Consider the following 68918-nt stretch of genomic DNA (forward strand, 5'->3'; position numbering starts at 1 on the left):
AATCCTTTACTTCAACTACAGCGGCTGTTTGTGCTGCAGAGGACTGAGTGGATCTCTGCACACACACACACACACAAACACACACACACACACACATTATATAGGTTACATTGTGGTCGGGGGGTGGACCCAAAACCTGCGAGTCATTCAGGTGAGAGTTGGTTTTATTGATAATATTGCAGTTTGTGGGAAAAAACACATTTAAACTATGTAATAAATAAGAAATACTGCATGCAATAGGTTTTGGGGTTTTAGTTTGCAGTGCATGCAAGACTCCTCACACACTCCACACAACCTTATGTTCCTCTCTCTCTGTCTCGCTCTTACTGTCTCTCGCTCTCTGTCTCTTTGTCTCTCTCCCTTTGTGTGAATAACCTCACTACATATAAAGTTACCTAACCAGTAATGTATCACATAACTCTTTGCAAACAGAGTGATAGCCTGGCCTGTCCCAGCATATCAGAAGATGTATGATAAATATGCAACTGTGATTTTGGCCCATGCATGTGTCAGAGTATATTATTTCCCCCCATGTGATATCCATTATCCATCCATCCATTATCTATAGCGCGTATCCTCTTGTGAGTCGTGGGAGGAGCTGCAGCCGATTCCAGCTGATGGGCGAGAGGCAGGGTTCACCCTGGAGAGGTCACCAGCCCATCACAGGGCCACATACAGAGACAAACAACAATTCACATTCTCCAGTTAACCTAACCTCCCCAATCTGATTTTGTACTGTGGGAGGAAGCTTGAGTGTGAATTAATTTTTGACCATCCTCAAACATTACATCTGTACACCATTAAGAGATAAGAGCCTGTCTCATTCCACACATACTCTCTTCTCTCAGAAAATCCAAGCAGACACTGAAAGAACATGCAAACTCCACACAGAGAGACCCCAGTCAATAACATGCCGACATATGGTGTAACTGCACCTACATGTATCACATCTACCTGGCTCATCCTAGCCAATAAACAGCTTTATCCTGAGTGTGCAACTGTGGCTTTGGACCATGCCTGTGACAGTGCATGTGTTTATGATACAGAAATGTATTTTGAAGTACAAGTACCTCAAAAATATACTTTAATAAATCTGTTTATTCCGTCACTTCACAGAATTTAAACAGTAGCTCCAACACGGCAACAAATGTAATTTTAACAGATGATCAGACATGTTGAGACCAAGGCAACATTTCATGAATTTATTCTGTTTGTATTAATCCCTCTCCACACAGAAAGACGACTGTGGCATGTAAGACAGGTCAGAGTTCAACCAGTAACTCAGAGTGTGAACTACAGGGAGACATTTGACCATCTGCCTTAGTTATCTCCTCCTGCTAAATTTGATTTCCTTTTTATTGTCTGTCGGCTCGGAATTGTTGTACACTGGAGCTTTTAGCTACAGTCTGTTGTCACATTGAAAGATGTCAGCAGCTGCTGTTACTAACAAAGATGAAGTCCAAGTTATAATCAATTGTTCTTTCCTTCAAAACTTGATCTCTCAATGACCGAATAAGTCATTAAAAGTGAATATGACCGTACACACTATTAGGTTAACTCAAAAGTTGTAAACATTTATTTAATTCCAAACTTCTGTGTCTCTCTCCATCCTTCTTTTTCTTCATTTTGATTCAGTCAGATTTTATGGTCAAGAAATCTCCTACTGGGATTTTAAGTAGGAGCAAAAAGTTAATGGCCAGAGGCGTCTGGTGTGATTTAAGACTGTAACGTAATCATCAGCATTTACATTTAGAGTGGAAACAAAGCCGACCCCAGTTACTTCAGCTGACATTCTCAAACTTTGAATAGCTCTGCCACACTGTTACAACTGTTCACTAATCAGCACCAACAATCACTGAGCTGCCTTGACTTGCTCCCTGTGTCGGCTGCGTGGACCCGTCTCAATCATGACGGAGCATTTTAGCTCCAAACAAAACTGAACACATCCAACTATGTCTCCGCAATCTTTACAAACACGCGGGTGTCCTGCCGTGGACTTTAAACAGCGCATTGATTTAGCAGTCTTTTTCAATCAGAGCAATCTAAACTCTCCTTGCTAAGGAAAGCGATGAAGACAAACGAGATTACAATTAAGACAATTACGGCTAGCGATTAATACTAACGATTGCTAACAGAGGGTTTTCAGAGCAGTGGCGGCACTGCAGCAGCTGCAGAGGAGGAGGAGAGCTGGGGATGAAATACCGCCAGAAAGAGGAAGCCATTAGAATGTGGGGAGGGGACACAAGACATAAAAACATGATTTACATGCTGACACCCTCTCTAACTGACAGAATGACTTCTGCCACATGTATTGCTATTTGCTGTTTGTTTGTTCACTGTGTCCTGAACTCCGACACAGTATTTCGTGTGAAACATCAATTTCCCAAATGATCAAAACTTAAATCTCCAATTGACCCGATCAGTGTGTAGGATTTGGTTTTATTTTCCAACCAAATAAATACCCCTCATTCTTCCTTTCCTGTAGGTAACTAACATAGAGTGTAAATAAAGATGGAAGATACGTCTCCCCCTCCTCCCACTGTACACAAATAAAGCCAAAATATCCCAGATACGGCTGCTGCCAACTTGCGATTGGGAAGGGATTTGGAGGAAGAGTCTGCACAGTAGAGTATTGAAGTCAGGCCCATGCACACGCTGAGCCAATCACAAGTCAGTCTCAGCTGTCAATCATGACATTTCACTCTGTTTTATAGCACCAAATAACAAAAAATAAGGCAACATCATAATAGGCCCTCTATAGAACCAGAGTAAGTGTACATTCTGATCTACTGTGGAAACATGGTGGACTAAGTGGAACACCCTCTCCTGATGCAGATATATAGACTAATTGTAAGTTCATGAAAACACAAACATTTTCAGTTGCAGGGGACTTTTTAAGATCACCTTAAAGGTTCAGTGTGTAAGATTTACGTGAAAGGGATCTATTAGCAGAAATTGAATACGCCTGGAGGATGTCTCCATATCAAATAAGAGAGTTAAGTCTAGAGCCACCCTTGAAATAAAACGCTGCAAATAGCGCTGCATACACTAAGTTAGAGATATCTTATGTTATATATACAGTGTAATTAATAATTAATGAGCAATCATCAGCCCTTGTCTCAAAGATTTTATGTAGTAAAAATAGTGTTAAACCAGCATTGATCAAACTGGAGAGTGTTTGTCCACCATAGACTGCTACCTAGATAACCTGTACACATTTACTGTTCAAACACAACACTCTGTAATTGTTTCAGTGAGTTTGACTAAGCTAGTTGCTCTATTGAGTCACCTATTATGTTTCCAACCTAAGAAGTAAAATGCACGGACAGAGCTCAACTACAGAGAAAACCTACCATTAGAGGACAGCAGCTGATGGGAGGGATATGAAAGTGACATATGCTACAGCGGTTGGCAGACGAATCATTGTTCTGCTGCTAAAGGTGACACAGCGAACAATGATTCACACAGTGAGATGGAGTCAGTGTCTCTGAGCAGTCGGAGAGTGATGGACCTGTCACAGTCTGCTCATCTCCTGTCTGCCAGTATTTTTCCACTCACCTGTCTCTGCTCCACTCTGCCAGTCAGCCACACCTCCTCATCAGGTCAACTCTCCACACCTGTTACAGCCCTGGCTGCATTTAAGCCTGCTCCTGTCTCTGCTTCAGTGCCAGATTGTTCTTGTGTCATGCCTGACTTTCCAGCGTTCTTTCCCCGGACTGATCACCTGTTGCCGACCTGCCTGCCTCGTCTCTGCCCTGGACATTACCTCAGCCTTCTGCCTTCGACCACGAGTTTTGCCTTTTCCCTCCTGGTTACGCTCCTGCTCAGCTCTGTGGCTCCACAGCCCCCCACTGGACTTGTCTACCAGCTAGTCTGCCTGTGCTGCTTTTGGGTCCTCACCATATCCGTGACAGGACCTCTAGTTACTTTACGAAATAAGGTGTTTTCAAGGTTTGAAGAAGCAGGTCTGCAAACGTTACTTGTTTGAGTTCCTCGCAGTGCCGCAAAAAATACTGTCACAGTGCCCCTGAGCAAGAAACTCAATCTCCAACTGCCACACTGGAGAGGTGAGAGGTGAATGTGCTATAAAAGCTCATAGAAAGGCTTAGTAACAGCCCAATTCCAACTATAGATCTAACCAGAGCGTTAAAAAGGATAAAACTAGACATTCTATTCGCCACAAACTGCAAAGTACAGCTCTAACTAACTTCATAAAGCTCCCTGTTTAGATAAAAGTTTATTTCTGTTGTTGTGGAGATGCGTTGGATCTGCCTGAGCAGTACTTTGAGGTTTTTTTACAACAAGAAAGAAGCAGGTAGAAAGCACACCAACCCTTTTGGACCCCACAAAGCAGTAAACACACATACATGCCTTTCCGTCAAACACGCAGACAAGACAAGGCCCTCTTTCCTGCACTTTGTTTCCTCTTCTGTGAAGTCAGTGGTGAACTTTTACCAAGTCATCGTTCTCTCTTTTAAACCCCCTCAAGGCTTTCACTTTAATCAGCATCTTGAACTTGGATGAACCTGAAACTCACGTGAAAGTCCCGACTTCTACAGAGCGAACAGTTAAGCAGTACCACCAGATGGGGCAGATAGAGCGGTGCTGGTGTGAGTGCTGCTGGTGAGTATCGTCTCAGTGGATTCCTCATTCTCTCTATCGAGCTGTAGCTGTCTTCACAAACATGCAATTTTTTTGGAACTGGCATCAATAAACTACATTTAGGAGAGACTTTTTCATAATGGGTCTTTCGCTGTAACTGTAAAACAAATTCTAAAAGCCAAAATAAAATGTTTGTCTCCTAAAATGATCATTGATGTTACAATAACTATTTATTTATATATTCAGATGGTTCCAGCTCCCCTCAAAGAATAAGGGGTATGTATGGATGGATGAGATGTAGATAAGTACATTTAGTTCATATCATTTATCAGGAAAATATTGTATCAGCAGTATTTTCTATTCCACAACATTTTTACAATGAATTGCATGATATATTAATGTAATTTGTTTATATTTATATAATAATCATCAATTATGAGAGGGGAACTGACCCAATCAGAGCAGTCAGATAGCATTAGGCCTCCTTCAATGAGAGCAAAGTGCACTTATTAATAAGGCAGCCGGACTGACACTACCTGCATGGCCTTATTTAATAGAATTATTCTAGTGTTAAATAATGGTTTGTTGTGGCTCAGGAGGAAGCAGTTTGTCCACTGGCCAGATATTGGTAAGAACATGGTTTGAGCCCCAGCTGCTCTCCCCTACTTGCCGCAGTGTCTTTGGGCAAGACACTCAAGTACAAACACAGTATGACTGTGTGAGTAAATTGGTGGAAGTGTCTATAAAGTGCTTTGAGTGGTCGTCCATTTACAGTAATATTATCAAATAGCTGCCATTTGCAACACTATATGATCAGACAAGTTACGACACAAAGAGCTTAGACCGCATGACCCTGAAAACAACATTATTGCCATAGTCTGTATGTAAATGCACCACATATGTGTAAATCTGTGCTGAGTTATAGTTGGAAAGGCTCTGTTTGCAGTGGCTGAATAACATTAGAATTTAGCAAATGTGTATATAGCTGCACAAAATAGCTGTTAAGAGTATTTTTGACTGAGCGTAATTTGGATGTTAGTGTGTGTCGATGTGTGTGGGGTTGCATAACGATGTCTCTGCTTGTGCAATAGACTGTGTAATGAGTCTCATCATCTCTTAGTAGAACGTGATTAGGCAGCGAGTGACCATTGGTAATGTAGAGGAAATAAGAGTGACATAGAGTAAAGGTTGAACAGGAGAAACAGCAATATATGCGATGATGACTCGGTGTGTGTGTGCGTGTGTGTGTCTGTGTCAGGGAGTCAATAGTAAGGAATCAATCTTGGTGACATGCAGTAAAAAATTTAAATTTTATAATGGTTATTTCTGAATAGCCATTGTCTCAGATTGCCATCACCTCACAGTTTGCATTTGTTGGTAATAGATACTGGATGTTGTTATCCCGCCACTTTTTCCCCCTCAGCCATTAGACCAATTACCACTGCACTTTACGCCACCATTACAGTCATTGTAATTATTGCATAGTGGGCGCCAATGACAATTTTATAGTTCATTTCTGTCCCATTACCATTAGAGTGTCAAGGCTAATTTCTGCAGCATCATCCCATCATGGATATTTCCTGCATCTGTCTGCTTTGTACAGAGAAATCAAAATGAAACAAAAGATATGTTTAACATCCGTCACTGTTTGACGCCAAGAGTGTGTATCTCTGACACCAGTGGATGAACTTGAAGAGAAATGCGTATTGAATTGTTCATTTTTAAATGACAGGGGAGCAGGAAACTAGTGAAAAGCGGTTGAATGCAACATATACAAGGCTCTTTGTTTGTGTGATTTGCTTCATCAACAAAAACAAAGTTAGAAGGGAATGAACAGATTTTTTGCATGTATACTTTAGTTTTTCATTGTATGAGTTCTTCCAAGGCTTTTGAAAATCAGGAATCTAATCAAATGGCCCAATTTAATAACTTATCTGATTAATTAAATTACTGTTGTCCGTCTGCAGTGTTACCACAGCAGCAGGGCCTGACGTTAAAGGCTGTTAGGGAGGAATTCTTATTATATGATGTATATAAGGATAGACTACATTCCAGCACCCTAATAGTGAAGCCAAACCTTCTGTATTGCTCCCTGGAGGCTGGCTGCATTATAAGCCATAAACATCATCACTCTGTGTGAGCAGATGGGATATTGGCCAGTGATGTGTGTTCAAATGTTCAGTAAGTTTGGTTTTACTACTAATTTAATGTAATAAAAACGTCCTGATTAGCAGCTGAGATAACACAACACTAACATGAGTGTGTATTTGAGCAAAACCTTAATATCGCTCGATCCCCCGATCAAACCCGAGCAGACACTGTCTCTAAACATGCAAGATGGCAGCAGCCACTATCTAGAAACTATCATTTCTAGATAGTGGGGAAAGTGGAGACATGTCTGTATCACAAAAGTGTTAGCAGCAGGCTAGCTCCTCTAAATACATACTTTATACAAATATTACTGTATAGAATTCTGAATATTTATCCTTGTACTCTCCACTTTGTTTTAATACAATAGCGATGCTACACTGTTTGAAGAATACTATCAGGAGCCACACCAAGTGCACCGGCTGTCTTCATGTCGTGTGTAATGGCCAGATCATGGACAATCTAATCTGAGTCATTTGGGTTTAGTGATGTTTTAGTTTGAGACCTAATTTGATATACATAGGGGATTGGGGGGCATTTTGGTCTACCATGTTCACCAGCTAGTTGCCTAATGTGTGTTTCTGCTGTTTGATGCTGACAATGAACTAGATAATGTTTTTTAAAGAGCTTTTGATTGCATGGAAACAGCTGCCGGTGGAAACAATTGTATTAAATTGTTTCTAAAATGAATATAGTGAGGTGAAAGATGCTGAAACAGTGTGGAGAGCAGAGAGGGAGTGTTCTCTGGGAGGTTGTCTCCCCACCCTCAAACACAACCAGTGAAGATAATTAAATGGAAGATAAAAGGAAATTACTGCTACTTCTGGCCGGTTCTTACAATTTCAATAATGAATAAACAATGTAAAAAGGAACATATTGCACACAATATATCACAGCGAAAAACAATTAGAAAGAAAGTGCCAAAGTCAGCTACTGGCACAGTCATTATTGCATCGTAAGGTCAGATGATACCATGTATTTTAAATAACTGAGTACAGCGGCATTAAGCATTTGATAAATGACACATTTCACATTGTAGGCATAACACGTATGCACCCATGTACACTGTGTTATTAGTTGATGTAACCATTCCTACAGTCCACTGTGGCCATGAAGATATTCCTCCCAAAAATACAACATAAGACAAAATCTTCTAAGCTGCTATGTTGATTTATTAGCTGGTTGAATACACTTATTGTAAGTGGATAACAGTCAGCTAAATGACATGTAATATAATGTAGTGTCATGTGATTCAAGGTGTTTGCGTATGGCCTGAGATTGTAAACCCTGTCTCTCCTCATATCTCCTCCTTGTTCTTTTTGAATTCTATACATTTTGGTTGCATTCTATCATCAAAGGAGACTTTTATAAGTGCTTCATCTATATGCCCTCATTCATTCCCCTGCCTGTGGATACATTTCCCTACACATCCTCTACTGACAGAAAACTGATGTGGGAAATGACGGAAAAAGGAGTTTAATGTCCTGTCTCGAATGTGCAAAATAGAAATGATTGGGTTGTGAAGTGATTCTAAGATAGTGGCCAGATTGTTATGAGGTCAATTTAATCAATTTGTAAATAAAGTGTTTAAAGTGTCATTAGCATATAGTGTGCAGAGAGCCATTCGAGCCGGGAATCAATAGATTTTGCAGGTAGATTACCTCTTGGGATGCAGAATAACTCTTTGGGACACTTGGCTCATCAAGGACTACTTTAACTGAAATGGATATATAACGTGGTTGTACTCTGGCCTGGTGATCGGGACAGGGAGACTTACTGTACACAATTCTCTTCTTAAGACAAAGGGAGACAGCTTTTGAATTATGAGCTACTTTGGGTTGTTATGCTTAAATTTCTGTCACATATTGAGTGTTTTTATTTTATTTCTATGTGTAGCCTACATTACATTTCATTTTAGAACATATCTAATTTAGCTGACCCTTTTATCCAAAGCGACTTACAATAAGTGCATTTAACCATGAGAGTACAAACCCAGAACAACAAGAATCAAGTCAGTTAAATTTGCTTAAAAAATGTCATGGATTTAGACTGGACCTGATCCGTTCACAGCATGGTACGCGACTGCGAGCAGCCACTTGTAACCAGTGAAGGGAGCGGAGTAGTGTGAGTGAATTTAGGTCGAAGACCAGTCGAGCTGCTGCATTCTGGATGAGCTGCAGAGGTCGGATGGCAGTAGCAGGTAGACCTGCCAGGAGGGAGTAACAGTATTCTAGGCGTGAGATGACCAGAGCCTGGACCAGAACCTACGCCGCCTACTGAGTGAGAAGGGGCTGTATTCTCCTGATGTTGTACAGCATGTATCATTCTAGAGGAACTTGATGTTGCAGTAAAGTTGGCAGTAAGGGAGAGTTGGCTATCGAGTGTCACACCCAGGTTCCTAGCAGTCTGGGTGGGAGCTAACACGGAATAAAAAAGAAATAGTCAGGTCATGGAGGGGAGAGTCTTTCCCTGGAAGGAAAAGTAGTTCATTTTTGTCATGGTTGATTTTCAGGTGGTGTGCAGACATCCAATTAGAGGTGTGTCTGTCAGACAAGCAGAGATTCGTGCTGCTACCTGTGTTTCAGATTGGAGACAAGAGAGGATTAGTTGGGTGACAGATCATCATTTGACATCATTTGAGCTAAACTCGCTTATTCTGAACAAACATACTCTAACAATGATGCATCTGTTCCCAATTTAGGGTTAGCTCATATCCCTCTTTCACACTTTACATTCTCGAGATAAATGTTTTTATCACAAGAGTAAACATTTTCCTTAAAGGTCATTCTTAGTTTGGACAGGCAGCTTTCCGATTACTGTCTGGTCAAGTGTCCAACCACAAGCATGCACTTCTCTCTACTGCACAGAAATGTCCTTGAGCATGAAGATGCTGTAATCCTCAGGCATTAGAAGACTTTTCATTTAAAGTGAGTACAACTAATTCCCCGTGTAAAGAACTTGATAACACTTGCCAGCAATTTGTATTCTGGGTGTGCATGAGGATTATGAGTCATGCTATCATTTAAAATAGCTGAGGGGGCATACAGATCTGCTTATCACACACACACAAGGAAGAGAGATAACATGGTGTAGAACAAGTGTAATAGCGGGGATCGAGGCGTGCTTAAACTATTATTATTCTAGGAAAAGGCTTGTCACCTAAAATGGCATCATAATGACGGGAGAGGGAGAGAGGGGAGCGGTAACTGAATAACACTTTGACTGAAGGAGTAAGAAAATTGGAGGAGGTGGAGGGAAACCGGGGTGAGGAAAAGGGAGACACTAGCAGATCGTGAAAGGAAGAAATTAATAATCCATTTCACTTTGTTTCACAACAAGACAATGACACAACAACACTGCGCTGTCAGACACAGAGAGAAAACTTCAGCTCAGACTGAACACATTTTGAACACAAGACATTATTGAATCTTTTCTTCTGGGAAATCATCTGTTTATTGTGATAAACATTCTGTACTGTGTTGCTGTTGACCATCTTCAAGCTGAGGTAAACACAAATATCTTGAGGGAAATTCATCTATCTGCTGCAGCCTTCAAACAGCGATCCATCACCCAGCCTGAGTATGAGGCGCTGTCCCTGGTGCTGAACTCAGCTGTGCTCTGTGTTTGCTTCCGGTCTCACTTGTGTTGCTCTGTAACGAGCAGGCACCAGTTACAATGTATACAATGGTGTAAGAGTATATTCCCTAGTAAAATAAAGGTATTCTCTGTTGTTGTTTCTTTACACTGATGGCTTCCTCACACGGATATTTAGCCAAACAAACTTTATCCTCTAAGTTTGGTCCTCTCGTCTTCATGCAAGTGCTGATTTATGGGGGAAGAGCAGGTCGTCCACTAACCAGAAAGTCAACGGTTCGTTGTTCGGTGTCCTTCAACTGAACGCTAATTTACCTCTGTGCCGTCAGTGTGTGAGTGACGTGTGATAGAGAAAAAGTCACACATACATGCACTGTGCAAATGTTTGTGGAAATGAGTGAATGGAAAAAAAATCTTTGAGCAGTCTTTAAAACTAGAAAAGAGTGTTTTATAAATACTGACCATTTACCATTGATAATTTCCCTTATAAACTAAAAAGATTTGGCTGCTCTCTCACATGACAGTTGCTTTTTGTAATCCTGAAGTATTAGATTAGAAATTAGAAATATGCATGCAGTATATGAAATTTAAAAAAAGTTATAACAATCAGGTTAATTTGAGCAGTTGATTCTCTGATTTACAATAATTCTACATAAATGGAGCCCTGCTGTTGATGAACAAAGTTGATTTCTGATTAAATCCCATCCAACCTAATTATCCCCCTTGAAGACAGCGCAGCTTCCTGCCTCTTCTTTTCTCTTCTATTGTTAACTCCACATCCACTTTTCCCTTTTATTGCTGCTTTTCTCCTTGAGTTCCCTTTGTATGTTCCTGATTCTTTCCCTTTCCCCTCTCCTTCTCTGTAGTTCCTCGCCACTCTCTGCGTGAATGGGAGATCACATTAGGTGAGAACAATTTTCCAATCAGTGCGGCAGGTTGATTAATTAGCAAACACTCTCGGCGAGGAGGAAAAAAGGGAACGCTTCATGCCGAGAGATCATCATCCTCCCCTCATCAGTTCTGAGAGGGAGGAGATTTACACGATGCTCTAAAGGAAAGATTAAAGGTTCCACTGTGAGCATGATGACAGACCTTTTGATGCCTCCATGTCGGCTGCACTTAATCTTCAGCTAATCGCAGGAACGTACCTCATTGTGGATGTTTCTCTTTGTGCAGACACTGATATGAAACAAAAGAGCCTTTTGAGCTGATGTCATCGAGTGCAGCTGCTTTCCTCCCAGTGTGCGGGAACCGGCAGTGACTTTACATCAACCCATGACAACTTAAGTTCCACCCTTTGCCTCGCCAGAGATTTTAATTGACTTAACTCTGTGCCTCTGAGGTAACAGTGCAGAGCTCTCCGGAGATGTGTTTCTTTCCATGGCCCAAGTTATTTATTATGACAGAGATGTCGCTGCCTGTCTGCCATCTAAGACCACACTGTAAACTACTGACTGATGTCGTTAACATGCCAGAGAAAGAGGCAAGAGGTATTTTTGGGGGATTAAAAAAATCACTGAACACTAAAGAATGGTTCTAAAGTGTGAACTTCAGTGTGAGAGCAGGGGCATGCACAGTAAACAGCAGATTTTAGTGCATTTCTCTCATGTCTAAAAGGATTCTTGGTCTGACATCATATCTGATTCTTGATTGATGGAGTGAGTGATTGGATTTCAGGCTTCATGACCTAAATTCTTTGTCACATCCATCCTATTCAAAGTGCTGCACATGGCTGATGAGTTAACTTTACTGGCACACTTGTGGTTTTAACTATTTATTGATCTAAATTATTAAGGAGCCATTAAAGGTGACATTTAAAAAGACAGGAAAATTGTTTAGGACGTGTCTACTTTACTGTTTCATGGACTGAAAGATGTAGAACAAGCTCATTTAAGCAACCAAGCCAGACAAAGGAGGTGAATTTCAGATTGAGAAATACAAATAGAGAAGCTCCATTTTATTTATCATAGCAAAAACTTGCCAACCTGATTGATAACATACAAATTCTTAAGGCCAGAGACTGTGTGTGAGTGATTGACAGCTGAGTGGTGCAGTGGACGGTGGAGGAATGAAAAATATTGGCTCTGAGCTGTTTTGCAACATCACGGTGTCCTGCAAGTTTGAGAAACTCATTCCAGCTCCGTCAGGGGCTATATCATCTCAGGTCCCATCCCCTGACTCAGTGAGTTCCAGCCTGTATATCAACAGCATTGATATGTGGGTATGGTCACACTGGAGAGCCAGGTTCACTGAGGTGAATCTCAAGCTCACCTTGCTCACTGACAGAGTAACATGATTGTCAAATTCAGTGCGCGAGATTAGGTGAACCTCAATAATTAAAATATAATTTTTAAACTTTCAAAAACATTTATCAGGTTTTCAGGCCAGTCGAGTTTTTCCATATTAACTTACATACAGACATAATCCGTTTCTACACAAGATCTCCAGAAAGGTCACATTACATCAGATTTACCCAAAAGCTCTCAAATTGTTCCAAATTGACATTATTACTTCTAGAAAAAAAAGAGAATCATTTATTTTTAGTAAACAAACAGTATGGAGAATGCTGTAACTAACCCTTAAATTAAATTCTTGTATATGTTAATATACTAAGTGTCAATAATTTCCTCACAAACTCACTTTGGAATCAGTTAGGAAAAATAGTTCTTAGTCTCTTCCCTTTCTTTTGTCTTCACTGTGTGTGTGTTGCAATTCAGGGGCAGCCTCAGAGGTGCTACTAGACTGTCCCATTTCGAAGGGAGGATCGTCACGAGCCAACCTATCCCGGGTTTATTGTGCTTTGGTGACATCTGATGTTAACAATTCAGAAATGTAAACACTAGGCTAAGGCCCAATCCCATTTCACCGCTTCTTGCTATACCCCATAGCCCTTCCCCTCTGTTTTGCGCGTTCGCATTTAGGGTGTCCCAATACTTGTGGGAAAAAGGGCCCACACTTCAGGGGTTACGAGAATTTCCAAGAATACCTTGAAAATCACCTGCATTAGCATAAATGTTATTTGGATATTATAGATTTGTCACCAGCAAAACTTTTTGTCGGGTCTGTTTACATCGATGACTACTAATGACGTGTCAGGCTTTCACGACCACTACTGATGACAAAACGGCTTCTTGAAGTGCTGTCCCAATTAGTAGGGGAATATTTCAACTATTAGATGTTAAAAAAACAAAAGGGCATTGAAACTTTCTTGTTGTGTCCAACTGCAGCTCTGTTGCTCGGTGACATCGGTAAGATCTGGACAGATTATGGAAACTCCGTTGACCAGATTTGGCCTTTGCAGTCTAGGCTGCACCTTTTAATAGGACGCCGACTATGGGGCGCTGAATCTGGACAGAGCTACTGTGTGCCTTTTGTGTGTTATCAGGGCAACAGATCTGTTTACTTAAGCGTGCGTGCGTGCGATTGATTGTTTGAAGATTAGATGTAAAATGGTTCTGTTAGTTAGCACTTGAGTTGCGCCCATGCTGGCTCCAGCTCTCATGTGCCCAGTGGACGGCAAAGGCTTAACAAAATAGTGACTCACACACACTTTCACACATTCAGTTTATACATAATCAAAAAGTTTTACTCCTTCGGACAGACGTCTCACACACACACACACACACAACCATACTGATACTACTACACACAAACATACTGTTATTGTGATGAAGTTTGTAGTGAGTCTAAGTTATGAAAGTGCCCGAGGTAAAAATAAACACACAATTAAACTGATGGAGTGTCAGAAGCAGCGTTTATCAAACTGCCGAGCTACGGAGTCGACTTTCCCCAATCTGCATTTAATGGTGATGGGACAGCACTGTGAGTAAACTGCCACCAGCATTATAGGACAATTTGTGACAAGGGACTGTCACTTCAGTGCTTGTATTGCAGACATTTGATTTATTTATTTAACACTTTACGTAAGAAGAAGAAGAAGATCAAAAACGATTTTGCATTAATGCATGAGTGGAAGTCGAGGACGTGAGGACATGCGGGGAGAAGATTCACTGCAGGGACCAAGTCCTTCATTTCAGAGCTCCACTTGGCACAACTGTCAATGTAAAACTTAACTAAGTGAAACAGCCTAAATCCCCAAAACCCCTCCTGCTGTTATTAAAATAACCGAGGAGAACTTTATTTTCTCACCCACAGGAAATGGAAGAGAGAAGAAGGATTGTTCATTTCAACCGGGACCTAAGTGTGTGTTCCAGTTGCTTTTTGGGTGTGAGTGTGTGTGCCGTCCCTGATGATGGAAAATGGAGAACTGTGCTAGCAGTAATGTGGAGCTGTGAGGCAAGATTATGATGGTCCGAGTTCCTTGTGGAGATCTGTGAATGTGGCAACATTGATCATAGTCAGATAGGGCAAGGAATAACTATAACTTATTTAAAGGAAATAGGTAACTTGAAGTTCAACAGCTGCTTTTATTCTGGTTCTGCTGAATTTTCATAACTCTAAGCTGGTAACAGCCGGAGCCGGAGGCTTAAATATTACGTGTTCTGGGTTGTCTTTCTGTCCAATTATTATGAATATGATGTCTCAGAAATACCATGAGGGAATTTCTTAATATTGGCAAGAAACCTTTAGTTGTATGGGATGTACTAGGAAAACCTGGAAATGATTTCATTAAATCTGGCACAAAACCTTCACTTAGGATCAAGGATGACCTGTTTAGAATGTAGTGATCGAAGGTCAAAGTCATGATGACCTCACAAGACATTATAGTGGCCTTTTGGACAAAATATCCCCTATTGAGGGGGACCAAAACAATTTGGTGCAAACATTTGCTTGGACGGCGGAGTACTGTGGAGCAAACACTGCACAAGTGATCGCTTAAACTTAAAGAGCAACCTAACTTCACCTGAATATGTTGTGTTTGTCTCCCCCTAGTGGTTTAATCTTTAACATTGCTGAATGTATGAGTGTAATCTTACACGTATCAGTTCACTGTGGCATCAGTTTTGGTTCTGGCTACAGGGACAAAACCAGATCAATTACATAAAGTTGTTTGTTATCAGATGTGAAGCATATGTGAAAGACTTCTGATAATCATGTTAGTTACATGATTGAAACAAGTCCTTATAACTAACTAACTCACTTGTCTTCCCCATGTGATAATCACATATCAGCATACATATCAGAAAACCTCTATGACTCTGATTTTGAAAAGTGCAACATGAATGTAGATACTCAGTGGTCAAAGTAATGGAAACTACATGATGATGCTGAATTCTCATGACATCTGTCCCCTCTCATGTCTCTTTGATGCATAACAGACAGTTTAGTGATTTCACATTACAGGATTCTCCACATCAGGGGTCAAAGTTTAATTTCCCACTGGCATTAGCGGCAGTCAGAGCACGTCTGCTGCAGCTTTTATGTCTGCTCGCTGAAGATGGATGACTCCATCCCTAAGAGAAGTTGACAGTCTAAAAACATCATCAAGGGATTCTTGTAGGGATGACTATTGATAAGCAGTGGTTCCTGAAGAAAACAGGAAGACAAAAGATGTATGTATTGTATGTATATGGTGCTGCAGATGTTATTTAAGAGGAAAATGGTAATAGGATTCTATTTATGTAAAGCTTTTCCAGTCTTATTGACCACTCAACTCAACCATTCACAGAAATAATCATAAAGCTCATCTGTAGTAGTCATTGTAGTCACAGCCGTCAGGGACATTTTGGGGCTCAGTATATTCCCAGAGGATACTTGGAATGCAGACTAGATCAAACCACAGGACTTCTGGTTAGTAGATCACCCTCTAGACCTCCTAACCCAAAAAAACAATATCAAATCCTGGTGCCACTCTGGCTGCCTGATTCACGCGTGTGTGATGTAGCACGTCTTGGTTTTCATTTTGGTGCCCACGTTTTCAGGTTTGAGCAGCCACACTGCCTGTGTCAGTCGCATGTCTCAGTCGCGTTGCTCTTCTAGACAATCCAGTTCTTGCCTATTTTCTCTGCATACCAGTCACAGCAGAATAGACAGTGAGAAGGATCTTTCACCACAGTTTAATGTCTTTCTGTTGAATATGTCACAACATTAATACTTGCAACAATTCAGTAAAGTCGAGTAAAAAAAATTATGCACAAACTTCTTCAAAGCTACTGAGAGAGAATAAAAGATAGAAAGGCCCTATTGCATTTCAACTATGAAACAAAAAGCAAGAAGGAGATATGAAGTCAGATGGCAGGAGGATGTGGACATTATGGTCTGTTCTTTGGCGGAGTTCTGTTTTATTTGTATCAGAGAAAAGTCTCAGTCACGACCACAGTTGCCTCAACCTTGAAGATACTTGTTCATAATGGATATTTTGACAATAGCCATGTGGGACATAAGACAGTGGAAAAAAGAATTGGAGAACAGTTGACAAAACAAATGTCTGAATTGACAGAAATGCAGCTGATGACCAGAGAGCCGACAACGTCAATCAATTTAGGTAATTAATCGGACTAAATGTGAAGCAAATAAGGATTGGGCAGAAATTTAGCTTGACTGCAAAATGAGTTGGAGCCGACAATTCAGGGATCAAATCGATCCATTCAGTGTTTGCCCAACATAACACGTCACTCTAAAATCTCTAAATGGTGTTACTGTTGGGTTGAGATGTGCTAAATGAGAAGGTCATGATTAATTCCCTTATCGATTAAACGCTGTAGCCTTCACCTCCACTGACGAAATAATTGAATGACATTGACTTGACAATACTGAGAGTATAGTGATATGACAGTGGCACCAAACAAACGAAGGGAACCGGTTCATTCTTGTTGTCTATTCGAGGGTCGACACATAATTCAAAAAAAGTTTGCTAAAACAGTAACCAAATTATCAACATTTCATGGTCACAAGCATGCCTATGTCTGTAAGCCAGTCCATGCCAAGTATAGGTAGGCCCATATAGGGTACGATGACAGGACATGCGGATGTCATCCTCTCCCTAAATTGCAAAGTGAAGCCAAAACTAACCTGAAGACATTGACCTTGGCTCTGACCCTTGTCCAGACTTTCAGGTGTGAACACGCCTGAAGAAGGTTCTTGTCTTAGTTCACCATGACCTCAGTAATATTTCCTGTGTACTCCTTTGGTTTTTTCCACCTCCTTTGATGTCTTTGTGTGTTGGTGGGCGTGGCTTCTCTCTCTCTCTGGTCAGCTACTCGCATGCATCTTATCTACCTCATCAACGGCAGCACTTATTTGATAATTTGCTGCTTGAAATATTTGATCTTGCTTCGTTGGCTGTTTTTCATCTGTCAACTTCACGTCCACTTGCCGCAGCTTGCTCACCAGCCTGCCCACCCTCTAGTCATCACTCCTCAGTAGTATGGACCACACTTTGGGTCCAACCTTAAAGTATGTCATAACAGTTCTATGTTTGCATGAGTAGCAGTTGTATGTGGCAGCACAAACAAAGCAGAATAAGAAACACCTTTTATTCTGGTGCTGAAGAACTATAGAGTACTTAAAGCTGATGTTGGGAGGGTTTATTTGAAAGATTCCAGCGACAAAAAAATTTGAAGACCTTTAACGTTCTAGGATTAAACACAGAACTCCGAGACCTTGACCAGAAAATAAAGACAAACAAATAAATCAGTCGTTTTATCATTTGAAACATACAGTTCCAAGGCTGCTCATTGCCCTGCAGTATATAATCTGGACATTTTATTTGCTATTACCCAGTCTAAATAAGGATGACTGTTATGTGTAGGTCTTTGTGTGACTGTCTGGGCTTTGTGGCTGTTTTCATCTGTTGCTCTTTGTACCTCCTACATCTGTTTTATGTTGGTGTCCCTGCAGTTTCTATTTCTCTTTCCTCTTTAGTAAGATCTTTAGTTTTTCTCGCTGCCTGCCTATGATCTCTCTTTGTGTCTGTATCTGTCTCACTAAGTAAACTTTCACTATTTTTGAAACTTTCTGCCCTTGGTGCTTGACAGATTGCAGCTATACAGCCACTCTCCAGTAGGCTTTATTGAATTTGCATGACATCTTCACAATTATTTCTTTACAAGGAATATCAATTAATAAACACAAAAATCCAAGAAATACCAAATCTTGTAACATATATTCCTTCTTTTTTTGCCATATAAGAAAACACATGAAATAACTTAAAATAGTGAATTAAAGGGTTAAATTGACAGCTGGTGATACCACATCCCATCTGAGCCTATACATATTAGGTATACTGTTAAAGATACTTCCCTCTGTCCTTTGTAATATTTGCATCAGCCCTTTCATCCTGGAAAAGTTCTTCTGTTTTGACAGATTGGAAAGAGCTGAAGGCTCAGACCTGCAGCTCAAATTAGTTTCCTCTGATATCTACCATGAGGGAGAAAGAGGAGGGGGAAGTAGGAGGGTGAAGAGATGGTTTCCCTGTCTGACTTCTGCTTCTGGGTTAGAGAGAGAGAGGAAGAAAGGAGAGATATGCAGTAGATAGAAATGATGAGAATGATAAAAGGTTGAGTACGTTTTGATGAAGAGAAATCAAGGAGGAAAAAAGGGATGAAGTCAGAAAAGGAAATAAATTAACTGATAAAGTCTAGACCTACCAAAATATGTTTCTGCAAGTCAACAGAAATTGCCAGACATTGTCTTTGACTGTGGTTGTCAGTTAGCCTAGTTGTCAAATAAACTGCATAATCATAAGTAAGTAAATGTTAGACTCAAAAGATTCAAAAGACTCAAAAGATTCCTCCCTCATACTCAAGAGAAATGTATAATATAATATGTTATATGTTGGCCTTGGTTGTAATTTCTGGGACTCCAGGCTGGCTCTCTCCCTGTACTGGTTCCAACCATGCAGGATCCACTCACACCACCCAAGGGCGTTCTACTGATTTACACATCCAATGGACTCGACTGCTGAGTCATGATGCTGGTGTGGATCATCTTGGTTAGTAACAATCCCAATGGAGGAGCCCAATGGGAGCCATTGTTCAGGTTTATTTTATTAATTGATCAGGTTTTTTTAAGGGAGGGGGGCTAAAAGATATAAAGGGCAATACAAGCCAGTTTTCTGCTTTCCTGGTTCTCTCACAGATCACAAAATGCAAAGACAGCTCCATCCCCTTGTGTCTGCAACTCTACAACACCAAGAGCAAAAGGAATTGGAGAGGCCAGGGTGCTCACATTTATCAGCCCCAGTGATAAGAAAGCATAGTTGTTACCAAATGCTCCAAGGAATGCATCAACGGGGGAATCAGAGTTTGGCTCTACAGCGCACAGGCAATGAAACACCCGAAGTTTAAATTACCTGCCGACAAGTGGGCTACCGAAAAGGCCAGACTGAGAGAGAGCAAGAGAAGGTGTGAGTCCTGATCAGTGTGAGAAGATATGAATGTGTATTAACCTAGGTTCAATTTAAATATCAAGCTAATCAACGAACCCCAGGAACCTCTCAGCTGTAACACAGGGAGAGTTAGTGGCAGCTTTTCATAACAGAAGAGACTTATCGTAGCAGGTCTTTTCACATTAATATCATTATTTAATGATGACAAAGCCATTACTGTCTGATAATTTAATCACTTTACAATGGCATTTTCAAGTATTACAGTTTAATTGATTCTCATTCGATAGAGAGAGGACCAGGCAATTGGAAGTAAAAGTAAGATTTCCTATAGTCACATCACTTAAAGGGGAACTTGGTGGTGACATACAAAAAACATTTCAAAACTATAGACTGTATGAAACTGGACGACTTGTCTCCAGTTCCTTCTCTCCCATGGTAGGTCCAGCCAAATAACATGCTCGACCAATTGTTAGTCAGTCTCATCTTTCAGTCATGACATTTCATCCCATTTTTGTAGCATCACATAGCTAAATACTAAAGTTAAAATCACTTTTGAGGGACAACACAAGACAGTGCACATGAGACTAAAATGTCATGAATCGAGACAAAGCGATATGGTTCCGGGAGAGGGGGAAAAGAAAGAGTAAAGTATTCCAGAATGACCCAGTTGCCCAATGTGTGCATGATCCATCTGAGCACCAACACCAAAATGTTGGAATGAAGAAACTAAAGAAGACAATAGTGAACAAGGACCTACGTAAATAAAGGACGGTGTGATGACAGAGAGTAAAAGGAAAAAGTGGAAGGAAGCAGTTTAACAAAAGATGAGAGGGAGAAAGAGTTTACATTAAAACACACAGTAGTTGTCATTGAGCCGAAGTCAGGAGAATGCCAAGGATAAAAGCCTGGGAGCCATGACATGACAAAGATTAACAATGTGGAAATAGATGACAAAGGTACAAAGATACAGCCACCGAAAATTCAGAGCCAAGCAGCAAGTTTTCCAACAATTGTGTTGAAACATTTTACGTTCAAATATAGTAAAATTTGACATTATTTTATTGTGTTAAGTGAAGTTTTGCTTCTATTTCATTTATAGTTTTGAGTTTATTAATGTTGTTTAGTGCCGTGAGTAGGAGAATCTACAACATTGAAATCTGCGGTTGACGTCCAGGCTATAGTACTACAAGAGTCTGCAGAAAGAGGTAATATGTGAATGAAGAATGGATCACTGAAGAGGGAGGAGAGGTAGGATTGTATTATTATATTTGTTTGTCTGTTTGGTCAGTTTGTTTCTTTCCCCTTTGTTTTTTTTGTGTCTTTTGAACTATTACTTATTTGTTTCCACTTTTGTTATTAGATGAAAACCAACAAATAAAATGCAAAAGCAGTACTCAGTCCTTTGTGTTGAGCTGCTGGTAGGATGCTCCTGCTGAATATGTTATGCTGTTAACATAACATATACATAACAGTTGCTATGTTAAGATGCAAACTTGCTGCAATAATATTTCAGCTGAAGACTATGAAGTCATTCACACTCTACAAAGTACTACAAACCCACACAGTAGATTGTGAGGAGATTTTCAAGAAGAGAACTTGAGAATTTTAGATTGTGTGGATACATTTTTGTTTCATAATGTGACTAAGCCAATACTTTTGTTCAATTCAAGACAAACATTGTACTAAGACAGATACCTCCCAAGTAAAATGTGATTGTCTCCGTATATTAGATTTGGAATGCAGATTTATGCTCTGAATAATAGTCTAAAGAATAATGGGCAAAACATCCTATGACCCTGGGGTCAACTACTGTCCTAAGATTATGAGAAAGATAAACCTAAAGCCAGGAAGGCAAAACTCTCTATGAAAATGTACAGTAGAACAAGCTAACTCTGAGAGGCACACGTCTGATGACATGTCCTTAACTTCCACTGGTGATCGCTACCATATGCTGGTCATCATTGACATTTGAGGCTGGTTGTCATTTTATCATCAAGTAGTGAAGAGTCTCTAGTAAACCTGGCTGTTAAGAATGGACTGTTTTCTACTTCAGTATTATTCCTTGACATGAGTGATTTATCCTCAAACAGTTTCATTTTACAATTAGTGCTGGACGTTGTGTACAGAGCATTTTGAACAGTCTATTGTGCAGAGTCTAATTAAAGCCTTTATAGTCACTTTTTCATAACTGATTTAGCTTTATTATTGTTCATGTGTCATGCCTTTATATAAGTTTTAATGATTTACATAACTGCTTGTTCTGTGTACATTGTATTTCGGCTATTTTAGAGGTCTGTTAAGCATTCAACTCAATCTTTAGACCTTAGTTCAAAACTTCAAAATAAAACGTCTATAATTCAGCTGGATAAAAAGCATTACTGCGACAAAAATAACACTGTACTTTTACTTTGAGGAAAATCTGCTAACATTCAACTTGGTCCACAGACTTAGGGAACACTGACCCGTCCCCACTGACTGCTCTGCACTTCCCTTTGACCAATAGTGAAACAAATAAGATACAGGAGATATGTATTCCACGTACAGACGTTGGTAGATAGATATAGTTCAGCATCCTTGGTGATCCATACAAGGGATATTTGCCATAATTTTTTTTCAATTTTTTTTTTAAAAACAAATTTCCACATCACACTTGTGTAAGTTGTCTATTTGACCACAAATCATTCTCACAGGTATACACCTTAAACTCAAATTTTAAGTGATGACCAGAAAAACATTACACTGAATGAATGGACAGGTGACAAATGAATAGGAAAAAACAAGTTAACGTGTCTTTGTTGGGCTACCAGAACAGCTTCAATACACCTTGGCACTGACTACTGGGGGAATGGAACACATTTCTCCAGTAGTCCCTTTCAAACCAGTCAATAACCCCTTGTGCCCTTTGAATTGGGGCATTATCCTCTTGGAAGAGACCACTACCATCAGGATAGAAAGGATAAAGATCAACTTAGTATGTGAACCTTTTCTTTAAGGGGACAAGTGGAATCAAATCTTGCTGGAAAAAAATTGCCCCTAAGCATAACAGAGCCACCAGAGACCCTCACTGTCAGAGTTGATGCATTACAGGCTCTAACCATTCTCTTGGTGGACGCCACTCATACACTCGCCCACCTGTGATGAATATGATGAAGGATGACTCACTTTCTTTCACAACTACCATAAGTGGTGTCTGCAAAACTGAACTCTCAAATGTGTCTTCATCTCTGTAATGAGGGGTTTATACGCTGTAACACTACTATAATAACCCTCTCTATTTGATTGTCCTGAAACTTCTCTTGTTATCTATCACACCCTGAATTGATATTCTCAGTCAGCTGATAAGGTAACTCTTCTTTACTTTCTTACATATCACATTAATGCACAAGCACTAACCATCAAATGTGAGCCGATGACGACAATTTCTAACCGTATTTATTGACTTCTTTCCAACAGATCTAAATGCAGGTGTCACTTTATTCAATTGTCCTATTGAAATACTACTCAGCTGACCATCTTTGTGGCTGATTTAGAGTGTGGATATATCCAACCTGAGCCAGTCAGGAAGGGCTCGGCTGGATTTAGAGTAAATATTATAATTATATTATATATATATATATATATATATTAAATAAATTATTCAATGTCCAACCACCACTGGTGAGCACAGAGATACTTTTCTGTTTCCACAATTACATTACAAAATAGTCTCTCTCTTCAACTCTGAACATCCTCTACATTACTCTGAAATATGTTCACTAAAGGCTGCTGTGTACTAAACATTACAGTAATAGATTCAGTTAGAGATTTATGAATGGATAGAGACAGTGTGCACATGTGATTACGTGAATAAAGTGCTTAAACTTAACATTGCAAAAAGTATGAACTGTTCACACTGTGTACTACAGAAAATGAATAAATATATACCTATGAGATTATTGGAAGGTGTTTTTCCACCATGAGCCTCCAGAACAGCTTCAGTGATCATCATAATAGATTCTGTGTGTGGAGGTTTACCTGATGGATGAGCAGTTTTTCAGGATTTTGACATTTGGTTCCATGATAATGTTGTTTCAGGGCGTTGTATAAAAAAAAAAATCGTAGGTTTTCAAAGTTGAGATGTGGTATCTGCGAGTGCTATAGAATTCTACTTTATATACTCTGCAAACCATTCAGTGACCCCTGGAGGCGGTGTGGAAGCATCCACAGACGAGAACACAAGCAGAAGTATAAGTCATATCAGTATTTGCCAAACACATACAAAAAATTGTTTTGCAAAAAAATCGGCTTTAGTTTGGACAGGGCATTTAATAGAGAGAGAGAGAGACTTACCTTAAAGGTCACGGTCAGGTACATATAGAGTAACAAAATAAACAACAAATTGTCCAACCGTGAGAGGCGGAAACCAATCAAGAGAACATGTAGCGCTTAAAATCAAAGAGTCTGACTCCCTCTGGGCCTGACAGCAGTAATCGACCTGCTGTTGGACAATGTTCCATCAATACACAACATGTTTGACAATAAACTCTATTTCAGCTTCCTTGTTGTTGATACAGCTGCGTTATACACAGCTTCAAAACACACACATATTCTACATCCATCATCTTCAGCAAGTCTTGTCTTGTCCCACAAATCACAAACATCTTTCTCCAAACTACAGCAATAGGAGGCTAATTAACATTTCAGAGAGCACTCCATCTGCTCGGTGAAAGAGAATCATCACAGAGGATGTATTACAGAAAAAGCGTCCCGAGGCCCTCCATATGCTCCTGCTGCTTAGTGTGGATACTTGAAAGGCACACAGCCTGTTGGAGAATTGTTACTGTGCAATAAACTTAAAGATATGTTCATTTTATTAATAGAAATGTGCAGCGTCATGCCAACAGCTAAAGAAACTGCTAAGAGCTGGCTGCAGCAGAGAGGGTTTTCTTGCCCCCCCCCCCCGCAGTGTCACAGATGAGTCACGCTTTATGGAGTTTGAAGGCTTACAAGAGAAGAAATAACTTTTCTTTTAGAGGGTTGATGAGGTAATATCTTATATTTAAGGTTTATTTATCTATTTTGTGTTACCCTGATTAAAGGATTCAAATCTAAAGGAGGAAACTCTTACACAAACTGCAGAGCATTAGAGCAAATGTAAGTCTGGGTTTCACTGACCAAAAAGGTCTCTTGAGGTCTCCTGCCACCGATCCACACAGCCCCTCAATATTTGAGAAAATGTAGTCTGTGCTCCGCCAGCCGCAACCGCTGAGCTGTTCTGCCAAGAAACATTTTCACACCTTACGTATTTGCTTAGTGACAGTCTGTGGGCAAGACCCTAACTTTAATTGGTTGCACTCGACCTGTGGCCACCCCAAGGCTTCGAAAATAGGTTTTATATCAGGCTGTTACATGCAACATGTTTTATTAGAAGCCATGTGATGGGCTGGACTGACGAACTCAGCCCCTCGCCTAACAACAATATCACATTCATTAGCTTGTTGGATAATTTCTGGTATTTGACTAGTGTCTTAATCGTCTTGTTTTTGTGTAGTTAGGTTGTCAAGGGATTGTAAACATTCAAACTTTCAAAACCGAATCAGTATTTAATGCACATTTATTTGACACGGTGGTCTTTATCCTGTTAACACAAATGTGGACATTATATTTTTCCTCTGTATTCATGCCTCTTGTCCAAGCACTAACAGTATTTTGGACCAGTATACAGGGCGGCTGTGGCTGAGGGGTAGAGTGGTCATCCTCCAACCTGAAGGTCGGCGGTTCGATCCCCAGTCTGACCCATCTGCATGCCGAAGTGTCCTTGGGCAAGATGCTGAACCCTGAATGGCCCCCCATAGAACAACAAATTGCTGTGAATAGATGCACTGTATGAATGGGTGAATGTTAAACTGTACTGTATAGCACTTTGAGTGGTCATCAAGACTAGAAAAATGCTATATAAATACAAAACCATTTACCATTTATTCTGAGTCAATAAAAGAGAGATTTTTATAAACACCTTCCAAAGAACAGATTTTGTTTCTGTGTATCTGTGTGAACATTGATAAGCTATGAAATCACATGTTACATCATTCATTTCCACAGTTGAATACATGAGCATGTGCCAGAAACAACAACAATGGCAATTATATGCATATTTTCCTACATTCGGTTAGCACTGCTCGGTGTAACTACAGGTTTGCAGCTGAATTCAGCATCACTGCACCACATTACCTGCACTCACAGACGTATCCCTGACTCAACATTACTTGGACCATGTTCTTCTCTGGTTATTGATGGATTGTCGAGGGGAACATTTCTGTTAAAAACCAACTTCCACAGTAGTGTAGACAAGGCGTAAAACTGAAAGTCATTATCCGTGAGCATGTAGCACAGAGAAACACAGGAACTGGTCGGAAAAAAACACATCAAATAAGTAATATCTACCAATAGTTTAGGCTTTACTGATAATATACAGCTAAACAATTGTGCTCTCAGTTTTGACAATGATTATTTTCCTACCAGCAGTCCAATAATATGACGTAGTAACAGTAAAATCTTCTTTAGTACTTGAGAGCAAACATTACATAACCATGTTCAAATTGTTCATGTTGAGCAATAGACTCAAAGATTTATTCTTTAAGCCAACATTAAGAATGCAAATCCAAAATCTATTACCTTGTCTCCCAAGGTTCTTATCACCAGAGCTGAGCAACAGCAGAGATTTAACATAAGGGTTTGACAGGAGGGATAGGTGAGTCATCCCAAACGATCCTGGTGACGCGGAAGCAGTTTGACTGAGGTCAACACGTTTGTGGCTATTAGTGATTTTGGCTTTCTTCCTTTTCTCTAAAGTGGAGGACAAACTGCCATAAAATGATCCATTTCATTGCAATAAAACCCTTTACTGACAGGGTACATAGGGCAGGGGGGATATATTTACAAGATGGAAGAAAACTTTCTTGAGCATCAAAAAACTTGGCTGAAACAATTGCAGCTTGAAGATGACATATAGTGTTCGTCCAGTAAATTTCCAATGGACTCTAGGGGCAGTAAATTCCTAGCACAAATCTAATCGCTAATAACTTTGTCTGCCTGTTATTTTTTGGGGACAAACCAAATTATTCAATTGCATACTTTTGGAAAAAAATGTATCAGTACAACCCTCCTCTCTCTTTGCTCTACTAAAAAGTCTCAAATGGACTAATATAAGAATCAAGTCTTCTGACATCAATATAATATAAAACAAGACTCCTCTTTGAGCTAAATGCTAACATTCGTATGCTGGTGGGCTCACAATGACAATACATGTTTTACCATTTGTATCATTAGTGCAGCAAGTCAGCATGCTAACTTTAGCTACTTAGCAGTAAACAAATGTACGTTTGTATTTTGCCATTAACTAATCTGTTTAACTACTTTTGACCTGATGATGGCGCTAGATGAAAAAAACAGGATCAATAAAGTTGAGACAGTTTATCTTGACGGGGGATATAATGTCTGTCTTCAGTGTAACATCACCCCCTAAGTGTCTCTCCCTAGAAATTGAAGAAATGCCTTGAGAACACAGAGCTGGGAAGCCAGGCTGAGACAGCCAACACAACTCACACCTTATAAATGTAATTTATGTTAATGTTCTAAAATCCTTTACCCTTTTTTTGTCACTTCACTCCCATGCACATTTTAATCTGAATTTACAGTTCAATACGAGGGACATTAATATCAGAAACTAGTGACAAGTATTAACTTTAGTACACAGAAGTAGACCGGCATCACTCCTGAGAATAAAAGAACCATCAGAGACTTCGGATCGACTGATGCTTTGTGCAAAATATTTGTAGAAAATTCCTTTCCCATTTTTGGACATTCAGCAGTCTCGGCCGGATATTTGTTAAATGTCATCACCATCCTGTGAAAACTATTCCTTTTCAAATTCTACAGAGCCAAAATGATTAAATGTTTCTTAATGGGTTGAGAACATTTCTTCTGATTACGTCTAAAGCTACATTAACAGCCTGAAATGCCTTTGTAATACTTCAAAATACATTTTCACCATGCTGAAAACAGGACTATTTTTCTTTGCTTGTGAAGGGCTGATGGTTTTCAAAGGGTGTTGACAGGGCAGAGACAACAGTACTTACACAACGTGTTTTATTCCTGAATAAGAATTTAATTAAGACAAATCAGTGATTTCCCTTTTTAATTATTTTAATAAATGATGAAATGCTTGTATTGAAGGCAAACACTTTTAATTCATTACAGTGTTTCAGGGCGCGAGGCAAATTAATATACGAGAGCATCAGGTTAATGATTCAGCAGTTTGTAGCTACATGATTAATTACAGGTGCACACAAACTCATCCAGCACACACACAGATTCATTTGTTAACAATCAGAGCAGACGGGTGTGACAAATAATACATACAAACCTCTGAGGTTTATGCTCACAGATTCATTATTATGCACAGTGGTGAAATGTTCCATCTCTCAAACTCGCACGTACAAATTAATATTCTTAAACAGGTTAAAATATAAATTAAGCCTGATTCCTTTCACATTTCACTGCATGTCTGCAGCTATGTATTGTGTTTTCCTGTATCACAATGGTAATGAGAGATTTGGATGCAAATTGTGTGTGTGTGAGCAGGGGAGGAGACACTTAGCAGTGAGCTGCGAGAGAGTAGGGGAAGATAAGTGGACAGAGTGATAGTTTGGATAGTTTCCAGTTACAACAACTGGACAAATAAAGTGCTCAATGCATGATGGGAATTCCCCCAGAAGTCTAGGCCTATAGCAGCATAACTCAGGGATGGTTCAGGACTCAACTGATCCACAACTAGCTATAGGCTTTATCACAAAGGAATGTTTTAGGTCTAACTTTAAATGTAGAGATGGTCTCTGCCTCCTGAAACCCAGAGTGGGAGCTGGTTCCACAGGAGAGGCGCCTGGTAGCTGAAGGCTCTACCTCCTATTCTACTCTTACAGATTCTTGGAACCACAAGAGAGCCTGTGTTTTCGGAGAAAACTTATGTATTTGGATAATATGGGGTCATGAGCTCTTTGATACATAATGCGGCTTGATTTAGTAAGGGCTTTGTATGATCAGAACATCCTTTGATGTTTGGCTGGATTTATTCTTTGTTAGGGACTCACTAAAATGGCATTGTAATCATTTAAAATGGTTGTCATTGAAACCATTTTGGATTACTGGTAAGAGTTGGGAAGATGTGAACAGGAGTCCCCTGTGTCTTTAGTATGATGTTTTGTTGACCCATAAGATACTCAAAAATACATATTCACACAAAATAGCAGTCAATTGAACTCATTTAACATTTCTGTTCTATGTTCTGTTGCCTTCCTCTCTGAAAGAGTTTACTGCCATGGAGCATGAGGGTAAAACGGAAACATGGAGCTCGACAGCAGAAGATTGTTTTTAAAAACCCTTATTTATGAAACCAGAGGGCATAGTGGTGCAACCAACCACTTATTATTGTTCCACTAGAAACTTATGTTGGATGCAAAAACAATGCTCCTTTATGACTGGATGGTTACTCAGCTGGCCATTCATCCTCTGCCCCATGCATTCTCTCTCTTGTCTGTCTTCCCAGAAGTCCTCATGTCAACACAGTAATAAATTAAGCGAGGGTGATTGGATTGGATAACCAAAAGTGGCAACATCGGACAAAGTAACCTCTGCTGCACAAATCCATCCAGGATAGATGACTATATATGCAGCAAGGAATGAGCCCCGAAAACAAGCAAATGTGTTATGGATGCAAATGGGGAAAAAAGCTGTGCCTGGTAATTTACATTTGGCAAGGGCATAACAAATCCAATTTCAGTGCACACTGGAGTTAAGTTTTAATGTCAGGTATTAAAGTGACTCAAGTAGATCAGTGGTGTACATGTTGCACACTTGAGTAAAGACACAGTCTGAATGATAATTTTCTGTCTTTGCTGCAAAATACTCAGACGTTGCTACACTATTACTTGAGTTTCTTAGCACTAACTTGGACTTATTTGTATTTATCTGCAACAAAATAAGAAAATAAGTACATCTGAAAAACGGTTAGCTTCCTACTACTGCGGCACAATTCACACTATTACACCCATTATCGAGTAATTAATCATTAATACATTTAATTTAGACCCCTTTGAAATGTCCACTTTTAAAACCAAATTTAAATTCACAACAAGCTGATTTTTATCTGATTTTATCTGATCTGAATATCAGTCCCCTAAATATGCCAGATTTTTCATCAAGATTACAAATTAAGAAAAGTTTGACTTTTATCTAACAATGATAGAAAAAAAGAAATACATTTTCACATACTCACTACTTTGTATTTGCTTACCTGCAAAATACATAGACATGACCCATCATAACATGTTTCATGGATGAGTAGTTTTTGCTTAATCCTGTTGACAAACACACAAGAAAATAAACACAGACAGGGGTGAACACATAGCCAATGATAATCAAAATTATAAATAAAACAAACATGGTAACCAGTCTCGTCCTTTGTTATCGAAGGTTCAGTGCATGACAACTTTGGCAATTATCATTAGTAGTAAAATGAGCTGTAATTTTCAGTCCCAATTAACTTTTTTAATACATATCTCCGACTAATCAGCTATTTTACTATTACTGATCTTCTTTCAGGCTTCAGAACAGACAACTTTATTGATCTTAAAGAGGGCAATTCATTTGCAGCTTACCCAGTTCACGATCACACTAAAAACATCCAATATGATACGTGTCAAAAAGCACAGGTCAAGAAACAAACAGGTCGTTGAAGGACATCAAGGTAAAGATTAAGAAGATTAAATAATTGAAAATACAAATGCATGTGTTAGATGTGATATCATGTTAAAAGCACAGTCATAAAATATGTTATTTAAAATTATTTCTGTCTGAGTTTAGTAGCCTGATAGCAGAAGGTATGAAAGATTAGTTCTCCTTGGAGGTACATGATAGCTGCGGCCTGAAGGCATCACCGTGAACTCATGAGACAAAACATGATCAAGCTGGCTGATAATATTCTTTATCATTTTTTTTCTTTATTCAATAATCATTTCCTTTGTTTTTGATGCATTGAGGTCAATTAAAGGTCATCACACTATTCAAATCAAGGTAATGCAAGAACATGATCAGACTCTGAACCCTGAAGAGGAGATAAGAGGACTGTGTCATCAGAGATCTTAATAAAAAACCTTCTGTCACAACTCTGTTAAACACATATGCCGTTATGGACGTTTTCCTTGTGTTTAGATTTGTGTTCATTCAGAGTTCTGTGTTTTTGCTCTTTGTGCATCTGTTGATTTACTTCCTGCTGTTGCCCTGTTACCCGCCCCTGTGATTGTCTGCACCTGGCCCTCATGTGTTTCACCTGTGTTAAATCATCCCTGCCTCCCTGTGTTTATAAGTCTCTGTGCTTCCCTTCATCTTTGTCAATTTGCCTCTTTCACTCGTCATCCACTGTCATGTTTCCAGGGTTTCTAATGTTTTTTCTGCTTTATCCACTATTCTTGTGATTAAACTTTTACGATTCCTGTTGTGTTCAACATGTAAAGCACATTGTAAACCTTATTTTCAAATGGTGCTATATAAATGGTTTATTTTTATTGTTCAGTTTAGCCTTTTGCAGTCTCTTCTGGTTTCAATTGTTATTTTGTTTCTGTTAACCTAGTTTTTTGGACTCGTTTTTGTATCTTGTTCTTTTATAGTTTTATTTTTGCCTTATTAAAGGACACCTTTAGTTATTTTACACATCTCCTGTGTTTAGGTCCTGCTTTTCCCCAACTCCTGTTAATATTTGTTCACATGTGAAATGTACTTATGAAAAGGGGAAATCCAAAGTGTTTAGGACTTCTGACCATCCTCACACATTACTGTATATAGCATTATGTATATTTTATATTACATGTCTGTACAGGAGAATAGTCTAATTCAACAGATACTCCCTTCTTTCTCCAAGAAGTACAAATGTCAGGTTATTTAAAGATAAAAGGCCAACCAACAGAACATAGTGTCTAAGCTTAGGGACATTCATATCTAACTCCGATGGTCCACACAGAGAGACACTAACTTGAACTCTCACATACAGAACCAGTCAAAAGTTTGGACACACCTTCTCATTCAATGTTTTTTCTTTCTTTCTACATTGCAGATTAATATTGAAGACATACAAACTATGAAGGAGCACACATGGAATTATGTGGTAAAAAAAAAAAGGGGTTAAACAGACCAGAATATGTTTGATAGTTTAGATTTTTCAAAGTATAGCCACCTTTTGCTTTGATGACAGCTTTGCACACTGTTGGCCTTCATTCAATCAGCTTCATGAGGTTGTCACCTGGAATGGTTTTCAATTAACAGGTTTGCCTTGTCAAAAGTTAATTTGTGGAATTTGTTTCCCTCTTAATGTGTTTGAGACCATCAGTTGTGTTGTGCAGAGGCAGGGTTGGTGCATAGCTCTATACAGTGAATAGGCCTATTCGACTACAGTTCTAATCCATATTATGGCAAGAACCACTCAACTAGGTAAAGAGAAACAACAGTTCATCATTACTTTAATACAGGAAGGTCAGTAAATCCCAAAATTTCAAGAACTTTGAATGTATCAAGTTCAGTCGGGAAAACCATCAAACGCTATGATGAAACTGGCTCTCATCAGGATCGCCCCAACTCATCGCCTGGGATGAGTTGGACCACAGAGTGAAGGCAAATGAGCCAACAAGTGCTAAGCATCTCTGGGAACACTTCAACACTGTTGGAAAACCATTCCAGGTGACTGCTAAATCAGGCTGATCAGCCAGTCATGGGCCAGGAGATCTGTGTGCTCCTTAAATACCCGTTCTCTTCTAATTCGCCCATTGGCAAAGTTCTTTAACAGAGCCGTGCATCCATCATTCACCATTCACAACTGTCACTGCAATATTCAGAGGTTTACAGCAATCACAATAATTGATCAAACATCAAAAAAAAATTGTCAGTGCACTTTGGGCACCTGATAGCACAGTCAGGATCGTTTCAACGATTTTATACTCAAAATGTTTGAAACTACAGTCAGAAGAAGCCATAACAGTATTAAATAGAAATATTCAGCAACTCTGTAATTTATATATAGTATATGTGCGAAATCTGCTTGAGGTTGTTTTATATCTTTTACGATTAAAGAGTGCTTAATGATGAAGTGGATCAATATTCTGGTTTTAATTCACCACCTCACATCAGCATTGTCATTTTCCCATCTCCAAAATGTTTATAAAACATGGCTCACAGTAAGGGTGGAAGAACACACATTCTTCAAAATAGTTTTTATAAATACCAACATTTGCGCTAGAAGTTGTGTCATTACACAATTTTAAGACAAGCTCAAGACTATGAATGAGTGAACCTTTGGGTACAGTTTTAAACCAACAACAGGAGTCTACCTGCTTGAGTGAAAACTCATAATTGAAAAGAGAAGAGGGAGTTGTGCTGATCCAATGATAGAGAATAATCTTGCAGTAAAGATCTATGGCAGAAATCAATCAAAAGTCTAAAGACTTGTATCAAAGTAACTTTCTGTAAAATGTGAGGTTTGAACTCCAAGCCTTGGGCTACCAGAGCAAAAGTGGATTAATAATTCAGCCCAGTGCAGATACTGTACAATTTTGACATTTTTGTGATGTGGGGCAGTAGAAGTCTTTCTAACTGGCCCTTTAACTGTGCAGCAGGAAGAGTTTTCTGTTGGAACAGAAAATGATTTGGTAGCTTCAACTTTGTGTGCTCTATTTAGCAGTAATTGAAGAAAGTGTGTGAGCATAGCACAATCCAGTTCTGTCATGTGTCAACTGTAACCCAAATATGGAATGTGTGTTTATTTTTTGCTCCTGAAAATCAAGCATAAATTACTTTAATTGTGTTCTGCGTGTTCATTTATCTCAAAGAAACATGTTTAAATGGACACCAATATTCCAACAACTGAAGTATACCACAGGTTCTCTTTCATGTTTGGAAGGGGAAGGTGAAGTGAGGGGGGATTAACTGCAACATGCACCTTCACCACTGTCACTAAATTATACACACTGAACCTTTTTAAAGACAGATCTATTTATCTACACACATGCATACATGCCTTAACACGTGTACATTGCCGTGGACCGGCTGCGTTTTGTGGTTGTCTGCTGTTCACACTAATAATATGGATTTAAAATCCTGTTCAACCTTTCTACTGCACATTTGTCTTCATTCCAAAGTAGATTTGCTTGTCACTTTGTCTGTCCAACATGTTGTTTCATTCTGTGCCACATTATAATATACGTTTACTGTCTCTCATATTTTCAAGGGTAATTATATTTGTATCTCTTTCATTATTTCTTTGATGTTAAAAACTACATTCAGACTTATGGTTGTAGTTGTGCACACGAAAACTTGTAGTATCCGCTATGGCCAGTAGAGGGTGCATGCCAACATTATAAACAACTGTACATGTAGTTATAAACCGCCTCGGCGTGTGACTTGAATGTGAGTAAAGTGTTACCGCTTTCATTTTTTGTGTCTTAATGAGAGGATCAGATGACTCCAGCTGCTTCCCAACAGATGCTGCCTCTACTGTAACATATGAAAGTCTTTAGTTCTGCGGCTGCTCACTGTAAAAGAAAAAAGATGTCCGTTTGTAGACACAGCTGGACGTGCAGTATAAACATTAGTAGGTAGAGTGAGTGAGTGGAGTGTGAATTTGCATTGGCATAACGCTTTAGGTAGCTTCTTATCCTGACCAAAAATAAATGTCTAAACCTAATTTTGACCCTGACCAAAAGTTGGTCAGAAGGTGAGTACCGTCCAAAATGTCCTCACTTTCCAAAAAAGGCCCCACTCTGTATGTTGTAGCTAAATGGTCCTCAGAAAGATGTCTGTACAAGCACGCACACTCAATGTTGCAGGCTGCTGCTGCTGAGTTAATTATATTGACAAAGTACAAGTGGCCAACTGTATGTGAGATCATGTGATATGTTAGAAAAATAAATGAGAGAGAAAGTAAAGCAAAAGTATATGAAAGGCTGAAACGAGTAGAGATGTGTAGGCTGATAAGTTAAACAGATACAGAAGAAGCAAGACTGATAAAGAGGAAGAAAGTAGAGCGGTCGGACTGCAATGCTGCATAACGTTCTCTAGTTTGTGTGACTGCACCTTTTATTCTGGACATGTTAGTAGTTCTCTACCGCCTTCATGTGGTCAAATGAGGTATTACAGACCACCCTCACTATTTTCGCGAGCACACAATAACTGGTGGGAAGTCACGTCAGTACACTTGAGTGTAATCAGTAGTGGGATGCAATGAAGTACGTTTAGTTTGTAACTGTAACTTTTTATTTGTAGGTACTTCTCGATTTTACTTTATAACATATCTGCAGTTTCTTTTCCAATACATTTGTGCAATTTAATTTAATTATTATTATTTAATTGTTCTATTATTTACAATTTATTTACTATTTACTTTTTGTTGCTCATTGTTGTTGTTTTTGTTTCTTACTATTTTATTTATTTTTTTGCTCTTTCTTTTTCTCGTTGCACTGTACCTGCGCTGCTGTTGTAAACCCTCAAATTTCCCCACTGTGGGACTATTAAAGGATTCTATCTATCTACATGTTTACATTGTTTAAAAAAATGTTTTAAGTAACCATTAACAAGAGGGGATTTGGTCCACTGATCCGATCAGAACAGGAAGGAAACATTACATCCAGCCTCCTGCAGGATGAGCTGAGATGGATTCAGAAGAGGCTGACCCTCCTGATGTAGTGGACCATTGCATTAGTTAAAAGGCTAAACTTGGCAAGTACATTTACTTTAGATTTATCTTAAGAAACTTTAACTAGGTAATTTTACTTTTACTTAAGTACATGTCGGAGGGGACATAGTGCTGCCCTTAAAAAGCCCACGATTAAAAAGCCACTAATTCACGTTTCAAATAGATTCTCTCCACTCAGCGAAGCACCTGTTGAGAAGCAAACTCTGGTAGTTGGCGACTCGGTTCTGAGAAACATGAGGTTAGCGACACAAGCGACCATAGTCAACTGTATCCCAGGGGCCAGAGCCGGCGACATCGAATCTAAACTGAAGTTGCTGGCTAAAACTTAAGGTAATTACAGTTAAATCGTAATTCACGTCGGCAGCAACGACTCCCGGCTTCGCATGTCGGAGGTCACTAAAGTTAATGTTGAGTCGGTGTGTGCTTTTGCAAAAACGATGTTGGACACAGTAATTTTCTCTGGCCCTCTACCTAACACAACAGGTGATGACATGTTGTCTTTTAACCTCTGGCTGTCGAGGTGTCCTGTAAACGGTGTGGGCTTTGTAGATAACTAGCAAACTTTTTTGAGGAAACCTGGTCTTGTTAGGAGAGACGGCGTTCATCCCACTTGGGATGGAGCAGCTCTCTTATCTAGGAATATTACTCAGTCTATTACATGACAACCCAGAGTTGGGACCAGGAAGCAGAGCTGCAGTGCTAAAAACTTCGCTGCGCTCCCTCTGGATCAGTCACACAACCCCATAGAGATTGTGTCTGTCCACTGTCTGAATCCACACAATAATCGAATACAAATTAACACAACCTCTGAAACAACACAGGAAACCAAGACTTTGAAATGTGGTCTTTTAAACATTAGATCACTGTCATCAAAGGCTATTTTAGTTACTGAACTAGTCTCAGACTACAACATAGATTTATTGTCCCTCACTGAGACGTGGCTGCATCCTGATGAATATGTCAGTCTAAATGAATCTACTCCCTCCAGTCATATAAATTCACAGGTTCCCAGAGAACTCGGACCAGGAGGTGGAGTTGCTGCTATTTTTAACTCCAGTCTATCAATTAATCCTAAACTCAGCTACAACTCATTTGAATGTCTTGTTCTAAGTCTTCCACGCCAATCCAGAAAACACCAACAGCCAATCATATTTGTTGTAGTTTACCTTGTTCCGGGGGCTTATACTGAATTTTTAACGGACTTCCCTGAGTTTTTATCAAACTTAGTCCTAAAGACCAATAAAATTATTATTGTTGGTGACTTTAATATTCAAGTTGACAATAATAAAGATAGCTTTAGCGTAGCATTCATTTCGATACTAGACTCAATTGGTTTTAGTCAGTGTACTAATAAAAAACTCTTTCTAGATGTCTACCTGATAATGCTGTAGCTAAATTTAAGGAAATAATTCTGATTACATATAAACCCGTATTAACCGTCAATATAAACAAAAAGATCTTTAAAAACCCGAGCTCCATTGAAATTGACCATCTCGTCGATAGCTCTGCAGACTCATTACTATTAACATTAGACTCAATAGCTCCTCTTAAAAAGAAACATGTAAAACGTAGTAAATTAGCTCCGTGGTATAATTCCCAGACACATGAGTTAAAACAATTATCAAGAAAACTAGAAAGGAAGTGGCGCTCCAGCAACCGTGTTGAAAATCTCCTAGACTGGAAGAGTAGTGTTAAAGAATATAAAAAGGCTCTCCACAAAGCAAGAGCTGTCTACTATTCAAAACTAATAGAAGAGAATAAAAACAACCCCAGGTTTCTCTTCAGCACTGTAGCCAGGCTGACAGAGTCACACCTCCACCGAACCCAGTATTCCTCGATCCCTAACTAACAATATCTTTATGAGCTTTTTCAATGATAAAATTCTAACTATTAGAAATAAAATCAACCATCTCCTGCCCTCAATTGGCACTAATACCCTACCAACAACAGAGATCTCAGAAACGACTGAGAATCCTTCCCATTATTTAGACAGCTTATCTCTGATCACCCGTGATCAGTTTACCAAAATAATATCAGGTTCTAAACCAACAACCTGTATCTTAGACGACATTGCCCTTGCTTCCAATGAAACAGTCAGGAACTGGTGAGTGATATTCGATCCTGATTTGTCCTTTAATTCTCACTTAAAGCAAATTTCTAGGACGGCCTTTTTCACTTGCGTAATCTCTAAAAAATCAGACATGTACTTCGCAAAAAAATGCAGAAAAACTAGTCCACGCCTTTGTTACATCGAGATTGGACTATTGTAATTCATTATTATCAGGCTCCAGCAGTAAGTCGTTAAAAACTCTACAGCTTGTCCAAAATGTTCTTCAATGATACTGAAACAACCCTTAAGTTATTTATCTTTGAATACATGTAAATATATATTTGTGTCCCTTTTAGGAGTAAGAGGAGGTATCCACCCTTTAACATATCAATATTTATTAGAATCATATTTAGTGGCTTGTGTGTATATACATGGTATATGCATATATATCTATATGTATATATAGTCCCTGATGCTGTCAGAACACATGAACCTGCTGAATGTTGCATCAGTAAAGATACAGACACTTATGTACATGTTTTTATCTCATTACACCAGGATCACTGGTCTTATTCTAAAATCTGTACAACAGAGAACTTCTGTCTCACGTTTCTTCTTTATTCTATTCTACTTGTTTTCATGTTCATGTACAGTTCTTGCGCCATCTGCAGGCAGACGTCACCACTGGATAATAAACTAAATGTCTGCACGTCAACCAGTAGAGGGCGCCAGACCCATGTGTAGCATGTATTAAAAGTATTATTTAATTCCGCCAGAAATCCTTCTGTTTTTGTTAATTAATGATTTTGTACTGTGTGTTTCACATGTGTTTGGCGCCCTCTGTTGGTCGCGAGTGGCTATTGTATTTATCCTCCCGGTTTTCACCAGAATGTTCTAGATCTGGCTGAGACCGGTACGTATCGTTTACAGCGCGACACTAATGTGTAAAGTTTGTAATTTAAGTAATCTCTAAGTTATTTAAAATGTGTCATGTGTTTCATACGATCATAGTAGTCGAGTTGCTTCATTCTTTTATGGTTTATTTTCATTTTGGAGTTAGTTCAGAGTGTTACAGCAAGCTAGCAAACATGTATTAAGTTTGCTAGCTTGCTTGTGTAAGTGCGTAGGTGTCCGTCATTTTGTGTCCTGAAGAATGCCTTCTGAACTGCGTATTTTTTTTTTGTTAGGCATGTGACCAAATGATGGATGTTTTCTGTTCTTTTGCTGAACCTCTGAACAGGTATGTTTTGTTGCATAAGACTCATGTTGATTTTGTAAATAGAAGATTTGATTATTTTAATGATGTCTTTGATTGAATGTGAGACATTCAAAGGTAATTGTAAATTATAATTTTGTTATTTATTTAGAGAATGTTCTAGATCTGGCTGAGACCGGCATGTGGCCAAATGATGAATGTTTTCTGTTCTTTTGCTGAACCTCTGAACAGAAATAAAAGTCCTGTGTCAGAAAAGAACAAGTCCTGGTCATCCATTTTTAGACACAACGCAGAGAAAATCACCACCAGAGAGAGACCGGTTACACATGTACACCTATAACACCCAATACAATAAACAACAATAATTAACAAAAGCTGAGAAATTTTTGGTGGAATGCAATATCAGTTTAAATACCTGCTGCATATACGAATAAAGTTTAATGGAAACTCCTCATCTTTCTAATTGAGACAAAGGAGGGCAGATCAAGTCTATTTCCACTTCCTGAAGACCTGCTGATAAAGTGCAGGACTCAGATGGATCATCCTCTAGAGAAGGTCCAGAGTTGGCTTCACCACTTTGGGTTTCATATGTGTTTTCTACAAATATAGCAGCAGTCCTTTTTGCAGGACCTCTCTGCCGTTGATTCTGACATCACCCCCAGAATGCAATGCTGTTTGCAGTATATTGCAATGTTTATAAATATTTCCCAGAATGCATGGTTTTCTACAGCACAGTGCCGCTTTAATTGAAACAGAATGTTACTGTCAGAATTTGGATGTTTTCAGTGCGCGCACTGCTGCCAGTCAGACTGCCGGTCAGAACTGATCAGTGTAACGTGTCGTAAGATCTGTTGTTGATGTTCCAGCCCGGTTTGGTACAAACTCCCGAATTCTATATTTCCTGAATCCAAAGTCCACTTCCTGTGGAAACACCTTTGTTTCAAATCCAATCATTATAGTCTCCGTCTCTTTTCTCTGTGCTCCCCGTGTCAGTCTCGGTGTCACCATGTACGACATGAAGTGTTGTGAACTCAGTCTGTTGATATCAATCCTCTTTCAGCTCCTCTCCTCTGAAGCAGAAGGAGCAGACACCAACACGCGGCTGTTAGACCCGCTCCGTCTTCCTCTGTGTCTGACGCGTCGATGATGAAATGAAACAACTCAACTAAAACGACTTCTGTAACAAATGTTCACTGCTGTTGACCCTTTAAAAGTATGAATTAGATATACGTGATGAAGTGTCTGCTTAGTCTGATATTAAAATGTTGAAGCCACAGTTCATGTGATTGAACCGTTTATTTGTTTAACACAAGTACTGAGTAGATTTTCTCCCATGTATTTTCAACCCTAACTTCATAAACACTTGTATAGACATCATATATCTTTATTTCTTCTCAACCTCTAATCTCAGATTCCTGTGTTCTGCTGCTTCTTCTGAATCAAGAGGAACGAGAGCTGTTTGTGGGGACTCGTCTCCAAGAGGACAGGAAGAGACATTCAGAAGAAATCTGTCTCAATCAACCTTATAGACTTTGAGTGGAGTATGCTATAGGTCGGGGTGTGACGTTCGATCATTTTAGTTTGTGGATTTCTGTCTCTTGGTGTTTTCTGTTTCCTGTTTTATTTTGTAGTCTCGCTTTCCTTGTGTTGTTCCAGCTTGTTGGGTGTGTCACTTCCTGTCTTGGTGATTGTCTTCATATATATGATTGTCTTTCACAGTCCTCATGTGTTGAACCTGTGGCTAGTTATCCCAGCCTTCCCTGTGTCTCTATTTTTAAGCCTCTGTGTTCCCTTTGCCCTTTGTCGGTTCGTTACTCGTTTTTACACGTTGTCATATACGGTTCGTCGTGTCATGCTGTCTCGTCCAGCTTCCCCTGCTTATCTTTCCTTGTTCTACGTGCGCCTTGTCGCCAGTGGTTACCTGTTAGTGTTCATGTTTAAAGACTCCTTTTATATTAAATATCTTTTTTGTTATAACCTCTGCATCCTGTGTCCATCTCCTTCCTCAAACCGTGACACAGGGAGAGCTCTCTCACCAGGTCATTTGTCAATTTGTCTCTTTAATTTTGTACATGTAATCATATTGTTGTTCTCCTGTCCACTAAATATGAATCAATTCATTTCCAAATGTGGGTATGCTTCCTTTCCATGTACACAAAAGGGAACATGCTCCTTTGTCCCAGGGCACGTATACCATTGTAGGATTTGATCTCTTTATTTGGCTTTATTTCTCTCTGTTAGAAATTAGGATCAGTTATTGGGTGTATTTACTTCAAGAATGTCACTTGTTGTTCTTTCATGTAATCAAGTTGCAGAGCTCCCACCGTCGGTGCTTCACACACGATGCCTCAGTAAGAGTGTTGGGAGCAACGCGGTATAAAGTAACGCGTTACTGTAATTCCACTACTTTTAGCGGTAACGAGAATGTAACGAAGTATTTTTTTTAATCAAGTAACGCAGTTAAAATTGCTGGAATTTAAATAAGTTCGTTACTCGTGTTACTCTCTTTTGCAGGGGTGCCCAATACGTCGATCGCACGACTGGACAAGAGGCAGTCATGATGACGCGCCTGCGCACGTACCAGCCCTTTTCTTTTTTTCGACACCAAACTCTTGTGAAGAGGAGAACATAATACATGTGTAGGCCTACTTTGAAATAAATGAAACCTAGAACTATGCTATTTTTGCTCATCTCCAGCTTGGTACTTTTCAGCAGATGCTGTGTGCTTGCTGTGGAAATGTCTTTATCTCTTTGTCCCTGGTTAGTTTACCGAGGCCGGAGATCTGGGCCCCGGCTCTGCGCCACGCCCAATTTCTACTATAAGTGATCAATGCAAAGCAGGTCACGAATATTAAATTATGAATCTGATCAATGGGTTTCCACCGTGATTCCTGACGGAGGCACGGCATCAAGCAATGTGAAGAGAAAGTGAAACTTTCTGACACTGACATCGAGGTGTTTGTTAGCTCTGCGCCCCGGCTCTGCGGGCCGGCTCTGCACTCTATTTTTAAATAAAAAATATATTTCTGTCAGACAACTCACGTTTGATCATGTAATATATTTATTACAACATATTTAGTGTTTGGCGTCTAGGCTCCAACTTAATCACTCCCCCATATGATAACATAGTAATGATGGGAGTGATGAGCAAATACTTGTAACCCCCCGTTGGAGCCTACAGGTGGATGCTGGGCCTACAGGTGGAGGGACTGAAGCAACAGGTAGCAATACTGCAGCAGCAGTGCGAGCAAGAGGGGTTGATGGGAAATGTCTCTCTGGTTAAATAGACCACCTGATAAGGTGGGTGTGTATTAAGATGGTTGTGGAGATTGAGGTATGTCACATGATGTATGTCACATGATGTATGACACCTGATTGGCGCAGCGCCACTCGAGTTGCCTGCCAGAACTAGCTCGCAGGCGTCGCCATATTTCTGTCAGACAACTCACGTTTGATCATGTAATATATTTATTACAACAGATTTAGTGTTTGGCGTCTAGGCTCCAACTTAATCACTCCCCCATATGATTACACAGTAATGATGGGAGTGATGAGCAAATACTTGTAACCCCCCAACACTGCACATAGTCGGAGCCTGACGTATGGATCGGTATCTGCTATGTGTGCGCCATTCACCGCCGCGGTGTGGCCATTCTCCGTAGGGGCATTAGCCTGCAGGAGAATATGCTAACTAGTGAACCTGTTATGTGAGCCATTCACCGCCGTGGTGTGGTCATTCGATGTAGCCAAATTGTCTGCGGGGGAATATACTACCTGGAGAACAGCCCGAAGAAATAATCTCCACATCTGAGCACCACACATTGTTCTCCATGCAGCAGACACCTCCTCCCTTGCTCTTCCCAGAGTTTGTTGTCCGGTGCTGGCGCTGAATGGAGACCCCCTCGGGAACCATGGCGGAGTCCGGGATCGAGCCAAGTCTCAGTGAAAACCATCATTTTACAAAAAGTCAGACTGCCGGTCAGAACTGTTCCTTGTAAAGTGTCTTAAGATCTGTTGTTGATGTTCCAGCCCGGTTTGGGGGGTGGGTATCATTTGAGTCGAACCCGTGTTTTCTCGTGTTTCGGGATGAGGAGTCGGGGTTAGGAACATGTCGTTTGGTTCCATTAATTTCAGTAGGTAAGTTTAGGTTGTTCCCTTCAGGTGGTTTGTGTTAGCTGGTTTGCAGTTCGCCCCCACTGAAGCTAAAGAGTTAACCACGGGGATATTCTGGGACCGATCCCATCAGTGTCGCTGCCATCATCGCTTTGCTCGTGTGTTCCCACAGGAGCTGATGTCCTGCACTGACAGACTGCAGAGTGCAGCACTTTATACCCCATACAAGTGACACGCCCCCGGGGCCCCTGATTGGCCCTTAGACTAAAGACCCACCGCACCTGATTGGCCCTTAGACTAGGCACCCCGAGTGGTGCTTATACTTAAGCAGAGAGAGACAGATAGACGGCTCTCGGAAGTAAACTGGTCAAACCGCATTGGTTATGCGAAATGTTCGGTTGGAGCCAACCAGCGCTTATCGAGGCACTGGAGAGCGACGCGTCAGATACAGAGGAAGACGGAGCGGGTCTCACAGCCGCGCGTGTTGGTGTCTGCTCCTTCTGCTTCAGAGGAGAGGCGCAGAAAGAGGATTGATATCAACAGACTGAGTTCACAACACTTCATGTCGTACATGGTGACCCCGAGACTGACACGGGGAGCACAGAGAAAAGAGACGGAGACTATAATGATTGGATTTGAAACAAAGGTGTTTCCACAGGAAGTGGACTTTGGATTCAGGAAATATAGAATTCGGGAGTTTGTACCAAACCGGGCTGGAACATCAACAACAGATCTTACGACACGTTACACGGATCAGTTCTGACCGGCAGTCTGACTGGCAGCAGAATCACGGGCTGACCGGCGCCGAGAAATGCGCGTTCGGTGTGAACAGCCAGGCTGCTGCGCGTCAGAGAGTTGCGGAACGCTTCCGCATCTGGCGAAAACCCGGTGATCGCGACGGGCGGAAGAAAAAGACCTGACGCAGAAACCATCGGTGCAGAGGGCGATCGCAGCCGAAGTGAACAGTGCCACTGAGTTACATGGGGGCGGGCGTGAATGTTACGGGGTCAATTCTTAATAAAGTTTGATAGTTTTGGCAATATTATTTCCCCCGTTCTGCTGACGTTTTAATTTACGCCAACTCCCCGCAGCCTATAAGGTGATTCTTATAGGCTGCGGGGAGTTGGCGAAGTCTATTTAGGGACACCGTAGCTCTTCCCTTCTCCCTCTCTGTCTCTCTCCCCACTGCCGGTCCTGTGTGTGTGAGGAAATGTAGAATGGGCGGAGCAGGTGTGGACGCAAATAGTTTGTTATCGTAAGTTTGCTGAAAGTCCCTTTAATGTTAATGGAGATCACGCAGAAAACGTTCCGCAAACATTAACCGCAATTCTGTCCATAGAGCCCAGCGTAAAGCTGTGTGTGTGTGTGTGTGTGTGTGTGAGTGTGAGTGAGAGAGACGGTATCAGCGTCGCTATAAATGCACGCTGTAATCTCCTCCAGTCATAAGAATAATACTTGTAAGTAATGCGCCGGAACATTTACCAGAGTCTTCACTTTTGTATCCGTGACATTAAGTTAAGTTGTCTTTTCCTGTTTTAGTAATTGTTCTCAAGACAATAAGGACGGGTTGGGTCCCTGCTTTATTTGAATGAATTAAAGGTATGATGTAACCAATTTTAGGAGTGTAAAAGTGAATTACAGTATAATATAAGTTGGACTAACAATAAGACCAGGACCAGAAGAGACCAAATTCGAGAGGAGCCACTATACTGAGCAACAACAATGAGGCAGACACAAGAGTAACAATTGAGTAGCCACTCTTATATTTTACAGTGAACAAAGTAATTTGTCTGGTTCGTACAAAATGCAAAATATTATACCAAACAGTAAGAAAAATAAAAAAGTAGTGTGCACACTTAAAACAAAAATGTCTGTTGGGGCCCTTAAAATAAAAGGAGTTGTTGAAAGTTCACCTGATTCCAAGGTTCCTTGTAGTGTAATGTGAGTGTATTATTTGTGTGAATGAGTGTGTACGTGAATATCTCCTCGGTGCTAATCTTCAATCAGGGTAGTTGGCTCGCCATCTTTCACAGCAGGAAGTTGTCCTGAACCTCAGACTCTCAGTCCTCTAAAAAACCTGACCTGTAGACAGGGTCACACAATACATTCAACACTATCCATTCTCAGATGCATCATTAGGGATATCAGATGTCAAAAGATGCACACAATTACATCTTATTCTGACAAATCTTCATCTCTATTCAATTCTCAAATCTCTATCTTTGTTGTACAACGTTCAATCTTTAGTATATCATTCATGAGAACTAAATATTAAAGTGCTCACACATTTACCTGTTCATGTTAACAGTTTAAATAATACTTATGTCAAGTAACCATTAACATACAAAACCATTAATTATAAACATCTGAACCATGTGCAAATAACATAACAGTACACATTTTGAGGTAGACTCAGAGGTATTAAAGAATTGTGCTTAGTTCACTCTTACACTATAGGCCTATTCATGTCCGAGATCTGTACCAAAAACTACCCTCTAATTGCTTTAAACTCAGTTGGAATAACATACATGTCTTCAATAAATTGCACAATACAAAATAAACTATTGTTTTATATTCATCACATTCACAACATATCAAATTACTCTTTTTTCCCAAATATCACCACTGCTTTCTTTCAGCACACGGAAAACAACAGGAAAATAGCACCAGAGCAGCTAAAGAGCAAATTTCTCACCGTTGCTCTGTGTATCAAGGTGGAGCATGCCGATGCCGAACCTCGTAGCAGCTCTCCGGAGGACAGGCAAGCAGTTAGCCTGCTAAGCACAGAGCTAGCATTAGCATGGACACCGACGGTAAGCGTCAAGCTATCTTTTCATCGGATAATTAACACGTCTTACCGACGTAACTCTCCTTCGTTCAGCCACTTGGCTCCGGACCTCCACTGGGTAAGTGCTCCGACTCTTTTTTCCTTTTTCACAGGTTTCACTCTGGGTTTTTTTCTCTAGTTTTCCTCTTCTCCTTAACACACAGCTGCCCTCGCTTCCCGGGCCGAGATCCGAAAAGACCGGAAGAGCAACGCGACTGCACTTCCTCTCCGAGCCGACAGGCTGAGCGTGGCCTGCGTAGCTTCTGATTGGCTGCTGAGAACTAGGTACCCCACGTGGGACCATGCGAGTTGAGCGGTGCATTCAAAACAAATAAGATAATCAGAGCAAACAGTCTCTCTTCTTTTACGGTACTAAATTAACAGTGTTTCTTACACCTGGTTAAAATGACATAATGATGTGTTTAATGTTTGTAAATGTTTTCAAACATTTTGATAAACTGGTTTAAATTGTGTGACTTAAATACAACATGTTTGTTTTATAGGGCTGCCTTATTTGGCCTTGTTTAGGTTTAGTTTCTTTCTGATTTATTGATTTGATTATTGTTTTTTTTTATTTTATTTTGTTCTATGGCAATGTGCAATATGGTTGACTGGTACTGTGGAATCCGGGTTTAATGAATTGATTCTTGGTGAGTTATTGGCTCCATAAACTAGAGGCCCTCTTTTGTCATTTTGTTGTATTATATCGCCTGCAGTGTTAGGATTCTTAAAGTGTGCTGTGGTTGTTTAATGCATGATATTTTAACTTTGTTGAATTGGGTCTGGAGCCTTTAACTTCTCCCTTTTTAATCTGTTATTTGTATCAAGTCCAGTACTTCAACCTTTGCACATGATCCAGGGCTGTTTGATCAGTCTTTTTAAATCATTTGCTCATTTTTTTCTCGGGGCTGCGCCTCGCTTTCTGAACCGATGGTTTCGGGGCATAGCTTGGGGAAAAACACTGGAAAATTATTTTAAAAGATATTAATGACATATTATATATAAATTATCAAATATGTGTCCCGTACTTTAGAGTTCCCTGCTGTTCTCCTGGAGTTTTAATTTCCCCGAGTGTTTCCCCTCACATGATTAAATGCACACCTCTGCCCCCCCCACTACTAGCACACAGGCAGTCAGACAGAGAAAGAGATGGGGGGGTGCTATGAAGACCATCATCATTTACCCCCAACCCCGTTGTTAACATGTAGGCTTATATCTTCTGCCTACCTGCACAGCGGAATAATGATTCTAACTGATGAACAGACGTGTGCAGGTGCATCCTCACCCTGCATGTTGGTAAGGATCCTGAACTCATGCCTGTACGGCACAGTGGACAAACGGCAGATTGTGCGTGGACGTGTGATGTGAGAAAGTGCTCGACCTGTTTGTTTCTCATGTGAAACAGTGGAGCAGAGGAAACACGTCAGTGCTGCGCCTCCTCTGGAGAAAAACTCCACATCCAACCAGCCGGGGAAAGGTACCACACACGACCATTATAAATGAATAAAGAAAGGAATATTTCATGTTGTTTTTAATTATCATGTGTTATACATTCTCTTTGTGGGATTAATGTGTTGTCCTGATACTTGCATCATTTCTCCAAGTGTTTTACAAGGTTAATTTGTTTTATCAAATGTAATGAACAGACTGATAACTGTCATGTTCTGAAATCGACATCAGTAATGGACAACTTTGTTTCTAACAACAAAAAACCAGCAAGTATATCAGTTGCTGCATTTCATTTACCGTAATCATTCAGTATACGTTGTTCAGAATATCACATCAACACAGGGAACCAAGGTTTTGGTAAAGAGGAGTTTAATTTATAGGAACTGACTGTCATCATGCTGCTATTACATTAAATAACATTGTACAGTATTTGGGATTATTTGAATTTCATTTAAAACAATAATAAACAGACAAGTTAATTCACTTGACAATTGTTGATTGACTGCAGTCTGTCAGCGCAGGACATCAGCTCCTGTGGGAACACGCGAGCAAAGCGATGATGGCAGCGACACTGATGGGATCGGTTCCAGAATGTCCCCGTGGTTAACTCTTTAGCTTCAGGGGGGGCGAACTGCAAACCAGCTAACACAAAACACCTGAAGGGAACAACCTAAACTTAACTACTGAAATTAATGGAACCAAACGACATGTTCCTAACCCGACTCCTCATCCAGAAACAGGAGAAAACATGGGTTCAACTCAAATGATACCCACCCCCCAAACCGGGCTGGGACATCAACAACAGATCTTAAGACACTTTACAAGGAACAGTTATGACTGGCAGCAATGATCGCTGTGTTCACAACAGACGCGGAAGCGCACGAAGCGCAGCCCAGCGCGACTCTCTGGTGCGCAGCAGCCTGGCTCTTCACACCGAGCGCGCATTCCTCCGCGCCGGTCAGCCCGTGATTCTGCTTTCTCCGCTGGATGTTGTTTGCTCCTTTCGATGGTAGATTATGATGGTCTTCATAGCCCCCCCTTATATGCATCCCCGAAGGGAGTGTGAACATTGTCGAGTGTGTTCGCACCCCCGCGTAGGACAGCGGATGTGCTGATGGTATCTCTGCAGGACTTTCCTCATCTTTGCGTTGTTAAAATCACCGGCCACCATACACTCAGCCCGTGATGTCTCTGTCCTGTCGATAACCGCATGCAGCTCGTCCAGGGCCTGATGTCGGCATGTGGCGGAATGTGCACCGCTGTTATAACGACCGATGTAAACTCCCTCGGGATGTAATAAGGTCGGCATCTGATCACGAGCTGCTCCAGGTCCGGAGAACAGCCCGAAGAAATAATCTCCACATCTGAGCACCACACATTGTTCTCCATGCAGCAGACACCTCCTCCCTTGCTCTTCCCATAGTTTGTTGTCCGGTGCTGGCGCTGAATGGAGACCCCCTCGGGAACCATGGCGGAGTCCGGGATCGAGCCAAGTCTCAGTGAAAACCATCATTTTACAAAAAGTCAGACTGCCGGTCAGAACTGTTCCTTGTAAAGTGTCTTAAGATCTGTTGTTGATGTTCCAGCCCGGTTTGGGGGGTGGGTATCATTTGAGTCGAACCCATGTTTTCTCCTGTTTCTGGATGAGGAGTCGGGGTTAGGAACATGTCGTTTGGTTCCATTAATTTCAGTAGGTAAGTTTAGGTTGTTCCCTTCAGGTGGTTTGTGTTAGCTGGTTTGCAGTTCGCCCCCACTGAAGCTAAAGAGTTAACCACGGGGATATTCTGGGACCGATCCCATCAGTGTCGCGGCCATCACCGCTTCGCTCGTGTTCCCACAGGAGCTGATGCCCTGCACTGACAGACTGCAGAGTGCAGCACTTTATACCCCATACACTTGTATATCCATACAAGTGATACGCCCCCGGGGCCCCTGATTGGCCCTTAGACTAAAGACCCATCGCACCTGATTGGCCCTTAGACTAAGCACCCATCGGGGGCATGTCCCCGATGGGTGCTTATACTTACGCAGAGAGAGACAGATAGACGGCTCTCGGAAGTAAACTGGTCAAACCGCATTGGTTATGCGAAATGTTCGGTTGGAGCCAACCAGCGCTTATCGAGGCACTGCAGAGCGACGCGTCAGATACAGAGGAAGACGGAGCGGGTCTCACAGCCGCGCGTGTTGGTGTCTGCTCCTTCTGCTTCAGAGGAGAGGCGCGGAAAGAGGATTGATATCAACAGACTGAGTTCACAACACTTCATGTCGTACATGGTGACACCGAGACTGACACGGGGAGCACAGAGAAAAGAGACGGAGACTATAATGATTGGATTTGAAACAAAGGTGTTTCCACAGGAAGTGGACTTTGGATTCAGGAAATATAGAATTCGGGAGTTTGTACCAAACCGGGCTGGAACATCAACAACAGATCTTACGACACGTTACACGGATCCGTTCTGACCGGCAGTCTGACTGGCAGCAGAATCACGGGCTGACCGGCGCCGAGAAATGCGCGTTCGGTGTGAACAGCCAGGCTGCTGCGCGTCAGAGAGTTGCGGAACGCTTCCGCATCTGGCGAAAACCCGGTGATCGCGACGGGCGGAACAAAAAGACCTGACGCAGAAACCATCGGTGCAGAGGGCGATCGCAGCCGAAGTGAACAGTGCCACTGAGTTACATGGGGGCTGGCGTGAATGTTACGGGGTCAATTCTTAATAAAGTTTTATAGTTTTGGCAGTATTATTTCCCCCGTTCTGCTGACGTTTCAATTTACCTGACATGGCGGTGATTCTTATAGGCTGCGGGGAGTTGGCGAAGTCTATTTAGGGACACCGTAGCTCTTCCCTTCTCCCTCTCTGTCTCTCTCCCCACTGCCGGTCCTGTGTGTGTGAGGAAATGTAGAATGGGCGGAGCAGGTGTGGACGCAAATAGTTTGTTATCGTAAGTTTGCTGAAAGTCCCTTTAATGTTAATGGAGATCACGCAGAAAACGTTCCGCAAACATTAACCGCAATTCTGTCCATAGAGCCCAGCGTAAAGCTGTGTGTGTGTGTGTGTGTGTGTGTGTGTGTGTGTGTGTGTGTGTGTGTGTGTGTGTGTGTGTGTGTGTGTGTGTGTGTGTGTGTGTGTGTGTGTGTGTGTTTGTGTGTGTGAGACGGTATAAGCGTCGCTATAAATGCACGCTGTAATCTCCTCCAGTCATAAGAATAATACTTGTAAGTAATGCGCCGGAACATTTACCAGAGTCTTCACTTTTGTATCCGTGACATTAAGTTAAGTTGTCTTTTCCTGTTTTAGTAATTGTTCTCAAGACAATAAGGACGGGGTGGGTCCCTGCTTTATTTGAATGAATTAAAGGTATGACATAATGATGTGTTTAATGTTTGTAAATGTTTTCAAACATTTTGATAAACTGGTTTAAATTGTGTGACTTAAATACAACATGTTTGTTTTATAGGGCTGCCTTATTTGGCCTTGTTTAGGTTTAGTTTCTTTCTGATTTATTGATTTGATTATGGTTTTTTTTTATTTTATTTTGTTCTATGGCAATGTGCAATATGGTTGACTGGTACTGTGGAATCCGGGTTTAATGAATTGATTCTTGGTGAGTTATTGGCTCCATAAACTAGAGGCCCTCTTTTGTCATTTTGTTGTATTATATCGCCTGCAGTGTTAGGATTCTTAAAGTGTGCTGTGGTTGTTTGATGCATGATATTTTAACTTTGTTGAATTGGGTCTGGAGCCTTTAACTTCTCCCTTTTTAATCTGTTATTTGTATCAGGTCCAGTACTTCAACCTTTGCACATGATCCAGGGCTGTTTGATCAGTCTTTTTAAATCATTTGCTCATTTTTTTCTCGGGGCTGCGCCTCGCTTTCTGAACCGATGGTTTCGGGGCATAGCTTGGGGAAAAACACTGGAAAATTATTTTAAAAGTTATTAATGACATATTATATATAAATTATCAAATATGTGTCCCGTACTTTAGAGTTCCCTGCTGTTCTCCTGGAGTTTTAATTTCCCCGAGTGTTTCCCCTCACATGATTAAATGCACACCTCTGCCCCCCCCCCCCCCACTACTAGCACACAGGCAGTCAGACAGAGAAAGAGATGGGGGGGTGCTATGAAGACCATCATCATTTACCCCCAACCCCGTTGTTAACATGTAGGCTTATATCTTCTGCCTACCTGCACAGCGGAATAATGATTCTAACTGATGAACAGACGTGTGCAGGTGCATCCTCACCCTGCATGTTGGTAAGGATCCTGAACTCATGCCTGTACGGCACAGTGGACAAACGGCAGATTGTGCGTGGACGTGTGATGTGAGAAAGTGCTCGACCTGTTTGTTTCTCATGTGAAACAGTGGAGCAGAGGAAACACGTCAGTGCTGCGCCTCCTCTGGAGAAAAACTCCACATCCAACCAGCCGGGGAAAGGTACCACACACGACCATTATAAATGAATAAAGAAAGGAATATTTCATGTTGTTTTTAATTATCATGTGTTATACATTCTCTTTGTGGGATTAATGTGTTGTCCTGATACTTGCATCATTTCTCCAAGTGTTTTACAAGGTTAATTTGTTTTATCAAATGTAATGAACAGACTGATAACTGTCATGTTCTGAAATCGACATCAGTAATGGACAACTTTGTTTCTAACAACAAAAAACCAGCAAGTATATCAGTTGCTGCATTTCATTTACCGTAATCATTCAGTATACGTTGTTCAGAATATCACATCAACACAGGGAACCAAGGTTTTGGTAAAGAGGAGTTTAATTTATAGGAACTGACTGTCATCATGCTGCTATTACATTAAATAACATTGTACAGTATTTGGGATTATTTGAATTTCATTTAAAACAATAATAAACAGACAAGTTAATTCACTTGACAATTGTTGATTGACTGCAGTCTGTCAGCGCAGGACATCAGCTCCTGTGGGAACACGCGAGCAAAGCGATGATGGCAGCGACACTGATGGGATCGGTTCCAGAATGTCCCCGTGGTTAACTCTTTAGCTTCAGGGGGGGCGAACTGCAAACCAGCTAACACAAAACACCTGAAGGGAACAACCTAAACTTAACTACTGAAATTAATGGAACCAAACGACATGTTCCTAACCCGACTCCTCATCCAGAAACAGGAGAAAACATGGGTTCAACTCAAATGATACCCACCCCCCAAACCGGGCTGGGACATCAACAACAGATCTTAAGACACTTTACAAGGAACAGTTATGACTGGCAGCAATGATCGCTGTGTTCACAACAGACGCGGAAGCGCACGAAGCGCAGCCCAGCGCGACTCTCTGGTGCGCAGCAGCCTGGCTCTTCACACCGAGCGCGCATTCCTCCGCGCCGGTCAGCCCGTGATTCTGCTTTCTCCGCTGGATGTTGTTTGCTCCTTTCGATGGTAGATTATGATGGTCTTCATAGCCCCCCCTTATATGCATCCCCGAAGGGAGTGTGAACATTGTCGAGTGTGTTCGCACCCCCGCGTAGGACAGCGGATGTGCTGATGGTATCTCTGCAGGACTTTCCTCATCTTTGCGTTGTTAAAATCACCGGCCACCATACACTCAGCCCGTGATGTCTCTGTCCTGTCGATAACCGCATGCAGCTCGTCCAGGGCCTGATGTCGGCATGTGGCGGAATGTGCACCGCTGTTATAACGACCGATGTAAACTCCCTCGGGATGTAATAAGGTCGGCATCTGATCACGAGCTGCTCCAGGTCCGGAGAACAGCCCGAAGAAATAATCTCCACATCTGAGCACCACACATTGTTCTCCATGCAGCAGACACCTCCTCCCTTGCTCTTCCCATAGTTTGTTGTCCGGTGCTGGCGCTGAATGGAGACCCCCTCGGGAACCATGGCGGAGTCCGGGATCGAGCCAAGTCTCAGTGAAAACCATCATTTTACAAAAAGTCAGACTGCCGGTCAGAACTGTTCCTTGTAAAGTGTCTTAAGATCTGTTGTTGATGTTCCAGCCCGGTTTGGGGGGTGGGTATCATTTGAGTCGAACCCATGTTTTCTCCTGTTTCTGGATGAGGAGTCGGGGTTAGGAACATGTCGTTTGGTTCCATTAATTTCAGTAGGTAAGTTTAGGTTGTTCCCTTCAGGTGGTTTGTGTTAGCTGGTTTGCAGTTCGCCCCCACTGAAGCTAAAGAGTTAACCACGGGGATATTCTGGGACCGATCCCATCAGTGTCGCGGCCATCACCGCTTCGCTCGTGTTCCCACAGGAGCTGATGCCCTGCACTGACAGACTGCAGAGTGCAGCACTTTATACCCCATACACTTGTATATCCATACAAGTGATACGCCCCCGGGGCCCCTGATTGGCCCTTAGACTAAAGACCCATCGCACCTGATTGGCCCTTAGACTAAGCACCCATCGGAGGCATGTCCCCGATGGGTGCTTATACTTACGCAGAGAGAGACAGATAGACGGCTCTCGGAAGTAAACTGGTCAAACCGCATTGGTTATGCGAAATGTTCGGTTGGAGCCAACCAGCGCTTATCGAGGCACTGCAGAGCGACGCGTCAGATACAGAGGAAGACGGAGCGGGTCTCACAGCCGCGCGTGTTGGTGTCTGCTCCTTCTGCTTCAGAGGAGAGGCGCGGAAAGAGGATTGATATCAACAGACTGAGTTCACAACACTTCATGTCGTACATGGTGACACCGAGACTGACACGGGGAGCACAGAGAAAAGAGACGGAGACTATAATGATTGGATTTGAAACAAAGGTGTTTCCACAGGAAGTGGACTTTGGATTCAGGAAATATAGAATTCGGGAGTTTGTACCAAACCGGGCTGGAACATCAACAACAGATCTTACGACACGTTACACGGATCCGTTCTGACCGGCAGTCTGACTGGCAGCAGAATCACGGGCTGACCGGCGCCGAGAAATGCGCGTTCGGTGTGAACAGCCAGGCTGCTGCGCGTCAGAGAGTTGCGGAACGCTTCCGCATCTGGCGAAAACCCGGTGATCGCGACGGGCGGAACAAAAAGACCTGACGCAGAAACCATCGGTGCAGAGGGCGATCGCAGCCGAAGTGAACAGTGCCACTGAGTTACATGGGGGCTGGCGTGAATGTTACGGGGTCAATTCTTAATAAAGTTTTATAGTTTTGGCAGTATTATTTCCCCCGTTCTGCTGACGTTTCAATTTACCTGACATGGCGGTGATTCTTATAGGCTGCGGGGAGTTGGCGAAGTCTATTTAGGGACACCGTAGCTCTTCCCTTCTCCCTCTCTGTCTCTCTCCCCACTGCCGGTCCTGTGTGTGTGAGGAAATGTAGAATGGGCGGAGCAGGTGTGGACGCAAATAGTTTGTTATCGTAAGTTTGCTGAAAGTCCCTTTAATGTTAATGGAGATCACGCAGAAAACGTTCCGCAAACATTAACCGCAATTCTGTCCATAGAGCCCAGCGTAAAGCTGTGTGTGTGTGTGTGTGTGTGTGTGTGTGTGTGTGTGTGTGTGTGTGTGTGTGTGTGTGTGTGTGTGTGTGTGTGTGTGTGTGTGTGTGTGTGTGTGTGTGTGTGTGTGTGTGTGTGTGTGTGTGTGTGTGTGTGTGTGTGTGTGTGTTTGTGTGTGTGTGAGACGGTATCAGCGTCGCTATAAATGCACGCTGTAATCTCCTCCAGTCATAAGAATAATACTTGTAAGTAATGCGCCGGAACATTTACCAGAGTCTTCACTTTTGTATCCGTGACATTAAGTTAAGTTGTCTTTTCCTGTTTTAGTAATTGTTCTCAAGACAATAAGGACGGGGTGGGTCCCTGCTTTATTTGAATGAATTAAAGGTATGACATAATGATGTGTTTAATGTTTGTAAATGTTTTCAAACATTTTGATAAACTGGTTTAAATTGTGTGACTTAAATACAACATGTTTGTTTTATAGGGCTGCCTTATTTGGCCTTGTTTAGGTTTAGTTTCTTTCTGATTTATTGATTTGATTATGGTTTTTTTTTATTTTATTTTGTTCTATGGCAATGTGCAATATGGTTGACTGGTACTGTGGAATCCGGGTTTAATGAATTGATTCTTGGTGAGTTATTGGCTCCATAAACTAGAGGCCCTCTTTTGTCATTTTGTTGTATTATATCGCCTGCAGTGTTAGGATTCTTAAAGTGTGCTGTGGTTGTTTGATGCATGATATTTTAACTTTGTTGAATTGGGTCTGGAGCCTTTAACTTCTCCCTTTTTAATCTGTTATTTGTATCAAGTCCAGTACTTCAACCTTTGCACATGATCCAGGGCTGTTTGATCAGTCTTTTTAAATCATTTGCTCATTTTTTTCTCGGGGCTGCGCCTCGCTTTCTGAACCGATGGTTTCGGGGCATAGCTTGGGGAAAAACACTGGAAAATTATTTTAAAAGTTATTAATGACATATTATATATAAATTATCAAATATGTGTCCCGTACTTTAGAGTTCCCTGCTGTTCTCCTGGAGTTTTAATTTCCCCGAGTGTTTCCCCTCACATGATTAAATGCACACCTCTGCCCCCCCCCCCCCCCCCCCCCCCCCCCCCCCACTACTAGCACACAGGCAGTCAGACAGAGAAAGAGATGGGGGGGTGCTATGAAGACCATCATCATTTACCCCCAACCCCGTTGTTAACATGTAGGCTTATATCTTCTGCCTACCTGCACAGCGGAATAATGATTCTAACTGATGAACAGACGTGTGCAGGTGCATCCTCACCCTGCATGTTGGTAAGGATCCTGAACTCATGCCTGTACGGCACAGTGGACAAACGGCAGATTGTGCGTGGACGTGTGATGTGAGAAAGTGCTCGACCTGTTTGTTTCTCATGTGAAACAGTGGAGCAGAGGAAACACGTCAGTGCTGCGCCTCCTCTGGAGAAAAACTCCACATCCAACCAGCCGGGGAAAGGTACCACACACGACCATTATAAATGAATAAAGAAAGGAATATTTCATGTTGTTTTTAATTATCATGTGTTATACATTCTCTTTGTGGGATTAATGTGTTGTCCTGATACTTGCATCATTTCTCCAAGTGTTTTACAAGGTTAATTTGTTTTATCAAATGTAATGAACAGACTGATAACTGTCATGTTCTGAAATCGACATCAGTAATGGACAACTTTGTTTCTAACAACAAAAAACCAGCAAGTATATCAGTTGCTGCATTTCATTTACCGTAATCATTCAGTATACGTTGTTCAGAATATCACATCAACACAGGGAACCAAGGTTTTGGTAAAGAGGAGTTTAATTTATAGGAACTGACTGTCATCATGCTGCTATTACATTAAATAACATTGTACAGTATTTGGGATTATTTGAATTTCATTTAAAACAATAATAAACAGACAAGTTAATTCACTTGACAATTGTTGATTGACTGCAGTCTGTCAGCGCAGGACATCAGCTCCTGTGGGAACACGCGAGCAAAGCGATGATGGCAGCGACACTGATGGGATCGGTTCCAGAATGTCCCCGTGGTTAACTCTTTAGCTTCAGGGGGGGCGAACTGCAAACCAGCTAACACAAAACACCTGAAGGGAACAACCTAAACTTAACTACTGAAATTAATGGAACCAAACGACATGTTCCTAACCCGACTCCTCATCCAGAAACAGGAGAAAACATGGGTTCAACTCAAATGATACCCACCCCCCAAACCGGGCTGGGACATCAACAACAGATCTTAAGACACTTTACAAGGAACAGTTATGACTGGCAGCAATGATCGCTGTGTTCACAACAGACGCGGAAGCGCACGAAGCGCAGCCCAGCGCGACTCTCTGGTGCGCAGCAGCCTGGCTCTTCACACCGAGCGCGCATTCCTCCGCGCCGGTCAGCCCGTGATTCTGCTTTCTCCGCTGGATGTTGTTTGCTCCTTTCGATGGTAGATTATGATGGTCTTCATAGCCCCCCCTTATATGCATCCCCGAAGGGAGTGTGAACATTGTCGAGTGTGTTCGCACCCCCGCGTAGGACAGCGGATGTGCTGATGGTATCTCTGCAGGACTTTCCTCATCTTTGCGTTGTTAAAATCACCGGCCACCATACACTCAGCCCGTGATGTCTCTGTCCTGTCGATAACCGCATGCAGCTCGTCCAGGGCCTGATGTCGGCATGTGGCGGAATGTGCACCGCTGTTATAACGACCGATGTAAACTCCCTCGGGATGTAATAAGGTCGGCATCTGATCACGAGCTGCTCCAGGTCCGGAGAACAGCCCGAAGAAATAATCTCCACATCTGAGCACCACACATTGTTCTCCATGCAGCAGACACCTCCTCCCTTGCTCTTCCCATAGTTTGTTGTCCGGTGCTGGCGCTGAATGGAGACCCCCTCGGGAACCATGGCGGAGTCCGGGATCGAGCCAAGTCTCAGTGAAAACCATCATTTTACAAAAAGTCAGACTGCCGGTCAGAACTGTTCCTTGTAAAGTGTCTTAAGATCTGTTGTTGATGTTCCAGCCCGGTTTGGGGGGTGGGTATCATTTGAGTCGAACCCATGTTTTCTCCTGTTTCTGGATGAGGAGTCGGGGTTAGGAACATGTCGTTTGGTTCCATTAATTTCAGTAGGTAAGTTTAGGTTGTTCCCTTCAGGTGGTTTGTGTTAGCTGGTTTGCAGTTCGCCCCCACTGAAGCTAAAGAGTTAACCACGGGGATATTCTGGGACCGATCCCATCAGTGTCGCGGCCATCACCGCTTCGCTCGTGTTCCCACAGGAGCTGATGCCCTGCACTGACAGACTGCAGAGTGCAGCACTTTATACCCCATACACTTGTATATCCATACAAGTGATACGCCCCCGGGGCCCCTGATTGGCCCTTAGACTAAAGACCCATCGCACCTGATTGGCCCTTAGACTAAGCACCCATCGGGGGCATGTCCCCGATGGGTGCTTATACTTACGCAGAGAGAGACAGATAGACGGCTCTCGGAAGTAAACTGGTCAAACCGCATTGGTTATGCGAAATGTTCGGTTGGAGCCAACCAGCGCTTATCGAGGCACTGCAGAGCGACGCGTCAGATACAGAGGAAGACGGAGCGGGTCTCACAGCCGCGCGTGTTGGTGTCTGCTCCTTCTGCTTCAGAGGAGAGGCGCGGAAAGAGGATTGATATCAACAGACTGAGTTCACAACACTTCATGTCGTACATGGTGACACCGAGACTGACACGGGGAGCACAGAGAAAAGAGACGGAGACTATAATGATTGGATTTGAAACAAAGGTGTTTCCACAGGAAGTGGACTTTGGATTCAGGAAATATAGAATTCGGGAGTTTGTACCAAACCGGGCTGGAACATCAACAACAGATCTTACGACACGTTACACGGATCCGTTCTGACCGGCAGTCTGACTGGCAGCAGAATCACGGGCTGACCGGCGCCGAGAAATGCGCGTTCGGTGTGAACAGCCAGGCTGCTGCGCGTCAGAGAGTTGCGGAACGCTTCCGCATCTGGCGAAAACCCGGTGATCGCGACGGGCGGAACAAAAAGACCTGACGCAGAAACCATCGGTGCAGAGGGCGATCGCAGCCGAAGTGAACAGTGCCACTGAGTTACATGGGGGCTGGCGTGAATGTTACGGGGTCAATTCTTAATAAAGTTTTATAGTTTTGGCAGTATTATTTCCCCCGTTCTGCTGACGTTTCAATTTACCTGACATGGCGGTGATTCTTATAGGCTGCGGGGAGTTGGCGAAGTCTATTTAGGGACACCGTAGCTCTTCCCTTCTCCCTCTCTGTCTCTCTCCCCACTGCCGGTCCTGTGTGTGTGAGGAAATGTAGAATGGGCGGAGCAGGTGTGGACGCAAATAGTTTGTTATCGTAAGTTTGCTGAAAGTCCCTTTAATGTTAATGGAGATCACGCAGAAAACGTTCCGCAAACATTAACCGCAATTCTGTCCATAGAGCCCAGCGTAAAGCTGTGTGTGTGTGTGTGTGTGTGTGTGTGTGTGTGTGTGTGTGTGTGTGTGTGTGTGTGTGTGTGTGTGTGTGTGTGTGTGTGTGTGTGTGTGTGTGTGTGTGTGTGTATGTGTGTGTGTGTGTGTTTGTGTGTGTGTGAGACGGTATCAGCGTCGCTATAAATGCACGCTGTAATCTCCTCCAGTCATAAGAATAATACTTGTAAGTAATGCGCCGGAACATTTACCAGAGTCTTCACTTTTGTATCCGTGACATTAAGTTAAGTTGTCTTTTCCTGTTTTAGTAATTGTTCTCAAGACAATAAGGACGGGGTGGGTCCCTGCTTTATTTGAATGAATTAAAGGTATGACATAATGATGTGTTTAATGTTTGTAAATGTTTTCAAACATTTTGATAAACTGGTTTAAATTGTGTGACTTAAATACAACATGTTTGTTTTATAGGGCTGCCTTATTTGGCCTTGTTTAGGTTTAGTTTCTTTCTGATTTATTGATTTGATTATGGTTTTTTTTTATTTTATTTTGTTCTATGGCAATGTGCAATATGGTTGACTGGTACTGTGGAATCCGGGTTTAATGAATTGATTCTTGGTGAGTTATTGGCTCCATAAACTAGAGGCCCTCTTTTGTCATTTTGTTGTATTATATCGCCTGCAGTGTTAGGATTCTTAAAGTGTGCTGTGGTTGTTTGATGCATGATATTTTAACTTTGTTGAATTGGGTCTGGAGCCTTTAACTTCTCCCTTTTTAATCTGTTATTTGTATCAAGTCCAGTACTTCAACCTTTGCACATGATCCAGGGCTGTTTGATCAGTCTTTTTAAATCATTTGCTCATTTTTTTCTCGGGGCTGCGCCTCGCTTTCTGAACCGATGGTTTCGGGGCATAGCTTGGGGAAAAACACTGGAAAATTATTTTAAAAGTTATTAATGACATATTATATATAAATTATCAAATATGTGTCCCGTACTTTAGAGTTCCCTGCTGTTCTCCTGGAGTTTTAATTTCCCCGAGTGTTTCCCCTCACATGATTAAATGCACACCTCTGCCCCCCCCCCCCCCCCCCACTACTAGCACACAGGCAGTCAGACAGAGAAAGAGATGGGGGGGTGCTATGAAGACCATCATCATTTACCCCCAACCCCGTTGTTAACATGTAGGCTTATATCTTCTGCCTACCTGCACAGCGGAATAATGATTCTAACTGATGAACAGACGTGTGCAGGTGCATCCTCACCCTGCATGTTGGTAAGGATCCTGAACTCATGCCTGTACGGCACAGTGGACAAACGGCAGATTGTGCGTGGACGTGTGATGTGAGAAAGTGCTCGACCTGTTTGTTTCTCATGTGAAACAGTGGAGCAGAGGAAACACGTCAGTGCTGCGCCTCCTCTGGAGAAAAACTCCACATCCAACCAGCCGGGGAAAGGTACCACACACGACCATTATAAATGAATAAAGAAAGGAATATTTCATGTTGTTTTTAATTATCATGTGTTATACATTCTCTTTGTGGGATTAATGTGTTGTCCTGATACTTGCATCATTTCTCCAAGTGTTTTACAAGGTTAATTTGTTTTATCAAATGTAATGAACAGACTGATAACTGTCATGTTCTGAAATCGACATCAGTAATGGACAACTTTGTTTCTAACAACAAAAAACCAGCAAGTATATCAGTTGCTGCATTTCATTTACCGTAATCATTCAGTATACGTTGTTCAGAATATCACATCAACACAGGGAACCAAGGTTTTGGTAAAGAGGAGTTTAATTTATAGGAACTGACTGTCATCATGCTGCTATTACATTAAATAACATTGTACAGTATTTGGGATTATTTGAATTTCATTTAAAACAATAATAAACAGACAAGTTAATTCACTTGACAATTGTTGATTGACTGCAGTCTGTCAGCGCAGGACATCAGCTCCTGTGGGAACACGCGAGCAAAGCGATGATGGCAGCGACACTGATGGGATCGGTTCCAGAATGTCCCCGTGGTTAACTCTTTAGCTTCAGGGGGGGCGAACTGCAAACCAGCTAACACAAAACACCTGAAGGGAACAACCTAAACTTAACTACTGAAATTAATGGAACCAAACGACATGTTCCTAACCCGACTCCTCATCCAGAAACAGGAGAAAACATGGGTTCAACTCAAATGATACCCACCCCCCAAACCGGGCTGGGACATCAACAACAGATCTTAAGACACTTTACAAGGAACAGTTATGACTGGCAGCAATGATCGCTGTGTTCACAACAGACGCGGAAGCGCACGAAGCGCAGCCCAGCGCGACTCTCTGGTGCGCAGCAGCCTGGCTCTTCACACCGAGCGCGCATTCCTCCGCGCCGGTCAGCCCGTGATTCTGCTTTCTCCGCTGGATGTTGTTTGCTCCTTTCGATGGTAGATTATGATGGTCTTCATAGCCCCCCCTTATATGCATCCCCGAAGGGAGTGTGAACATTGTCGAGTGTGTTCGCACCCCCGCGTAGGACAGCGGATGTGCTGATGGTATCTCTGCAGGACTTTCCTCATCTTTGCGTTGTTAAAATCACCGGCCACCATACACTCAGCCCGTGATGTCTCTGTCCTGTCGATAACCGCATGCAGCTCGTCCAGGGCCTGATGTCGGCATGTGGCGGAATGTGCACCGCTGTTATAACGACCGATGTAAACTCCCTCGGGATGTAATAAGGTCGGCATCTGATCACGAGCTGCTCCAGGTCCGGAGAACAGCCCGAAGAAATAATCTCCACATCTGAGCACCACACATTGTTCTCCATGCAGCAGACACCTCCTCCCTTGCTCTTCCCATAGTTTGTTGTCCGGTGCTGGCGCTGAATGGAGACCCCCTCGGGAACCATGGCGGAGTCCGGGATCGAGCCAAGTCTCAGTGAAAACCATCATTTTACAAAAAGTCAGACTGCCGGTCAGAACTGTTCCTTGTAAAGTGTCTTAAGATCTGTTGTTGATGTTCCAGCCCGGTTTGGGGGGTGGGTATCATTTGAGTCGAACCCATGTTTTCTCCTGTTTCTGGATGAGGAGTCGGGGTTAGGAACATGTCGTTTGGTTCCATTAATTTCAGTAGGTAAGTTTAGGTTGTTCCCTTCAGGTGGTTTGTGTTAGCTGGTTTGCAGTTCGCCCCCACTGAAGCTAAAGAGTTAACCACGGGGATATTCTGGGACCGATCCCATCAGTGTCGCGGCCATCACCGCTTCGCTCGTGTTCCCACAGGAGCTGATGCCCTGCACTGACAGACTGCAGAGTGCAGCACTTTATACCCCATACACTTGTATATCCATACAAGTGATACGCCCCCGGGGCCCCTGATTGGCCCTTAGACTAAAGACCCATCGCACCTGATTGGCCCTTAGACTAAGCACCCATCGGAGGCATGTCCCCGATGGGTGCTTATACTTACGCAGAGAGAGACAGATAGACGGCTCTCGGAAGTAAACTGGTCAAACCGCATTGGTTATGCGAAATGTTCGGTTGGAGCCAACCAGCGCTTATCGAGGCACTGCAGAGCGACGCGTCAGATACAGAGGAAGACGGAGCGGGTCTCACAGCCGCGCGTGTTGGTGTCTGCTCCTTCTGCTTCAGAGGAGAGGCGCGGAAAGAGGATTGATATCAACAGACTGAGTTCACAACACTTCATGTCGTACATGGTGACACCGAGACTGACACGGGGAGCACAGAGAAAAGAGACGGAGACTATAATGATTGGATTTGAAACAAAGGTGTTTCCACAGGAAGTGGACTTTGGATTCAGGAAATATAGAATTCGGGAGTTTGTACCAAACCGGGCTGGAACATCAACAACAGATCTTACGACACGTTACACGGATCCGTTCTGACCGGCAGTCTGACTGGCAGCAGAATCACGGGCTGACCGGCGCCGAGAAATGCGCGTTCGGTGTGAACAGCCAGGCTGCTGCGCGTCAGAGAGTTGCGGAACGCTTCCGCATCTGGCGAAAACCCGGTGATCGCGACGGGCGGAACAAAAAGACCTGACGCAGAAACCATCGGTGCAGAGGGCGATCGCAGCCGAAGTGAACAGTGCCACTGAGTTACATGGGGGCTGGCGTGAATGTTACGGGGTCAATTCTTAATAAAGTTTTATAGTTTTGGCAGTATTATTTCCCCCGTTCTGCTGACGTTTCAATTTACCTGACATGGCGGTGATTCTTATAGGCTGCGGGGAGTTGGCGAAGTCTATTTAGGGACACCGTAGCTCTTCCCTTCTCCCTCTCTGTCTCTCTCCCCACTGCCGGTCCTGTGTGTGTGAGGAAATGTAGAATGGGCGGAGCAGGTGTGGACGCAAATAGTTTGTTATCGTAAGTTTGCTGAAAGTCCCTTTAATGTTAATGGAGATCACGCAGAAAACGTTCCGCAAACATTAACCGCAATTCTGTCCATAGAGCCCAGCGTAAAGCTGTGTGTGTGTGTGTGTGTGTGTGTGTGTGTGTGTGTGTGTGTGTGTGTGTGTGTGTGTGTGTGTGTGTGTGTGTGTGTGTGTTTGTGTGTGTGTGAGACGGTATAAGCGTCGCTATAAATGCACGCTGTAATCTCCTCCAGTCATAAGAATAATACTTGTAAGTAATGCGCCGGAACATTTACCAGAGTCTTCACTTTTGTATCCGTGACATTAAGTTAAGTTGTCTTTTCCTGTTTTAGTAATTGTTCTCAAGACAATAAGGACGGGGTGGGTCCCTGCTTTATTTGAATGAATTAAAGGTATGACATAATGATGTGTTTAATGTTTGTAAATGTTTTCAAACATTTTGATAAACTGGTTTAAATTGTGTGACTTAAATACAACATGTTTGTTTTATAGGGCTGCCTTATTTGGCCTTGTTTAGGTTTAGTTTCTTTCTGATTTATTGATTTGATTATGGTTTTTTTTTATTTTATTTTGTTCTATGGCAATGTGCAATATGGTTGACTGGTACTGTGGAATCCGGGTTTAATGAATTGATTCTTGGTGAGTTATTGGCTCCATAAACTAGAGGCCCTCTTTTGTCATTTTGTTGTATTATATCGCCTGCAGTGTTAGGATTCTTAAAGTGTGCTGTGGTTGTTTGATGCATGATATTTTAACTTTGTTGAATTGGGTCTGGAGCCTTTAACTTCTCCCTTTTTAATCTGTTATTTGTATCAAGTCCAGTACTTCAACCTTTGCACATGATCCAGGGCTGTTTGATCAGTCTTTTTAAATCATTTGCTCATTTTTTTCTCGGGGCTGCGCCTCGCTTTCTGAACCGATGGTTTCGGGGCATAGCTTGGGGAAAAACACTGGAAAATTATTTTAAAAGATATTAATGACATATTATATATAAATTATCAAATATGTGTCCCGTACTTTAGAGTTCCCTGCTGTTCTCCTGGAGTTTTAATTTCCCCGAGTGTTTCCCCTCACATGATTAAATGCACACCTCTGCCCCCCCCCCCCCCCCCCCCCCCACTACTAGCACACAGGCAGTCAGACAGAGAAAGAGATGGGGGGGTGCTATGAAGACCATCATCATTTACCCCCAACCCCGTTGTTAACATGTAGGCTTATATCTTCTGCCTACCTGCACAGCGGAATAATGATTCTAACTGATGAACAGACGTGTGCAGGTGCATCCTCACCCTGCATGTTGGTAAGGATCCTGAACTCATGCCTGTACGGCACAGTGGACAAACGGCAGATTGTGCGTGGACGTGTGATGTGAGAAAGTGCTCGACCTGTTTGTTTCTCATGTGAAACAGTGGAGCAGAGGAAACACGTCAGTGCTGCGCCTCCTCTGGAGAAAAACTCCACATCCAACCAGCCGGGGAAAGGTACCACACACGACCATTATAAATGAATAAAGAAAGGAATATTTCATGTTGTTTTTAATTATCATGTGTTATACATTCTCTTTGTGGGATTAATGTGTTGTCCTGATACTTGCATCATTTCTCCAAGTGTTTTACAAGGTTAATTTGTTTTATCAAATGTAATGAACAGACTGATAACTGTCATGTTCTGAAATCGACATCAGTAATGGACAACTTTGTTTCTAACAACAAAAAACCAGCAAGTATATCAGTTGCTGCATTTCATTTACCGTAATCATTCAGTATACGTTGTTCAGAATATCACATCAACACAGGGAACCAAGGTTTTGGTAAAGAGGAGTTTAATTTATAGGAACTGACTGTCATCATGCTGCTATTACATTAAATAACATTGTACAGTATTTGGGATTATTTGAATTTCATTTAAAACAATAATAAACAGACAAGTTAATTCACTTGACAATTGTTGATTGACTGCAGTCTGTCAGCGCAGGACATCAGCTCCTGTGGGAACACGCGAGCAAAGCGATGATGGCAGCGACACTGATGGGATCGGTTCCAGAATGTCCCCGTGGTTAACTCTTTAGCTTCAGGGGGGGCGAACTGCAAACCAGCTAACACAAAACACCTGAAGGGAACAACCTAAACTTAACTACTGAAATTAATGGAACCAAACGACATGTTCCTAACCCGACTCCTCATCCAGAAACAGGAGAAAACATGGGTTCAACTCAAATGATACCCACCACCCAAACCGGGCTGGGACATCAACAACAGATCTTAAGACACTTTACAAGGAACAGTTATGACTGGCAGCAATGATCGCTGTGTTCACAACAGACGCGGAAGCGCACGAAGCGCAGCCCAGCGCGACTCTCTGGTGCGCAGCAGCCTGGCTCTTCACACCGAGCGCGCATTCCTCCGCGCCGGTCAGCCCGTGATTCTGCTTTCTCCGCTGGATGTTGTTTGCTCCTTTCGATGGTAGATTATGATGGTCTTCATAGCCCCCCCTTATATGCATCCCCGAAGGGAGTGTGAACATTGTCGAGTGTGTTCGCACCCCCGCGTAGGACAGCGGATGTGCTGATGGTATCTCTGCAGGACTTTCCTCATCTTTGCGTTGTTAAAATCACCGGCCACCATACACTCAGCCCGTGATGTCTCTGTCCTGTCGATAACCGCATGCAGCTCGTCCAGGGCCTGATGTCGGCATGTGGCGGAATGTGCACCGCTGTTATAACGACCGATGTAAACTCCCTCGGGATGTAATAAGGTCGGCATCTGATCACGAGCTGCTCCAGGTCCGGAGAACAGCCCGAAGAAATAATCTCCACATCTGAGCACCACACATTGTTCTCCATGCAGCAGACACCTCCTCCCTTGCTCTTCCCATAGTTTGTTGTCCGGTGCTGGCGCTGAATGGAGACCCCCTCGGGAACCATGGCGGAGTCCGGGATCGAGCCAAGTCTCAGTGAAAACCATCATTTTACAAAAAGTCAGACTGCCGGTCAGAACTGTTCCTTGTAAAGTGTCTTAAGATCTGTTGTTGATGTTCCAGCCCGGTTTGGGGGGTGGGTATCATTTGAGTCGAACCCATGTTTTCTCCTGTTTCTGGATGAGGAGTCGGGGTTAGGAACATGTCGTTTGGTTCCATTAATTTCAGTAGGTAAGTTTAGGTTGTTCCCTTCAGGTGGTTTGTGTTAGCTGGTTTGCAGTTCGCCCCCACTGAAGCTAAAGAGTTAACCACGGGGATATTCTGGGACCGATCCCATCAGTGTCGCGGCCATCACCGCTTCGCTCGTGTTCCCACAGGAGCTGATGCCCTGCACTGACAGACTGCAGAGTGCAGCACTTTATACCCCATACACTTGTATATCCATACAAGTGATACGCCCCCGGGGCCCCTGATTGGCCCTTAGACTAAAGACCCATCGCACCTGATTGGCCCTTAGACTAAGCACCCATCGGGGCATGTCCCCGATGGGTGCTTATACTTACGCAGAGAGAGACAGATAGACGGCTCTCGGAAGTAAACTGGTCAAACCGCATTGGTTATGCGAAATGTTCGGTTGGAGCCAACCAGCGCTTATCGAGGCACTGCAGAGCGACGCGTCAGATACAGAGGAAGACGGAGCGGGTCTCACAGCCGCGCGTGTTGGTGTCTGCTCCTTCTGCTTCAGAGGAGAGGCGCGGAAAGAGGATTGATATCAACAGACTGAGTTCACAACACTTCATGTCGTACATGGTGACACCGAGACTGACACGGGGAGCACAGAGAAAAGAGACGGAGACTATAATGATTGGATTTGAAACAAAGGTGTTTCCACAGGAAGTGGACTTTGGATTCAGGAAATATAGAATTCGGGAGTTTGTACCAAACCGGGCTGGAACATCAACAACAGATCTTACGACACGTTACACGGATCCGTTCTGACCGGCAGTCTGACTGGCAGCAGAATCACGGGCTGACCGGCGCCGAGAAATGCGCGTTCGGTGTGAACAGCCAGGCTGCTGCGCGTCAGAGAGTTGCGGAACGCTTCCGCATCTGGCGAAAACCCGGTGATCGCGACGGGCGGAACAAAAAGACCTGACGCAGAAACCATCGGTGCAGAGGGCGATCGCAGCCGAAGTGAACAGTGCCACTGAGTTACATGGGGGCTGGCGTGAATGTTACGGGGTCAATTCTTAATAAAGTTTTATAGTTTTGGCAGTATTATTTCCCCCGTTCTGCTGACGTTTCAATTTACCTGACATGGCGGTGATTCTTATAGGCTGCGGGGAGTTGGCGAAGTCTATTTAGGGACACCGTAGCTCTTCCCTTCTCCCTCTCTGTCTCTCTCCCCACTGCCGGTCCTGTGTGTGTGAGGAAATGTAGAATGGGCGGAGCAGGTGTGGACGCAAATAGTTTGTTATCGTAAGTTTGCTGAAAGTCCCTTTAATGTTAATGGAGATCACGCAGAAAACGTTCCGCAAACATTAACCGCAATTCTGTCCATAGAGCCCAGCGTAAAGCTGTGTGTGTGTGTGTGTGTGTGTGTGTGTGTGTGTGTGTGTGTGTGTGTGTGTGTGTGTGTGTGTGTGTGTGTGTGTGTTGTGTGTGTGTGAGACGGTATAAGCGTCGCTATAAATGCACGCTGTAATCTCCTCCAGTCATAAGAATAATACTTGTAAGTAATGCGCCGGAACATTTACCAGAGTCTTCACTTTTGTATCCGTGACATTAAGTTAAGTTGTCTTTTCCTGTTTTAGTAATTGTTCTCAAGACAATAAGGACGGGGTGGGTCCCTGCTTTATTTGAATGAATTAAAGGTATGACATAATGATGTGTTTAATGTTTGTAAATGTTTTCAAACATTTTGATAAACTGGTTTAAATTGTGTGACTTAAATACAACATGTTTGTTTTATAGGGCTGCCTTATTTGGCCTTGTTTAGGTTTAGTTTCTTTCTGATTTATTGATTTGATTATGGTTTTTTTTTATTTTATTTTGTTCTATGGCAATGTGCAATATGGTTGACTGGTACTGTGGAATCCGGGTTTAATGAATTGATTCTTGGTGAGTTATTGGCTCCATAAACTAGAGGCCCTCTTTTGTCATTTTGTTGTATTATATCGCCTGCAGTGTTAGGATTCTTAAAGTGTGCTGTGGTTGTTTGATGCATGATATTTTAACTTTGTTGAATTGGGTCTGGAGCCTTTAACTTCTCCCTTTTTAATCTGTTATTTGTATCAAGTCCAGTACTTCAACCTTTGCACATGATCCAGGGCTGTTTGATCAGTCTTTTTAAATCATTTGCTCATTTTTTTCTCGGGGCTGCGCCTCGCTTTCTGAACCGATGGTTTCGGGGCATAGCTTGGGGAAAAACACTGGAAAATTATTTTAAAAGATATTAATGACATATTATATATAAATTATCAAATATGTGTCCCGTACTTTAGAGTTCCCTGCTGTTCTCCTGGAGTTTTAATTTCCCCGAGTGTTTCCCCTCACATGATTAAATGCACACCTCTGCCCCCCCCCCCCCCCCCCACTACTAGCACACAGGCAGTCAGACAGAGAAAGAGATGGGGGGGTGCTATGAAGACCATCATCATT

At 42.1% G+C, this 68918-nt stretch overlaps 3 long non-coding RNA genes across 3 annotated transcripts; 2 read left to right on the top strand and 1 right to left on the bottom strand.

Annotated features, from left to right (window-relative positions):
- Window positions 1-25257: 25257 nt before the first annotated feature.
- On the bottom strand, window positions 25258-50167 carry LOC128445696 (uncharacterized). Its single transcript, XR_008339493.1, has 3 exons — window positions 49837-50167; window positions 29964-30027; window positions 25258-25449 (listed from the first exon to the last, which is right to left on the bottom strand). It is a non-coding gene; the product is annotated as an uncharacterized LOC128445696 (long non-coding RNA).
- LOC128445694 (uncharacterized) lies at window positions 38349-41358 on the top strand. Its single transcript, XR_008339491.1, has 3 exons — window positions 38349-38368; window positions 38643-38695; window positions 40083-41358. It is a non-coding gene; the product is annotated as an uncharacterized LOC128445694 (long non-coding RNA).
- Window positions 45583-47551, top strand: LOC128445695 (uncharacterized). The gene is made up of 2 exons (XR_008339492.1): window positions 45583-45690; window positions 45776-47551. It is a non-coding gene; the product is annotated as an uncharacterized LOC128445695 (long non-coding RNA).
- Window positions 50168-68918: the final 18751 nt, after the last annotated feature.

Source organism: Pleuronectes platessa, chromosome 8, assembly GCF_947347685.1.
Source record: "Pleuronectes platessa chromosome 8, fPlePla1.1, whole genome shotgun sequence".
NCBI classification, from domain to species: Eukaryota; Metazoa; Chordata; class Actinopteri; order Pleuronectiformes; family Pleuronectidae; genus Pleuronectes; species Pleuronectes platessa.